Source organism: Cardiocondyla obscurior, linkage group LG02, assembly GCF_019399895.1.
Source record: "Cardiocondyla obscurior isolate alpha-2009 linkage group LG02, Cobs3.1, whole genome shotgun sequence".
NCBI classification, from domain to species: Eukaryota; Metazoa; Arthropoda; class Insecta; order Hymenoptera; family Formicidae; genus Cardiocondyla; species Cardiocondyla obscurior.
Window position 1 is genome coordinate 4,839,410 of NC_091865.1, and position 72,089 is coordinate 4,911,498.

The following is a 72,089-nucleotide window of genomic DNA, read 5'->3' on the forward strand; positions in this document are numbered from 1 at the left end:
TAAATGCTCGACAATCTGTAATTATTTTAAATTGTATGCCCAGCAGATACACGTGGAAACGTTTGAGCGTTTTAACGATTGCTAAAACTTCCAATTCGTAGCTCGGATATTTTTGCTCCATCGCCGTTGTCTTACCGCTCGCGTAATATACCGGGTGTAACAATTGATCGTCACTACTCCTCTGTAGAAGTATCGCTCCGTACCCGTGTATGGACGCGTCTGTGTGCCACTCGGTCTCTATGCCTACGCGAAATAAATTTAATACTGGTCGTTTGCTCATTATAATTTTCAGCCGTTCAAATGCGTTTCTCTCGACAACTCCGAATTGGAATTTTACATTTATTTTTAACATATTTGACAGTGAGCGCGCAATTACACTATAATTTGGAATAAATTTTCGAAAATAACCGCTTAAGCCTAAAAAAGATTGAACTTGACGAATACTCTCGGGTTCTGGGAAATTTATTACCGCTTTCGTCTTCTGCTCTGATGGCCGTATCGTGCCGTTCTCGATTATATGTCTGAGGAATTCAACTACGCGACGCAAAAAATAACACTTCTTCCAATTTATTGTTAAACCAGCTTGACTCGCAGTATCTAAAACCACTTCAAGGTTTCGTAATCCTTCGCTCTCGTTACTCGATAGTACGATTAAATCGTCCATGTGTTACGTCCAGGCCGTTGATTATTAAAGATAGGAGGAAAGGATGAGGCAGGTCTGGGTAACTTGACCTTATAATCTCGAGACACACAGCAAATAGTGTACTCGAGATACCGTTCACACCGAAAGCTACGATAAGAGTCAATGCCTCGAGAGACAATATGACGTCTTATCTAAGCTGCGTGACCGGTGGCCGCTAATTTTGATAAAGTGATAAAAGTATCACCTATTATCAGGGATGGGGCCGGTGCGACTTATAACTAAAATAATCTGAGAAGGCAGAATAATAAAAAACAAAAACAAATATATTTCTTAAAGTTACAATATAATCCGTATACAACTTTTTAATTGATTAAAATTAGTATCCACAAAGATGACTTTAAGGAACAGGAGGAGAGAATAAGGTAGGCAGGTGTGATTCAGGAAGAATGAAAGAAGTTTGATGTTCAGGATGATAAACAAAAATGACAGGATCGTTGTCAGAAAGGTTGTATTTTGTTTTAAAAGCTGGAGGAGGGAAGGATTGAGGTTCCGGATTTTCTTGAGGTGGGTGCGGGTATTTATCGGCTATCTTGTCGAGGAAATGTCGGTAACTGGAATTAGGTAGAGCTGCGAATGGAGAGGAAATAGAAATGAGAAAAACTCGGGAGAGGAACCGGAGGAGGAATATTAGAAGCAAACGAGGGAAGGCGGTGAGGTGACGCGATCGGCGATGGAGAAAACGATGGGCCTTAAGCCTCGCAATAATTCGCGTACAATCGGAGCTCGGGGTAGCACACTTTACAATTGTAACTTCCGCCGCATGGCATGGGAAGTTTTCTCTTTAATTCAGTAAGTAAGTAGTCGTATTCCGACGTATTCTTATCAGAGTCAGCGGAAGTGCGTGGGCAAGTTCGGCTCACTATAAATGAGCGAATCGATTTAATAATTGTTTTACGGAAACTCGAAAAAAAGTGAGAATCAGACTTACTACTTAGGCGGATTAATAAACAGGCGAAGTTTATAATGTCAAACGTTCCTCTGGCGGAGCAGTAGATTCGTGATTCCGGTGGAAGTTCGGCGGATTTGAGCGGCTAGCGGATCGGCTGGTTTGAACGGCTAGCGGATCGGCTGGTTCTTCCTTCGGTTTAGAGCACTCACGAATCGTGGTTAAAATAATGCCAGGTATCAAGAGACTTTTTTAGAATAAATGAATGTTCCGCCCGCTCGCGCTTTTTATATGATTCAAAAGGGCGTTGTTTACGGGTGCCGTGCGCACCGCTTATCGTAGGGCAGTCTGATTCACTTTTCCGAATTTTCCGTTGTTATGACTCTTTTCTTAAAAACAATCCACTCGACCTTTCATTTATTGTTAGTCATCTTTGTGGATTCAGAATGTTCTGGAAAGAAAGAAATTAAAAGGGCGTGGACGTAACACATGTATAATAATACAATTTTTTGTTTAACTAAATCTCTAAAGATCGCGCTTATGAATCTCTGGAAGACTGAGGGGGAGTTGCATAAACCAAAAGGAACCCTCAAAAACTCGTATTGTCCGTCCGGTACAATGAAAGAAGTATACTTTACACTAGCCTTGTCTACCTGCACATAAAAAAATCCATTTTTTAAATCGATGGTACTAAAAACTCTTGCGTCTTGCAACCAATCTAATTGGTCTTCGATGAGGGGAAGGAAATATCTGTCTTTAATTATTTTTTTATTTAACATCCGGTAATCGACACAAAGTCTGGGAGACCCATTTTTTTTCTTAACAAAAACAACTGGACTCGCGAAATCGGAAACGGATTCTCTGATAATTCCTTCCTCCTTCCACTCATTTATCTGAGCATTAACAATGTCTCTCTCGTACTGTGAGAGACGCCTCGCCTTTTGATAAACGGGTTCCTCGTCCTTCAAAATAATAGTCATTTTAATATCGGTTTCTCGCTGTTTATTCGGTTTGTAATTTTTACAAACCGAAATAATTCTCTACTAAGCGCGTTAGTATTTGTCGGTGTCTCGCATCATGTATCGACGACGTGTTAACGTCTGTCGAATTCTCATTGCATACCGTGTTGATCATAAATATTTCGGGTCGCGGCTCGCCGTTAGTTGTTACTTCGGAGACAGGAGCAATTGAAATAACGCCTCTTTTGAAATTCATATCCACCGTATCTATAAAGTCCGCACCTATAAACAAACCGTACTGCAAAACAGTATCTGGAACGACTTGAATAAATATAGGGTAGACGTGCTCGTCAATCGAAATATTTGCCTGGAATTCGCCCAAGGTCTTTACGCTATAGCCTCCTATCCCGCAGAATTCTATGCATGACGTTTGCATTTTCGGCGGTTCAATTTTCGCATATTCGCTCATACGCATAATCGTAATATCGCTCCCGGTATCAATTAAGGCTAAGATACGATGATCGTTTATAACTACTTCTCGCGTATATTTCTTATTCGCCACGTGTGAGATCGACGCAACGACGGTTCTTTTTTCGCTATCGCTATTATTTTTTTTAGGGCATTTAGTCGCGATATGCCCGCGTTCGCGGCACTCGAAACATTTTACTCCTAACGTCTTAGTCGGACAATTCACGCCCAGATGGTCGCGCCCGCAACAATTAAAGCAACGCTTACTGTCCGTATATGTTTTTTTCTTGTCGTCAGCTGTCGTGGTCCTCTTCTCACCTTCCCGGCTCGAACCCATCGTTCCCCGATCGCGCAATGCTATTTTTTCGAACGCTTTTAGCAAACCGTCTATGGATGAAAATCCTTGCATACGTGCTTGGTCACGTAATCCCACGTCCGGTATACCGTCTATAATATACTCGAGTAGTTCGTCATTTTCGATCGACACATGGTTACCCATAATAGTTTTGTCATGTATGTATTCACGAAAAGTTTCTTCCTTTTTCTACACGCGCTTTTCAAACTGTCGGCGTAAACAAAGTTTGCTTTCACGGCGTCGGAACATGCTACCCAATTCTTCCAACAGTCTCTCGAAGGTTAAACTCATATACTCGGGCTTCGAGTGAAACCACTCAAACGCCCGTTTTTTTAATCGCATTCCAACTAAAAGTTTCGCACTGTCGTCCTCTAAATAATACGTTATTTTCAAAAATTTTGCTTGCTTTTCCCACGTATCAAAATCACCCGCAATGCCATCAAAGTCACTCAATAAATCGGCCACTGTCGCCAGATGCACTCGCGGCCTTACGCGCGAACTCTCCTCACTAGGCGTCACCAACCCCGTTGCTCTACTAGCCAAATCTTGGCCTCGCTGTTCTCGCAATAATGCAATTTCTCGTCTGGCCAGTTGAAGCTCACGCTCGATAAGTTTTTTCTCTCGTCTACACAGCTCAATATCTCGCTGCAACACATTTCCCGACACGGGAGTCTCATCGGTGTTCTCGCTACAGTCTCGATCGTCCTCTTGTTCACCGATCTCCGCCCAGGATCCCGTCGAATCGGCTTCGAATAACCGTGCAATGAGTTCGATCTTCGTTCCCGTCGCAGGCAACTCACGCGCACGCAATCTACTTTTTAACGCGGCGACAGTCAAGGCATTAGCATCACATGGCATCTCTATTTATTGTTGAAAACTCTTACGGTCAAACTCTCGGTCCACAATACTCGCCTTATCCCGGACGAGCCCCCAATTTTAGATGTAGAAGTTTATTTCTTTTATTTTTTATGGGATGGCTGGCGGACGTATAAACTTTGAAGATCGACCGTTCTCTGATATACTATAATTTATTTGTATCGAATTACACTCTTTTAATTTGTCGCTTACTACCGTTCACAATGCCGTCTCTCTACCGACTGCCTCGCTCGTCGATTCGCGCCTAATATCCTAGCTCGTCGAATACGGTATCACGCGAAAGTCGCGTGACAATAATATTCACTGTCGATTGCGCGGAAACTTAGCATTCTACATATCTGCCTTATCTGCAGGCCTTTAATGCTTCTTTGTGTTTTAACGATTTTAGCTATAATATTCTAATTTATATTCTTATTTTAATATCTATCACTGCTCTATAATGTATAATAAAAATGTATCAAATGTATGTATGAATAAATTTCTTCTAACAAAAATATAATTTATTAGGAAAGAAAGAAAGAGCCTTCAGTTATTCCGCTATTGGAATATAATATCTGGGCATGATAGAATTGTAAGCAGGTTAGATGCCTCAAAGTCAACTACTACATATTTCAATTGTGTAAAATTGTATATCATTATTATTGTTTTTTTCTACATAGAGCACATTAGAAGATTACGAAAAAGTGCCAATAATTTGTGTCTTTGGTTTAGCTATATTTCGAGGTTGGAAACCTAGTGACGGAATTGGAAAATACCCAAAGTATGAACATTGTTTTTTTTATCAGCATGCAGACGTTGCAATAGTTATTTTTACACATAGATTTTAATTATTATTTTTTCATATTTGTATTTGTACATACTACTATAACTTTATTTCAAATAATTTGACCCATGTATAATATAAATTAAATTTGCAGTGCAAAAAAATTAATAACTTTAACTATATATAAAACAAAAACAAAAATGTGCTGCTGCTAGGTAGCAGTCTTTTGTTTTTGCGATTTTCGATTGTTTATCGTGGATTGTTATGTGCTTCGACGTCTCGACACACTTGGTGTACGTCTTCTCGAGATTCATCATGGATTTTTCAACGGCGGAATACACTGAAATGATCATATGCTACGGTATAGCTGGTGAAAATGCAGAACGCGCAGCTCGCGTTTACGCGGAAAAATTTCCGAACCGCGTGCATCCGTCCGGAAGAACAATTTTAAGGTGCCTGCGTCGTGCTCGTGAGTCAGGATTTTTGGGAATAGAGCGAAGGAATCGAATGCAGATAGATCGCGGTGTACAAAGACATGTTAACAACGACGAACAAGTGTTACAAGCCTTCGACGAAGATCCGTCGAATAGTATCCGACGCGATGCAAGTATCGTCGGTGTTCCGCGGTCGATGGTGCATCGTATTATTAAAGAAGATGAGTTGCACCCCTTCCATTTTTCAAAAAGTGCAACAATTGCTTCCACACGACGCAATACAGCGGGTCAATTTTTGTGAAGGTAATATTTGCATTCAAGCTACGATATCAAGTACAAAATAATTATAAATAAAACTTGTTTTACAGGATTTCTTGCTCAATGCCGGCGAAATGAGCAGTTCCCCGGGCTAATTTTGTGGACAGACAAGGCGCTTTTCACACCCAACGGTGTGTTTAATTCAAAAAATTTTGTAATCTGGGATCACGAAAATCCACATGCCGTTCGCGAAGGCGCCTTTCAGTTTCGCTGGAAACTTAACGTGTGGGCAGGCATAATAGGAAGCACAGTTGTAAGTATTTCTATGACGTAAAAACTCGTTTAATAAGTACTTGTAAAATTAATAAAATTTATGTTTGTATTTTTAGATAGGATCTTACTTCCTCCCTCCGCATCTTAACGGAAATTTATACGCGGAATTTTTATTAAATAATTTGGGGGAACTTTTAGAAGACTTGCCTTTAGATTTAAGACAGAGTATCATATTCCAGCAAGACGGAGCTCCTCCGCATTTTTCTGTTCGCGCGCGTCATGCTTTAAATAATATGTTCCCCGATAGGTGGATAGGACGAGGGGGGCCGATCGTATGGCCAGCACGTTCCCCGGATCTGAACGTGCTGGATTATTTTATTTGGGGACACGTTAAAGCACAAATTGAAAATGTGCGTGATCGTATCGTCGAGGAGGTTCGCGATGCAATTGTAGCGGTCTTTCGTACGATTACGCCCGACATGGCACACAGGGCAACGCAACAAATTGTTCGGAGAGCCAAACTGTGCTTACAAGCACAAGGACGGCACTTCGAACAATTGTTGCGTTGAACTGTTGTCTACAGTGGATTAGGCCTACTGGGGACACCACTATAAAAAAAAACGCACTGAGCTATCTACCTCATTACAAGGTAGTGTGGAAACGATAGCGTTTCTGTTTAAAAATTTATTAAAAATGTATTCGAAAATTAATCGGCGCGTAATAGTTTTATTTTGTTCGTCTTGCACGCGCGCGTTATCGCTTCACTTCGCTCGCGTATTGTCGCCTCGCCTCGCTCGCGCGTTGTCGCATCGTCTCGCTCGCCGCGTGCTAACCCCGCCCATCGCCTTTAAGTTACACTCGCCGCTGTCTATCGCGCGCTCACTCAGCCCACGCTTCCTCGTCGCTCTTACGCGTACATAAATTAATTTTTTTCTCGAAAACTATTCGGAATTTTTCAGAACGGTACAGGACTTTTCGTTTTAATTCAATTAAATCTACCTATCATTTTCGGCATCGTCCACTGATCTGGGACACCCTGTATATAGTTAAAGTTATTAATTTTTCTGCACTGCAAATTTAATTTATATTATACATGGGTCAAATTATTTGAAATAAAGTTATAGTAGTATGTACAAATACAAATATGAAAAAATAATAATTAAAATCTGTTCGAGATGTGCCTAAGCACTCCAATCGAGCATGATAATATTAATTTCGGCGTGTAAAATAACTTGGTTCGACAGCATGCTGCGAGAATTCAATGCTCGCACATCTGTTTTCGATTTCTTTGCCCAGTGTTGTTGACGTTCTCGCGTCCTCGCCGTTCTGTTGCTAGGCGAAAGGTATATGTACATTCCGTTATCGAGCTAGCCTTGTTTTCGCGGTTTTTCACAGTCACCGAATTAACGGTCGAATTCTTAGAAACATTGAAAAGTTTCCCAGTATAAAAGGTCCGGCTCTCGGAAGCCGGGCACTTAGTTGTCGAGCATTCAACGCCTCATAGCGTTTCTATTTTCATGCGTTTATCTGAGATACATTCTCGAGCGTTCAATTTGCTTTCTTCGCGTTGCTTGCGCGTGTTATCAATTGTGTTCATTATCGTTTGATACTTTTATATTAAAACTATTCCGTATATACAAATCTCTGTAAAATTATTTCTTCCACGCGCTTTCACACATAAAATCTATGTGTAAAAATAACTATTGCAACGTCTGCATGCTGATAAAAAAAACAATGTTCATACTTTGGGTATTTTCCAATTCCGTCACTAGGTTTCCAACCTCGAAATATAGCTAAACCAAAGACACAAATTATTGGCACTTTTTCGTAATCTTCTAATGTGCTCTATGTAGAAAAAAACAATAATAATGATATACAATTTTACACAATTGAAATATGTAGTAGTTGACTTTGAGGCATCTAACCTGCTTACAATTCTATCATGCCCAGATATTATATTCCAATAGCGGAATAACTGAAGGCTCTTTCTTTCTTTCTTAATAAATTATATTTTTGTTAGAAGAAATTTATTTATACATACATTTGATACATTTTTATTATACATTATAGAGCAGTGATAGATATTAAAATAAATGTGACGTCTCGGCTTATGGATTTAGGGATTTCTAGGGGAAATACTGAAAAGGACCAGAGCGTCGATATTTATTTCTCCACTCTAGGTATCCTAAGGTCTAGATTGAAGTTGCTTTTCTTTAGTTTAAGGGGTAATCTGCATGCACCGATTATACCCCGGTATGGCAAGAGCCGTTTCTGCCTTATCATGGGAAGTTAAAAGAATAAATCTTTTTTTATCTTAACATTTATTTTTTTTTCGAAATACAATTATTAATGATTTTGTTAAATAACCGGTCGATGGTTTTATTTGGGGGGTTTTCGCCCAAGACTTCCACTTCGGTATCCGAAGTGGTAAGGTCTATCGTTTCCACTACTCGTGGCGGACGATGAACGGTAATGAAGTGCCCCTTCTGAATACTGAGTATTCGGGGGCCTCTGGGCTTAGTTAGATGGCCCAGGCTGCGGGTCTTTCGGGGAGGTCTTTTCGGGTGCCCCGAACGAGCTGAGAGAAGGAGAACTCGGAGGTTGATTGGTGGCTGCTTTTTCTGCGGCGATGAGATCTCTCAAGCGCCGATAGATCTCCGCCCTTTCGCGCCTTTTCTTCCCGCCTCTATACTTTTTTCTCCATACCATCTAGAATCATAATGGGTAAATGCAAACGATTTTCATCGAGCTTGCACTGTTAAGCAAATGATTTTATGAAATAAGGGAGGAAATTGTGATGCGGAAGGTATGTCTATTGTTTTTGAATTACATGGATCGCAGACGACCGTTCAGATCGTGGTGCGGCTATGCATCAAAATATCAATTAAGCACATTACTCGCAGACAATTGGAGAGAAGGGAAAATTGTAATGCAGAAGTATGCAGATCGTGGTTGAGTTGCACGTATTTGCAGACAATCCTTTAGATTGTAGTGCAATTGTGCAGCTGCGTTTCGATTATGCACATACTTGCGGACAATTTTAGGGAGAAGGGGGAATCGTGGTGCAGTAAGATGCAGACGATTGTGAGAGGAAAGAAATTAAATTGCGAAATGCCAGGATTCGTATTTAAGATGGCGAGTATTGCAGACGACCCTCAGGTCGTGATGCACTGTTCGCAGCGAAAATCGATCCCTCACTATTGAGCAATTAATGGTTGAAATAGGAAAGGCTTGATTTGCAAAAAGTTAAGATTTATTAATTAAGATGGCGAGTAATTGCAGACAACCCTCAGGTCGTAATGCACATTTCGCAGCGAAATAACAAATGTGTACTGTAACACGGTAATTTCCGGTCCGGAGAGCTCGTCGGAAGCCAGGGTACGAGTATAAAGAAAACCGAGACTTGGGTTAATCGAAAAATAAAGAATTTATTAATAAAAGTAAGAAAGAATATCTAGTCGAAATAATACACTTAATCTAACAAAAGGAAGATATATACAGAAATAAACTCAAGAATAAATTGTCACGAAAAACGGCTATCTGCCGTGAGCTGGATTCCCAGGGAACGCTAGTGCGGGTCGCTTCGGGACTTATCCTAGGTAACAGGCCGTGTCGGTTATACAGGTCTTCGCGGGTTACAGGACGGGCCGCTCGGGCCGTGTCGGACGCACGGGCTTCGCGTTCGCGAGTCGGCGGCGCGGATTACAAACCAGGCCGTGAGGGCCGTATCGGACGCACAGGTTTCGCGTTCGCGAGTCGGCGGCGCGGATTATAAACTAGGCCGTGCGGACCGTGTCGGACGCACAAGCTCCGCGTTCGCGAGTCGGCGACGCGGATTACAAACCAGGCCGTGCGGGCCGTGTCGGACGCACAGGCTCCGCGTTCGCGAGTCGGCGACGCGGATTACAAACTAGGCCGTGAGGGCCGTGTCGGGCGCACAGGTTTCGCGTTCGCGAGTCGACGGCGCGGATTACAAGCCAGGCCGTGAGGGCCGTGTCGGACGCACAGGTTTCGCGTTCGCGAGTCGGCGGCGCCGCGACTTAATTCAACCGTGCGTCGGAACGCCAGGGCCGTGTTGGCGCGAAGAAGCGAGAGAGAGAGTCGGGAGCGCCCGAGTCTCGGAGAGGTCGGTGTCGAGGATGGCCGGGAGCGCCCGGTCAAGAGAAGGCTCGGGAGCGCCCGAGTCTCGGAGATGTCGGTGTCGAGGATGGCCGGGAGCGCCCGGTCAAGGGAAGGCTCGGGAGCGCCCGAGTCTCGGAGATGTCGGTGTCGAGGATGGCCGGGAGCGCCCGGTCAAGGGAAGGCTCGGGAGCGCCCGAGTCTCGGAGATGTCGGTGTCGAGAACGGCCGGGAGCGCCCGGTCGAAGGAAGGCTCGGGAGCGCCCGAGTCGTCAAGAGCGAAGTCGGTTTCGGAAGCCGGGTGAGCCCGGTCGAGGAAGTCTTGGGAGCGCCCAAGACCTGGAGGATCGGATGCTGGGGTGCTCCCCAGCGCGGAACAAGGTGCCTCGTCTGCGCTCGAGGCAGCTTATATACCCGTGGGCCCGGAGTGGGGCCCCCACTCCCGAGCGGTCGGGTGGCGGTGCGCGGTGTGGGCGGTTGGGCGGCCCATGTCGCTCGTTGCGTAGGTCCGCGCTACTCGCCGCGGGCGGCTGGTCGGCCCGCGCTTAATTTAATCGTGGACGGGACCGCGCGATTAATTCGGGCGAACGGTGGTGGTCGCGGCGCGGGGTCTGAAGTATTCGTGGCCTCAGGCCACAGTACTATTAAGCAAATGTTAAGGAGTAAAAGAGATCTGATTTGCAAAATGCGAGGATTTGTATTTGAGATGGCGAGTACTGCAGACAACCCTCAGGTCGTAATGCAAGCTTCGCAGCGGAAAAACAAATCTGCACTTTTGAGCAATCAGGTTGATAATTTATTCAGGAATAAAGGTATGGTTAAATACAGAAGAGGAAGAGAAGAACGACTTAGCGTCCAATATTAATTTTACGCTTTGATCATTCTCTTTAAACTCCAAGGGCTTGTAGATGTACCAATAACTAGTTACATCGATTTCTCTTTATTACAAAAAGGGTCAGGGTTGGAAATGAGGCTAATTGTTTCAAGATTTAAATCAACTTACTTTAGTTTTATTGATGAATAAACGCAGCGCCTTTACAAAGGTAGGTTGGCTCGGATGGTCCACGCAGCGTGATTACGTTTACAGCTGTAGAGTGGAAACGTCTTTGTAACCCTCGGGTGGCTTCCAGGGTTCATACAGTTTGATTATTACAGAATTTGGAAAATTTTTCGTACATGTACTATTTATTAATTTGGGGGGTTTCGGTCCCCCTAGCGCTGATAGCGGTGCGATTGAAACCTGTAGCTCTGAATGTTATTGTTAGATATCGCGAAACTATGCGTTCCTAGAATTGGCGACTGATCTAATGCCGTGTGAAAGTTTATTCCCACGCGATTTAAGTTTTAAGCATTCAGAGTCACAGATAAATCTTGCGGGTGTATTAGAATAATTATTTATAAAAATTATGCAGGTACATATGAGAGTAGACACGTTAATATTCTTAAATTCAATGTTGCAAAAAGAAAAAGATATATGCGCTCATATGTACGTGCATTTACAATGGCCGACATATAATTGCGACAAGTAATTTTAACAATAATTATCGGTGCGCTTATAATTATCGCAACGCTGCGCCTGTGGAACGGCAGCTCGGCGGACAAGCATGGTTGCCCATTAGCCGTTAGGAAGGCGCTGAATACATGTACTTGGGTGCTCTCATGTGGTAACATGAGTGGTCTCTTTTCTTAAAAGTAATTTAGTATTTAAGTAAAATATCCTTAAATAGGATCGTTCGGTATTACTAAAAGTATTAAATTTGGTAAACTCTAAGAAAAAGTGGCAGTGCAAGCGAAAGTAATACAGATTTAATATTACAAAATTCAGTAAGTGATTGCCAATTTCTACAATCGTTAAATTATTAAATTATTGAATTTAGCTTACTCCACGTGTTCCTAGAGTTTTAACAATAGAACTCTTTTCCTTTAGCATTCAATAGTCAGCCAGAGACATCGGGTTAGCCGTAATGTTTATCATATGTCAGCAGGTAGAGCGTGGCGCCTCCATTTTGTATATCTCATAAATTAGGCAATTAGGGACCGCGTGTGCGACTCAAGGATCCGATATCTCGGGCTGTTTATTGTTCGCGCTCTTGACTTTTGGCGCCTTCTTGGCTGGTCCTTTGTTCATAGTTAAAGGAAAAATACTTATTCTAATAATCTATGATTATTTGGCGGAACGCTTTGCATTTTATCAATTTAATAGAACAGGTTTTTTAAAAGCGCGAGAGTATACGGCGGTATAAGAGAATGAGTCGCGCAGCGGCTCATAAATTGTTAATATATATATATATGGAAAAATTATATTCTAATGTAATCAAGTTCTTTTAAATTGACATTATGCGTAAATATTTTAGGATGTCGCTGTATGTTCCGTTTTATCATTAACATATTGGTTATTATTCTTAAAGTCTACCATAGATTATTTCTTACAGAGAGGGACCGTCTATCCAAAAGACCAGGTTGAGAATCCTCATTTTCATGCTATTGATCGAATCGATTCTACTAGGATCTAGGAACTTTTTTTAGTGGAAATTTTAATTTCTGACGTCACAAAAAATATAAATTAGAATATTATAGCTAAAATCGTTAAAACACAAAGAAGCATTAAAGGCCTGCAGATAAGGCAGATATATATAAGATGTATTAAATATTTACCTCATATGCGATAAATTTTCGATTTCTCTCTTTCGCAAGTATCTCCACGTTCCACGTGCTTCTTAACGTTACGTTCTATTACGTTTACGTTTTTCTTTGTGCATTGACCCAAGTTTAAGTATAAGTGCGGCTTAAGTTTAAGGTTCGTACGTAACGTAACGTAACGCGTTTATGGAAAATCTTGTGCGGTGCGCCTTATGCAAAAGTGTGTGCGCTGGCCTTTAAGTCCGTTACGTCGCTATTGTGCGCCGAGCCTCAACTACGCGAAACAAAAGTGGCTTGAGTATATGGCACCGACTGGGGAGGAATCCGCAGAATGGCACGGATTCGGGCCAATATGACGCCATTTGCAGTTACTAACTTTACCCCGGCGTTTTAGTGCCACTACAGGCCTTCACTGAACGCGTAATACGTAAACTGTAAGCCGTACTACATAAGCGCCATCACACACGATTGCCGTAACGTAAACTTCGACCACAATCCACATACTTATTATTATCAAAGAAAGATCGCAAAGTGTTGTGTTGCTTATTGTATTTTTTTTATTTTAAATATTACGTTTAATTGTGAAAAGTAAGTAAAGCGTTTATAACAATATATTTAAAAAAGATATGTTATGACATTTTATAATTTCCATTGTAAACTGTGTATTTATACTTTTTATAAAATTATTTTTCTATTCAATTTTTAAATGCAAAAACTACTTTTAATAAAAACATCTAAGTAAAATAATATTTATAATATTTATGTATTAATTTTCTTCTACTGCGTACGTAAACATTTTATTTAATGAGCAGTATTTATGATCGTTCATTGTATAACCTTCAATGTATAACCTTAAAAGATTTAAAACTGTGTTAAATACGTAAGCGCCTTTATCACACACGAATTTACTGAACACGTAAAACGTTAGAATTTTGTTCTTACAAAATTTTTCACCGCTACGGATTACATCTTGCGTAGAAAAATGTAGAGGGGAATAGTTGACTCTGATTGGAGGATTTTTTTACGGATTACGTATTACGCGTTCAGTAAATTCGTGTGTGAAGGCCTTACTGCCACTTAAGGGTGAACAAGAGCAACAGTAAGCCTCTGGCGGCCGATCGTGAAGCACGAAATTGTATTTTCCATTTTTCGGCCAAAATACTGAATAAATGTTAATAAATTAATGATATTTGTGCTCAGGAGAATTAACTACAGAGTGCTACAGAGCGATTTTTTTAGATTTAGGTCAAAATAAATTTTTTATGAAGGTGGAGATAGGTGCATCTAGTGGAGAGCACAGGTGCAGTCAGCCGCCAGCAGTAATTGATTTGTTATAAATTTTTGACGGCCTAAATGCAAAATCCGGCTCTGTAGCACCCTGTAGAATGACATTGCGCATATATTGAGACCGAAGTTACGATAAAACATTATTTACTGGAGGCAGAAAATGGAAAATACGAATGGTGCTAAAGTGCACCTCGTGTGGTGCATTTACGAATTCGTATTTTCCAAATAGTTTGACAAGGACAGATTGATTATCATTCTGTCTTCGTCTTACGGTGAGCGCGTTGGACTCACGATGTAGAGATCATGAGTTCCCGACATTTTTTTAAATTAATTTTATTACATTTTTAAATATTTTACTTATAAATGATTTTTTTTATTGGCATTATTTATTTAAAAAAAATTAATTTGTGCTGTAAAAATATAATTATTCTACTTTAATAAATATATAAAAATAATAAATATATAAAAAACATATAAATTTTTTAAATATTTATTAAAGTTGAATAATTATATTTTTACAGTACAAATTAATTTTTTTTAATAAATAATGCCAATAAAAAAAATCATTTATAAGTAAAATATTTTAAAAATGTAATAAAATTAATTTAAAAAAAAATGTAGCTCGACGGGATTCGAACGCATGATCTCTACATCGTGAGTCCAACGCGCTCACCATAAGACCAACCGAACACTGTTTATTGATGAGTTAAGTTTAAAGTAGATAACGCGCTCGCATAATTTGTTGTAAATTTTCCAAAAATTAATAACTATCTACGGCTAATCTTCGACGCGTAATTTTATATTTTCCTTACTTGCTACCACACAAAACTCGATTGGCAGTTGACAATGTCTCCTTGTTAGTGACGCGTCTGTAAATGTTGGAAAACAAGGAAAAAAAAAGATTTTGAACTGATTTTCTTAGATAAATTATAATTCGCACAATTTATTAAAAAAAAAAAAAAATAAACGAAAATGTATTTCCAGCAGCGTGACAGAGTTTATTTGGCACCGCAACGAGCAATATTACATAATTTTTGATAAATTTTTAAGAAAGGGGTACACTCATTTCTCTTGCGACGTTACTGCTTTCTGGCCGCGAGAGGCCAGAAAGAATTTTCAGGTGCTAGCTCTCGGCTAAAACGCTATGTTGGAGGAACAAGGAAAAGAGAGTTGCATTCATCCTTCTCTATCCTTCCTCTCTTGCGGTGCGTCCACGCGAGCGGTGCAATCGTGTGAGTACGTATACAAACGTATACCCACACGATCTGACATCGGAATTTCACATTGTCGCCGCGTGAGGCCCCCAATATCAATTCGGAGTTTGGCCGTCACTCCTGTTCACCCTTAAGGGGGTCCTGGAGCCGTTCGCAAACTTGCACGGCGTCGGTATGACAGGCCAAGCGCAAATTCCGTACCGTAACGTGGCGACATCTGGATTTTCAAAATACGCGTGCATATAAGAATAACAGACAGGATCTTTAGGCTAAGGTTCTGTCTAAGGTAGTAGTAAAATTTTGAAATTTATGTTACAAATTTTTTTATTCAAAAAAAAATTAAAAATATATAAATATAATATTCGTTTTATGTAGCACTGCGTGAAAATAATAAAAAAAAGAAAAGAAAAAAAAATTAAAAAAAAAAAGAAAAATAATAAAAAAATTAGAAAAAATTTGAAAAAAATTATATTATAATAACAAAATTAATTTTTTAAAATTTGAAAATATAGAATGAGCCCCTCCAACGCCCATTCTCGTGAAACGCAACCAAATAAAATTTATTCGTCTCTCCGATGCAATGCTGGCATTTATATCACCAGTGTCGTCGCAAAACAGATGTATCTCATTCTTATCAAAAACAGTATCATCTGAATCGGCGTTTCTGGTTTTTTACTGTACAAACGCAAGCATTTTGAGACATTTTTTCCCCATAAGATATTTGAAGTTTTATTATTATATTTACTTTCTTATTGGGAAAGGCAGCAGTTCGTTGCCTTCTATAACTGTCATAAAGTGCTGTCTCATACACTTTACGTTTTTGGAATATTTTATGTTGCACGGATTATCTCCTAAGGCAACTGTTGTGGCAAAAGCAGCTGCATAAATGCCACAACTTATAGCGTCAGGTTGCACATCAACTTTTTCAAAAATGATGTTGCATTGCCTAACTGTGGGATATCGGAGACGTATGTAATTTTTCTCCTTAGCAGCCAAACTGTCGTATGTATTATTACACATACTGTCATAAATACGAAGTTTGATGCCATCAAAAAATATGCACCGCCAGTGCATAATTTCTTTTAAAGCATCAAACTGCACAGGATGGCTGCTTTTTCCACCGATAAATTGCAAGCTCAGGTCACCCTTAGTAGCTTCTATAATATCAGAATATGACTGATATTGTACGCTTTAAGTTTCGAAGGGAGTGTTTTGTCTTACAACTTGTAAAAATGAATTTAGCGATTCATCATTTAATATTTCGTCAGATAAGACATTCTTTCTCACTAACGAAAGAGGAATAACAACTTCGTCTAAATTAAATTTTCGTCTCTTTTTATCCTCTTTAGTTAAGATGTATTTATAAATTTTACTAACATATACAGGGTGTCCCAAACATACGTAAACAAACTTTTAGGGTAGATAGAACGTTTAAAAAGAAAACGAAAAGTCCTATACTTTCCTGTACAAATGAATGTTTAGACGTTTAGGCTAACAAGTCGATGCTCTTCCTTGCATTTGTTTTTCGTGGATTGCCGTGTGCCTCAGTCCGTCGACGCCGTGTATGCTATAGTCGGCGCATCGTCATAACGCGATTTTAGTCTAGGGCAAAACTGTGATAATGTATTTTACTTCAAATGATTACACGGATATGCTGATTTGCTATGGCATAGCCGGGGAAAACGCAAATCAAGCAGTTCGTATTTACGCTGAACGTTTTCCTAATCGAAGACGTCCCACGGTGGTAACAATTTTAAGGTATTGAAATAGTAAACACCTGTCAATAAATAGTAAAGTTATTAACAATGGTCAATTCTTAATAATTTTATTAAAAAAAATTTTTAGATGCCTTTACCGTGCGCGAGAAACGGGTACTCTAATCGTACAACGACGAAACCGTTTACAATACGAGGGCGTCATACGTCGCAATGTACGTATTGACGAACAAGTGTTAGAAGAGTTTGACGAAAATCCGTCGACAAGTGTACGCCGTGCGTCAAATAATCTTGGAATTCCACGATCTTTGGTGCACCGCATTTTGAAAGAAGAAGGGTTGCACCCGTTTCACTATCAACGGGTGCAACAACTTCTGCCGCGCGACGAAGAACAGCGTACGGCCTTTTGTGCAGGTAAGTTCATTGTTAAAAGTTATTAATAATTTTAATAATTGTAATGTTGGAATATAATAAATATTGGAATATAATAAATATTGGAATAATATTTTTCGAATAAAAATATTGGAATATAATATAATAATAAATGTTGAAATATAATAAATGTTCAAATAATGAACTTACGCAGTGTGGTTAATATAATATATTTGAATATATATAAAGAGAGTGTTAACAGTATAAAGGCTCGAGACAGCCTGACGGTCCTGCCGAGCGAAAGACCGCATAAAGCGCATAGGGAGAATATTCTTATCTCCCCTTGCATCCTCTTATCTTAGAGATACATAATAATATATATATGTCGGTAGTATAAGGAAACTACATTCTTTAATTTCTACAAAAATAAAATTGTAAATTAAATATTTGTAGGCTTTCTCGCCCAGTGCCGTAGAAATCCATTGTTTTACCAAAAAATTCTCTGGACAGACGAGGCCCTTTTCACACCGAACGGAATATTTAAATCGAAAAATTTTATTTTTTGGGCTAATGAAAACCCACATGCTATCCGCGAAGGAGCGTTACAGTATCGGTGGAAATTAAACGTGTGGGCTGGCATAATAGGAGATGCAATTGTAAGTATACTGTGTACGTAAAAAATTGTTTATAATATTGAAAAAAATGTCTAATATTTTTATTACCAATTTTTAGATCGGCCCGTATTTTCTTTCTCCTAATTTAAATGGGGAGATGTACGCCAATTTTTTAGAAGATATCCTGCCGAATTTGTTAGAAGACCTGCCACTAGAAACGCGGCGGAATATTATTTTACAACAAGACGGCGCACCGCCGCATTTTGCTCGTCGCGTGCGACAAATCTTAAATATACATTTCGCGGATAGATGGATGGGTCGAGGGGGGGCGATAGCGTGGCCAGCACGTTCTTCAGATCTGAACGTGCTGGATTATTTTGTGTGGGGCCACATTAAAGCTCAAACAGAAAACATGCGTGATCGTACCGTTGAAGAGGTTTGCGAAGCAATTATAGCGGCTTTTGGGACGATTACGCCTGAAAGACAATTTTTTTCTCAAGACAGAAAACGAAAATTATCTTATCTCGCGATATACTTCTATCCTTGTCTACCCGTATAAACACGAACGCGTGCAAGAGAGAGAGCGAAGGTGCGCCTATAATAATTCCTTAGCGTTCACTCATGCTTTCTCTCTCACACTCACGGGTCGCGAGCGAGAGAGAGCATGAAAACGCCCCCCACCAACTTTTCCCCCGTCTTCTCGCTCCTTTCGGCGTTCCGCGTTTCACGTACGCGATCCGCGGTGAGGCCTCACGCACACTACCCCACCTCACGCACGGGAGCCGCCGTCGCCGCAGTGCGACAGGCCATTATTGCCGGTGACTGTACAATGTATTTACAGCTTATATACAATTATGTTTTAATTCGTTTAAATTGCACCCACTGGTGCTTTACAAAAGATTGGCGCTTAACGCCTTTACAGTTTACGTTCCCTGTACGAGATGTGGGGAGCCGTCAGGGTCACTTTGATAGTGCCCCACTTGTCATCTCCTGGTAACAGTGGAGGCTCTGCTTTAGATGATGAGGTGGTGGCCCAAGGGTCGTACTGGGTACCACTTTCAGTCACCACGGGAGCGTGCTGTATCGTTCTCTCTGTAGTGCTCGGTTCGCACTGCACTCCTCGCTCTATCCGCACCGGTGGTGTTGGTGGGATAGGCGAAAGCGGGCCCGCGGTTTGGTTCCAACGCGGGCTGGTATAACGCCAGACTCTGATGTCTCCTGGAGCCAGGAAGATCCTCGGAGGTCGAGTCAAACTCGGTGGAGTGAAGTTGGCAAGCTGCGATCTCCACTCCAACAGTTGAAAGTGAGTATGTCGTGGCGGTTTCTTCAGCCCGGGTGGTCGGAGTATGCCTGCCAGCGGCTGCTGCGGCGGAAATACTTCCACAGATAATATGCGGGGAGTCCTGGCCTCTTCCACAGGTGGTGACGGCGGGCTCTCAGGTACTACCCAGCAAACGCAGATTTATAACGTCAATGTTGTAAAAATATAACGGAATGTAACACGCAATATAATTTGTACGCTATTTGCAACCTCCATGTTAGTTGTAATTTCCCACTCATAGAAAGTTATATTTTTGTCTCATAAATATAACATGCAACTTAAATGTTACATAACTATCACTGCAGTATATACCAACTATATTATATTAATATAACAGTTACTTAACTTGTAACTCTGTTACATTGATGCAACATGACTGTTATCTTGCAGTACCATTAATCTACGAATTTTCTTTCGCACATACTCTAATTTCAGAAAAGGTCTTTAAATTAATTCTAAGAGAAGCAATCTCTGCAGTTGCTTCGCTTAGAATTAATTTAAAGACCTTTTCTGAAATTAGAGTATGTGCCAAAAACATATATATGTATTAACATAAGTTGTAAATGTTTAAACAAATTTTATTATATTATTAATATAAATTGTTTTACAAAATTCTTTTTTGTAATACATTTTTTTTATATATAAACGCAATAATAAACAGCATATAATAAACGGCAAAGCATATAATAATCAGCATATAATAAACGGCAAAGCATATAATAATCAGCATATAATAAACGGCAAAGCATATAATAATCAGCATATAATAAACGGCAAAGCATATAATAAACAGCAAACTATATAATAAACAGCATATAATAATCAGAATATAATAAACAGATTTTGTGGACTTTACTTAAAATATTTTACGCATAACGCTAATTATTTTCGTCATTTCTATCCTTTATTTTGTCTTCTCTTTCCTTCCTTTGTTTTGCGAAACGTAGCCATTCTGCTACTATACTATCAAACTCGGCTTCTGTTAAATGATCATGCCGTGAAATTAGTTCTTCTGAAAAAAAAATAAAACATTAATAAAATGTAAAAAATATTCGTATAGTTTATTAGTGAATAATTACATACTTCGACTATTTTTTATTATACGTAAATCACCAATTCGAAAATTGTTTCGAATTCCTTTCATAGAACATAACATTGCACATTCATTTGTTAATATTTTTTTCATAACTCGATGTATATTATCCTTAGGATTGTTTCCTCCTGTTTTCCGTAAATATTCCTTCTGTAAAAATAAAGTATTTTTGGTAAACAAATATTTTTTAAATAAAACACAATTGCTATAAAATGTACTTACGAACTGAACAACTGCCTCTTCAGAATTTTTTAATAATTCCTCAAATTCCTTTATGCGCTCCAATGTGTCAAGAGGTAAAAATTGTGTAATTAATCCGTCATTAATTACAGGATCTAATCCGTTTCTTTTTATAATGTTTTCTATTTTTTGCAACCGTTGTTTTATTTCTATTAATGTTATGTTTGTCGTTGCCTGCAACCTCAGCATTTGTTCACATGTCTCTATAATAAACCATGCACTCTTTAAAATTTATATACAAATAAATAAAACATAATGTAATTAAATTATTTTATAAATTAAATATTACAAAAGAATTAAACAATATTTACGTTTTATGTTCCAATTTTTTTGTCCTCTATATTATACTCCCGGATATTGCAGTCTCCGGAATACAATTGTCTACTGAAACATTGCAATTAAAAATTGTTAGATTATGCGTGTTTCATATACACGTATGTATACATAAATACACAATATATGTATTAAATGAATAGTTAAGTACTTACTGTCAAAAATTACAGGTATGTCTTGAAGCTGTATATTTTCTTTAGGTGGTAAAATTAAATTTTTCTTTTCTAAAAATTATTTTATTAATTAATACAAGTATTAAATAAACATAGACAAAATTATATATCATTTTGTGTTACCTTTATGTTCACTACGGCTTGTACTTGGTAGTGTCAAAATATTATAACTGTTCGCAAAACTTTTTTGTTGTGGCAAAGTTTCATTGCGACTTCTTTTTGGTACTGTACCAAATGTGTTATTATTCAATCCAAAGTTCTCGGGACACTTTGGTATAAAAGATCCAATATTACTTGAAGACAAATCTCTATCTCGAACTACTTTTCCTGGAATAAATAAACTCTGTTAAATAACATTAATAAAATTCTTTTAATACGCCATACGAAAGTATGTGTTCTTGCCCTAATGCGTTCTGTTTTGAAAATATCTTATAAAAGTAAATAAAAAATGTACCTTTTATCTTATATTTCTGAGATTCAACAGAATCACTTTCATCATCGTTACTAACGTCACTGCTATATCGGCTATATGGAATGTGTGACCTTTTTCCTCGCCCAAATTGTTCTTCATCAGTAGTTTGATAATTTGCATCTGTCGCATTTTTTCGAGCCGATTCTAATGAAGCTGTAAAAAAAAGGAAAGTAATATAATATCTTCAGTTATTACTTAAAATTTTTAGTGTAAGTTTTAGTGTAGTTTTGTGTAGTTTAGTGTAGTTTAGTTTAGTGTAGTGTAGTTTAGTGTAGTTAGTAAGTTTTAGTGTAGTTTTTTAAATATATTTAATAAATAAATATGTTATAAAAATAAAGGTAACTAAAAAGTTAAAATACTTACAACAATATTTTGTTAATTCTACTTCATGTAAGCTCCACGTCATTGTATTTGGACTTGTATAATTAGTTATAAAAGTTGCGGCATTTGCGTTTCGTGGCGGCCACCAACATTTCATAACTTCACCCTCTTTAGAAAGCCAAGCAATAGGAATTTCAGAATAAGAGCAATCCGACAAAAATTTAACTACTGCGTAATTTTTGTCCACAAAATCCGTCATTGTCTGAGACATATCTGTAATAAATTATTTTACTGTAAATATGTATAATATTGTACTATTGTTTTAAGTTAAAAAAAACAGAAGTTTTCTTTTACATGTGGAACCCTGTATATATATGAATTCATATCGTGTTGATATATTTATTAACACGTTACGACTACATATTATTTTATACATATACAGGGTTTCTCATGTAATAGAAAATTGAATTTCAAATAAATGTACAAACATTACACTCACCATTCTTATCGTTATAGATGAAAATTATGTTTTTTTTAAATTAAAGACAAAAGAATAAAAAAAAACATGTAATACTAAATCTTATTGTACAATGTATTTAGTTATTAAAATGTAAAATTGGTATTGCCACATATTTATTATTTTTATCAAAACATTTTATTTTTACGCACTTTCTTTGTATATGTGTTGCAGGAATTTTAATAACATTAAAAGAATTAATATCTGATATCATAAATATTCCAAGCTTTTTGGAAGGACACGGTGAAGTAAATACAGACTCAAGATTTAAGAAGGATTGCGCGCGAAGATATATATTTCCGTGCTCTTCCAAAATTTCCAAAATAAAAATGACTGACATATCATGTAATAAAGCACAGTTATCAGATTTGTTATTAGCAATTTTAAAAGTTTCAAACTGAAGATAAGAAATTTCATTATTTTTGGTATAATTGACAATAGGATATTTTTTTACATTACAAGGTTGAATTGGAAGTTGTGACTCTTCAAATATACGGTTTGCTAATTCCTCTAAAGGTTTACCTGACTGATGTAATTTTTGCTTAATTTTTTGCATATAATTTTCAAATTTGAAACAACTAAAGTTGTCTAACGAACCAAATATTAGTACATCGTCAGCAAGATGAATGAGATTATGAACGTTATACGATATATATTCATAACCATACATATTGCCATAATTTGAAACAAAATGTAATAATAACGATTTTGCATAATCGTTAAATGTCACGCACAGTTGTGGATCAATTAATATTCGTATAGCAACACTAAGGCAAAGAAAGTGATTGTAATAAAGTGATAATACGGATTTCATAATTACAATACCTGTATAAAGTAGAAATTGTCTCAGTTCTGTGGCTTTCCACCTATCAATGTCTTCCATATATCTAGGTTTTCTTGCAAATTCCGATGGAATATATGGTTTAATTATTTCCGTTAAATGAAGCGAAATTGCATTTACATATTCTTTCGACAATCGAAAATTTTTTTTTCCTCTTTGCCACAATTGTATTAATCGTTTTGTTACACCTAAACACACAAGGTGCATATAGTCCAAAGGAATTTGCGACACCATACTGATAGGAAGTTTCTCTAAAATAGAATTACCAGTATGATGTTCGGGCTGAGTACGATTTCGAAATGAATTATCAGTACGTAAAGTATTACAAGTTTCCAAATAAACAACCGATCTGATGTAGTCTCCTTCTTGAGTACATTTTGAACAAGAAAAATAACCTGAATGGTTTGTTATATCCCGAGCCCTTAGCAACAGAGGCTCGGGAATAACGTCGGAATGTCGCACGCGCGCGACCATTTAGCTTGATCGGCAGAATACCGCCGATCAAGGTAACCCGGCATTTCCGGCCGGGACGCGAAGTCCGAGGACAGTCGCGGTTGCCACCCGCGATTCCGCTGATTGCTATGATTTTTGGCATAGCAACAGTAGGAGATATATAGGGGCAGCCGCGGCCCGGACAGTCAGTCGCTAACCAGTATCTCGCGTGAAATCTTTAATTAAACGACAAGTGTAAAAAAGGAAGAAAGAAATAAAGAAGTGAGCAAGAATAAACAAAGAGGCGACTTTATTTCCTAAATATTACAAGTATCTCCGGAGAACGAACCCCACGGCACCCTTGCGGTGCAAAATTGGTGGCAACGGTGGGATTTGCCCCCCGGAGTTTAGTCGCCCTTGTGTCGTCGCCTTCCGTCTATTGGGCGTCCGACTGATAGTGCGGGACCTCTGCAACAAACAAATAAAAAATCTGTGAGAATTCAACTTATGAATGAGAAGATAGAAGAAGACCACAAGCAAGGGAGAGCCGGACGTGCAACCTGAGCATCCCCTGACCAGCGTAACTACGAGCAGCAGCCACGCAGATAAGCAGCCACGCAGATAAGCAGCCACGCAGATAAGCAGCCACGCAGATAAGCAGCCAAGCAGACCGAATACGAGATAGAGAAGCGTACGAGCAGCCAAGCTGAGAACATCGCGACTCATCAGCTATCAAGCAGCATGCTGTTACCGGCGTTATTGTAAGTTAGTTATATACAGGGTGTCCCAGATCAGTGGACGATGCCGTAAATAATAGGTAGATTTAATCGAATTAATACGAAAAGTCCTTTACCATTTTGAAAAATTCTCAATAGTTTTCGAAAAAAAAATTAAAATATATAAAATTTATAAGCGTAAGAGCGACAAGAAAGCTGCGCGTGAGTGAGCGCGACAGGCGAATGACTAGAAATGGCACCGTCGTCTGTCGCGCTCACTCAGCCCACGCTTCCTCGTCGCTCTTACGCGTACATAAATTAATTTTTTTCTTGAAAACTATTGAGAATTTTTCAAAATGGTACAGGACTTTTCGTTTTAATTCGATTAAATCTACCTATCATTTTCGGCATCGTCCACTGATCTGGGACACCCTGTATATATATATATGCAGGGCGAAAAAGCGAATAAGATTGTATGTACCGCGGCGAATTCTATTTACACTGTCACACGTCGCGCCTATCGTGGTTGAACGGCATTACCGAGCCCGAAAACCTACAGCCTATCTTTAAAAGAATTCCGTGTAGGCTAACGAATCAGACGCGAAGTTTTATCCGCGAAATAACGGTAGACGGCGAAATCTTGGCCCGCGATAGCGCGATTTACGAATTCACGAACGGAATCTCTCTCCCTGTACCCATGTATTCGGGTAACGCGAATTTCGCGAATTACCGAGAAGCCGAGGAATCCGGTAATCAAAGTCGCCGATCATCAATAGGATCACTAGTGAGCGAAATATTTGCACCCGAAGACCAGCGATTTGTATTCATGATGACCGATAACGGCGAAAGGAACGAGCCCTCGCTCGCAAGCGGGGAAGGCGCGAGAGCGCGGACCTCACACGGCGAAAACTCCATCATTAACACGGAACCCGGCGCCAACACAAATACAACGCAACCGCAGTGTCGACACTCCTCGCCAATCTCGCGACCAGGCGGCACGACGCGCGACGACGCGATGCTCACGATACTCGACGCGATATCACTGACCGCAACGAGAGTAGAAAGATTAGAAAACGAATATCTCGCGCAAAGATACGGCGCCAGGCTCAACAGGACGGCGGACTCCTTGCAGCAACCCGTGCCACCCCCGAGACGGCCCCAAAGAGATGTGCGGCATTCTCTCAACAACCCGCGGCAATACTTAACACTGCAAAACGCAATCGGATTTATACCCTCGTTCGACGGGAGCGAAAACAACGTTAAAAAGTTTATTAAAGCATGCGAATATGCGGCGCGAAAAGTAGACCCGGAAGACGTGGATGAGTTATTGACGGCTATACTCTACACAAAACTTACGGGACGAGCGCTCTCGCGATTCGAATCAAAGCAAATTCTAAACTTCGCGCAATTCATACGCGAAATCGAAGAGGGTTACGTGCAGCGACGAGGTACAGCCCATCTCCAGCTGGAATTCAACCAGCTACGTCAGCGTACGGGAGAAAGCGCGCAAGCATACGGAACCCGAGCCGACACATTAGTAACCGAGCTATATGACGCGTTGAGCGAAGGCTCCAGCTACACGGCGGACGAAAAACGCGGGATATGGAACTCGCTCCAGAAACAAGTGCTGAACAATTACCAGACGGGTCTGCTGCCGCATCTGCAGACAATCGTCCGGTCTCGAAACTACAGGACGCTACAAGAAGCGATAGCAGGAGCTGCAGCGGAAGAAAGGCAGCGTAGCGCACCCCTACGCGCATACAACGAGCGAGCGTACATCGAGCGAAACTTCCCGCGCACCCCGGCAACCCGCCCCCCCCGTACCCACATGCAACAGATGCGGGAGGCAGGGGCACCCGGGATTTCTGTGCCGCACCGGCAGGTACGCGCCCAGGTACGGTTTGCCCAGAGCCGAATATACACCGCGCGTTAGTACCACGGACAAATTTTGCAATTACTGCAACAAGCCATATCACACGCGCGAAGAATGCCGCAAGTTAAAAAGGGACAGCGAGATATCGCAAGGAGCACGACGCGATAACCGAGCTCCCCCGCGAGCACCCCGACGGACGACCACGGTACATTCAACCTTACCGGAGGAGAGAGCGAGAGCGCCTACGAGACAACCGACACGCGACGACACGCGCGTAGATAACGAGGCACGTTATGAGACGCGGCCCGCGCGAGATTATCAAGTGTCGCATATCTCAGACGACAACAAAAATCGTCACTTGGATCTCGTCACCCTGCCCGTATTGCAAGCCACGGGCGGGAAAATGACGTTCTTGCTGGACACCGGTGCTGCTATCACCCTCGTCAAAGTGGGGAAGCTGAAGGGCGATACACCGATTTATACTGAATCGATGGCCCTAACTGGTGTGACCGGACATAAGGCGCAAACAATAGGAACAACTCGCGTGTTAATTTACTTGCGAGACAGTACGATCTCGCACGTTATGCACGTGGTGCCCGACGAATTTCCCATCGCATACGACGGGATACTAGGGATGGATTTCCTTAAAGCGCAACGCACCGCATACGACGTCGAGAACGGGCTTCTGATAATTAACCGCGCCGCGATCCCGCTACAACCGTACGTACGCACGACGCTACCACCGAGAAGCGAAACAATAATACAAGCCGTCACCGACAGCAACCAGATCGGAATAATATATGCCGATGAACTTCAACCCGGCGTGTTCATAGGCAATTGTCTAGTGGCCCCCGAAAATAATACTTGTGCCATAAGCATTTTAAACACACGAGACACAGCCGTGCCATTCCATACACCCGCCGTACACATAGAAGCGGAGCCACAATTGTGCACGGTCAGCGCGCTCGCGTTACAAGATAAGCCAAATATAGCCGCAGTGCAGCAGCGAAGAGAGCAAGTTAAAAAGCAGCTTAGAATCCAACACTTGAATAAAGAAGAAAAAGGTGAATTGCTAAAAATCTGCGAAAGCTTTTGCGACATTTTCCAATTGCCAGGCGACCCGCTTTCCTTTACTGACTCTGTCGCGCACGAAATTATCACGGAAAAGGAAAGTAGGCCAATTAGCTGCCGCCCTTACCGACTGCCCGAAAAACATAAGGTAAAAGTACGGGAGCAGGTAAAGAAGATGCTCGATGAAGGAATTATAAGAACCAGCGCAAGTCAGTGGAACGCACCCATACTAGTGGTCCCCAAAAAAGCCGACGCATCCGGAAAATCGAAACTAAGAATAGTCGTCGATTTTAGAAAGCTAAACGACATTACAATAGGCGATTCCTTCCCTATTCCAAATATGACCGATATACTCGATCAACTCGGGCACGCGAAGTATTTTACGACCCTGGATTTGGCATCAGGATACCACCAAATCCAGATGAAGGAAGAGCATAAACAGAAAACCGCGTTTTCTACACCCGAGGGACATTATGAATTTAACAGGATGCCTTTCGGACTTAAAAATGCACCGGCAACATTTCAGCGCATGATGAACTCGGTCTTATCGGGCCTACACGGTATCAAGTGTCTCGTGTATCTAGACGATATAGTCATCTACGGATCAACGCTAAAGGAACACAACAAGAGACTCGAAGCCGTCTTCAAACGTTTACGAGAAAATAATTTAAAATTGCAACCGGACAAGTGCGAATTTTTACGAAAGGAAGTACTATATCTCGGACATCTAATAACCGAAAATGGAATTCGACCCGATCCCTCCAAAATTTTCGCGGTAAAAAATTTTTCGGTACCAAAAAAGTTAAAAGACGTACAATCATTTATCGGATTAGCCGGATACTATAGGAAATTTATAAAAGACTTCTCGAAAATCGCGAAACCATTGACAACGCTCACGAAAAAGGACGAAAAATTTCGATGGGAAATGGACCAACAGAATGCGTTCGAAATATTAAAGGAAAATTTAACCACCGCACCGATACTTAAATACCCCGATTTCACGCGCCCGTTTATCGTCACAACGGACGCCTCGGATCATGCAATCGGAGCCATCCTCTCGCAAGGGGAGATAGGAAAGGATCATCCGATTGCATATGCAAGCCGTATATTAAACAAGGCCGAAAGAAATTACAGCACGACAGAGAAGGAGCTACTCGCGATAGTATGGGCGGTGAAACATTTCCGACCCTATATCTATGGAACAACATTTACGATTGTAACAGACCACAAACCATTGATCTGGCTGTTCAACGTAAATGATCCTGGGTCCCGCCTGATAAGGTGGAGATTGAAACTCGAAGAGTATAATTACAAAATAGTCCATAAAGACGGGAAGAAGAACACGAACGCGGATGCGCTTAGCAGAAACCCCCCGCAGCAAGAAGAAAAGCTCCCAATATATGTGCTAAAAGAAAAGAACACATATTCAACAGAAGAAAAAGCGAAGCTCTTACATGAATACCACGACACACCAATAGGCGGACACCAAGGCATCACACGTACACTACACCGCATCAGATTACAGCATGAGTGGCCAGGCATGCGAAGAGACATAGAGGAATACATAAAGAAATGCGAACAGTGCCAGAAAAATAAGTTATCAAAGAAGACAAAAATGCCGCTAATAATCACAGACACGCCGACTAAACCGTTCGAAAAATGCGCCCTAGACATAGTAGGACCGCTACCGATAACGAACAATAATAATAAATACATTCTAACGTTTCAAGACAATCTCACGAAATTTAGTAAAGCGATCCCTATCCCGAACCAAGAAGCCGCGACCGTAGCAAAAGCGTTCGTGACTTAAATAATTTTCGAACACGAGATACCGGAATACGTTCTTTCCGATCAAGGAACAAATTTTACGAGCAGTATTTTCAAAAACATTTGTAAACTACTACGGATGGAAAAAATACAAATGACTGCATATCATCCGCAAACTAACGGCGCACTCGAACGATCGCATCGAACACTGGCCGAGTACCTACGACATTACATCGACGAAGATCAATCCGATTGGGATGAATGGTTGCCATATGCAATGTTCACATATAACACAACCCCGCATACGGCAACCGGATTAACCCCCTTCGAACTTATCTACGGACATCGTGCTACATTACCGACAGCACTGAAGACCGCGCCGAAAGAAACGTATTCATATGACGACTATGCGAATGAATTACGCGAACGATTACGGGCCTCCAACTCCCTCGCACACGATCACGCGAAAACCGAGAAGGAAAAAGCGAAAGAAAATTACGACAAAGATTCCCGAAAACGCGAATTCAGAGTCGGAGATTCCGTTCTTCTTTACGACGAAACGGTTCGACGCGGCCGGTCCAAGAAATTAGATGCGCTGTGGATAGGACCGTACATAGTAGTACAAAAGCATAGCGATGTTAACTTTAGCATAAGAAAAGGCAGAAAAATAATAAAAGTGCATGCGAACAGACTAAAAGCGTTCATAGAACATTAAGTATAAGCAAAAAAAAAAAAACAAATTAGACAATAAGCAAAAAAAAAAATGTATATATACTTCTACTTACCAATATAAGCCCCAGGGATAACAGCCACCTGCCGCTGTTCTAAATCCCGCGTCGTCTGCATCACCAGGCACGGCTCCCGGCGGTGCCAGAGATAGCGCACCCGATGTCGGGCCCGCAGCCCTACACAATCAGAGCACACCCTTGGCCGGAACGCCAAGTAGCACTCCTCGCACACATAAAAATACTGCTGCGAATCCACTAAAAACACAAAAAACAATACTGAACTTCACGAGCATACATACAACATATTTATAACTTTAAGCAAATTAACAATTACTTTCTATCTTCCTTTTCTCCCTTTTTTCTTTTTTACAAAAAAAAAACAAAACAACAAAAACCGACTTCAAATTAAAGTTACCGTCACGACTGTCAGAGACTTACTAACGAGACGAACAAAAACTTTGACGCTAAAGCCGAGAGCGAATTTTGATAAACCAAAGCTCCAAGAAAGTAATTGTTATCCGTGCATAGAACCCTATACCAAAGATAAAAAGTACGTACTTTTAGCCGACGCTGCATCTTCATTCCCACGATGAAGACGACCCGCGAACTCACACACCTATCCAGCACGATATGCTAACACCTTTACACACACATACTTAACCAGTGAACATTTCAGATTAACGTTCACCACCGCGAAGGGCGCAATCGAAGCCGCACCTTATACAATTACACAATTCACCCACGAACCCGGATTATATTATGAGGACCACGGACTTCTCCATCTATCCGACACGACATGGAAATTAGTATTAATAATAAACATCGCCGACTTTGAAATTAGATTTAAAAAATTACAAAACCAAGTCGACGACGCGGAAAATGCTTGTAATAAACTACATGAAGCATATAACGGCGAATTATTAAAAGAAAAATGTCATAATTTAGCAATGTTGGTTACAATGCAAAATAATAAACTAATAACCGCATTAGATAGATTATCCGCGACCTATGAAGTCCAACATGTTAAAAGAGGTCTCATAGATTTAGTAGGCACAGTAGGAAAAACTTTATTCGGCATAATGGACGCCAACGACGAAAAAATCATCCAGGAGCAGTTACAACTGCTAATTGCGAGCCAGCAAACGACTCAACACGTAGCGAAAAATCAACTTAAAATATTAAACGGTACACTAAGCCATATACAAGAATTAGAGATTAAACTCAAGCAACACGACCGCGTCTTAACGAACGCGACCATCCTCCTAAGTCAGCAGATAGATAGAGTAACGCGGCAAATGGAGATGATGGAACACCTTAACACACTAAGAATACTCGTGACTGACCTACTGACTGACATACAAGACACCATCGACTTTATCTCCTGGACAAAAAAAGGCATCATTAACACACGGTTATTACCGATTGACAAAATCATAACAGAGCTACTACACGCAACGATTCAATTACCCGAAGGATCACAATTCCCGTTCGATACCAATCCTAAAAACTGGAATCAAATCGAAAAATATATATCGATTACAGCACATTACCGCGATCACAACGCTCTGATGATAATTATTAAATTTCCAGTCGTCACCGATACGACATACGAATTAAAAGCAGTCATACCGTTTCCCGTTTATGACCACGCTAACATTTTCAAAACAATTAAAACCGCGCATGAATATATCGCGTTAGATAAAGAAAATAACAAATACATAACCTTAACCCGCGATAAAATTAATAATTGTATCCGCGGAAGTAAAAAACTCATATGCGAAAACAATTTCGCGACGTACCACATATCAGATAACGCACCTTGCGAAGTCTTAGCACTCACCGAGCCGGGACGTCAACCCGAGAAATGCGAGACCCGCCATATCATATCTAATGTTAGCATATGGACAGCACTAAACGAGCCCCAAGCATGGCTATACTCGACCGCGTCACAGACCATTGAACTACGATGTAAACACAAGCCGAGTAAAAAAATAAATATAATCAGATCAGGTAAAATAATACTAAGGGACGCGTGCCAACTAAATACAAACGACCTCACAATACATTCGAAAACTCTTCTAGGAGAAAGCGATATTAATATTTGTATACCAACATATAATATCACTATGATACCAATCAAAGATAGAACCAACATCGCTAAAATTACGTCACAATTAAAAAACATACAAAGAGAACCAATTGTACGAAATAAAAACGAACTACTACAACTAAGCTTAGATTTAAACAAAATGCGTTCCGAACTAGATAATAATAATGTTGCGGCAAGAACAAAAACAATAATAATATATTCCGTAGGATTAAGTACAACATTAACCGTATTAACTGCTATTATTATAATTATTACTATAATAAGAAAAAAATATTGTAATAAAAATAAACTATAACTAATCAAAAAAAAAAAAAAAAGAGACGTATCACAAGCTCAACGTCTTCTCCCCGAGGGAAAGGGAATTTGTAAAAGAAAAAGGCTTGAACAAAAAACGAAACATTCAACCCTTTTTCTTCTCCCTAGGGGGAAGGGATGTTATATCCCGAGCCCTTAGCAACAGAGGCTCGGGAATAACGTCGGAATGTCGCACGCGCGCGACCATTTAGCTTGATCGGCAGAATACCGCCGATCAAGGTAACCCGGCATTTCCGGCCGGGACGCGAAGTCCGAGGACAGTCGCGGTTGCCACCCGCGATTCCGCTGATTGCTATGATTTTTGGCATAGCAACAGTAGGAGATATATAGGGGCAGCCGCGGCCCGGACAGTCAGTCGCTAACCAGTATCTCGCGTGAAATCTTTAATTAAACGACAAGTGTAAAAAAGGAAGAAAGAAATAAAGAAGTGAGCAAGAATAAACAAAGAGGCGACTTTATTTCCTAAATATTACAAGTATCTCCGGAGAACGAACCCCACGGCACCCTTGCGGTGCAACAGGTTTTTTGTGTAAGTAATAAACGCTCTAGCAGGCACATCACATATTATTGCGCCAATAGCAACAGTATATTTTATATTATTAACAGTTATACCATTTTGTAAAAGTACATTAAAGTCATTTATAAAATCAATTAAAAATTGATTTGCATTTTCTGGCTTGCACATGCCATGATACACCCCGATAATAAATGGTAATGTGTAAACATGTATATCTTGTAATGATCCCATAATGGGCCAAAATTGACTTGTAGAACTTTTACAAAGTGGTAGACCATCTACATTTATATTTAATGTTACTTTATTTCTCTTTATAAATGAAGAATACATCAGAATTGATTTTTCAAGACCAGAAATACCAAAATGAATATAATAACCCTTGCCAAGAGATCGAATGCGTGCAGACACATTTCGTGGTGTTCCAAGTACAGATCGAACGTCATTAGGTAATTTTGTGTAACCATTTCTTTTAAGAATACAAAGTAATTCATTTGCAGCGCAATGTGGAATGTTACGATTAATTATAAACGTACGTAAGTCTTTCAATAAATTTTGCTGTTTATTAGAATCTGATAATGATACTTCTTCAATTAGAATTGAAGAAGTATCATTATTTAATTCCACATAATTAATACTATTTACATCTAATTCTATACTACTAAGAGATAAATTATGAAATCTATTATCAAAATCAACACTATCTGAATAAGATTCGAGTTCAGATGGTAGTTCATTGTTACATCCTACAATAATTCTATTACATTCTTTATATGGCAACACTGATTTTACAAAGTTTGAATTTTCACATAAATTATAAGCACGATTAATTAATTGATTCTTTCGTCTTTTAGAAATATATTGTACGTCCTTTGGCATATCAAATGTATAATTTAATTCCACATAAGCTGAAAAATGCATTGATACTTTTAGTATTATATATATATATGTCAAAGAAAAAGAATTACCTTTTATGCAACTGGTGGAAAAGCACGTTAAAAGCAGTGCTGTGCTAATTATAATTAATATTACAAACGTACTGCACATGAAGCCCATGGAAATTATATTTTAGTATACGTAACGTAAATACAATCTGAAAAAGAAATAAAAATAATTATTCAATGTGTTAACATACTCGTATAAAGATAAAAGGCTATCTTCTTATAAAAATTGAAAACATGCACATTCAATGCAACGTTGTACTAAATATTGTATTGAATGTGCAAGATCTCAACTTTTATAAGAGGTTAACCTTATTCGCTATACAAGTAGTTATGATGAAGTACATATGCAACACGTACTGGTTTCGTTGGTTTCATTTAACAGCAGCCTTTTATGAGAATTGTAGGCAAGCACGTTGAACACACTGCTGTGCTAATTATAATTATGCCAAACGTACTGCACATGAAACCCATGGAAATTATATTTTAGTATACGTAACGTAAATACAATCTGAAAAAGAAATAAAAATAATTATTCAATGTGTTAACATACTCGTATAAAGATAAAAGGCTATCTTCTTATAAAAATTGAAAACATGCACATTCAATGCAACGTTGTACTAAATATTGTATTGAATGTGCAAGATCTCAACTTTTATAAGAGGTTAACCTTATTCGCTATACAAGTAGTTATGATGAAGTACATATGCAACACGTACTGGTTTCGTTGGTTTCATTTAACAGCAGCCTTTTATGAGAATTATAGGCAAGCACGTTGAACACACTGCTGTGCTAAATGAAACCAACGAAGCCAGCACGTGTTGCATATATACTTAACCATAACTACTTATATAAAGATATGATACGCAAATATAACCTGGAAAAGAAGTAACAATAATTATTAGACTAATATATATATATATTTATGCTAAAATGATAAGGATTACCTCGTATAATGTATTAAACGTTGCTTTCACACCACCACGTTGTGCACACGTATCGCACAGATACCGGAAAAGGCGGAAAACGAGAAGATAGCATGCGCGCTGCGCGCGGCGTAGCTTGCAACTAGAAGTTTGTTCTTTTCAACTGCACTACTAGTGTACACCATTTCAACAGTGCAGCCATAAAGAATAAACTTTATAATATCTCGATTGTTACATATAACATCAATATATTATTAAAATAACAATTGTTATACAAAATGTGACATTGTAGTTATATAATTGTTCGTTCATAATAACATACAAATAACATAATAATGTATTTGTTACATTACTTTGTTATATTGTACATATGAAATAAATTTATGTAGCTGTTAAATAACTACAGTGTAACTATCCGTTATATTAAATGTTACTTCCAGGTTATATAATATTTATAATCTGTGTTTGCTGGGTATCTCCGGTGTGAGCGTGGTCTTCTTTATTCGGCTTCTGCGAGTGCGTTTTCGGTTCGTTCCGGTCTCCGGGCTCTTGTCTTTTATGGCCGGTGGTAACGGCATGCGGCTGAGTTCTTCTTCGTGGCAACGATTACTGCCCCGTCTCCAAGCCAAGTGTGCGTCGGCAGAGCACCACTTCGTCTTTTATCGAGAAGTGTGCGTCTTAACAAGCACTACTAGGCTTAATTCAAAATTGATCTTCTTATCGAGGGATAGGCGATATCGCAAGCTTCCTCGATGCCGCTTATATAGCGATCCTTGCCGCTCTTGACTCGCGAAAAAGCTTTCGTCTCCCGCGCCGCCTGGCGGTCGCGGTCGTTACTAGCTAGGCCCGGAGCTTTTCTCCCACCGAGCTTCTGGGCCTTACGGCTTACGTCTATGTATGCCGGGCTGCATCTCTCGTGGCGCGTCGAGTGTCAATTTACCGGATTGTCATCTCGGCCGCCACAATGGATATCCATTTTTACCTTTCTTTTAACTCCATTTCGCAATGCTACAACTGACGAAAAAACAAGGTTTGATATATGTTATAGTTCATAATTGCTCGATAAGAACAGATTGAGATACGTCACAATGTAACGGTTGCATACATATAAAAAAAATATATATGGTAGTATCAGTCGTTCTCCAGATGTTTTTCAACATAAATTTATTGTTAGTGTAGTATATGTAGTATATGTAGAACGGTTAATAGTTATTATGTAGAGCCTTACTAATGTAGCACGGTTAATAGTAATATTAATCAGTGCATTGTAAGCAAAGCGAATAAAAGTCAGTCGTCGTTTAACAGTCTCAGTGATCACAACGTTCCCTTCCTAATGAATACAATAACTGGCGACGAGGATTTAAAAAAAAAAATAACTAAACTTACAAATGTCCAACATAATTGGCACAGCATGGATACAAGAATTAAACAAAACCAATCTAAAACTTGTTTGTGAAGCAAACAACACAAAAATTGAAGAAGCTGATACACTCAGTAGTCTTCGCGAGGAATTACGTGCATACATCAAACAAGAAATTAGTGCAGGCAGAGGAGAACAAATCAAGATACCAGAAGCTATTAAAAGTGAGCAGCAAAAGAAAACTCATACGGTCAAGGAAACAGGACAGCCGACTCCAAACAAAGTAAGCACAGAACAGTCAAGTAGTCTTGTGACTTTATCACGGAAAACCATGGAATTTTCTGCAAATTTGGATTTCGATATTGACAACGATGATTGGGAACGATTCATTGATCGCATTGAACAATATTTCATTGCAAATGATATAATTGAGGCTGCAAAGAAAAGATCAATTTTATTAAGTAAAGTAAATGCTGCTACATACGATGTGATCGACAAAATTTGTAAACCCAATAAACCGGGAGAGAAAACATATGAAGAATTAATCAAGATAGTGAAAGATTACTTAAAACCACCAGCTTCATATTTAATACATCGTAATACATTTCGACAACGAATCCAACGGAGCGACGAAACTATTTCTCAATATGTTGCTGCATTGAAAGAATTAGCGAAAGATTGCAAATTTCGCGATGGTGACATTGACGATCAAGTATTAGACCAACTAATAACTGGATTAAAAAGCAAAATTATTAAAGCCGAACTATTAAAAATTAAAACTCTTAAATTAGATATTGCTCTTAAAAAAGCATTGGGTTCAGAAGCAGCAGAGAAAGGAGCTGAAAAATTACAACAAGGTAATAAATCAAGCCAACGTTATGAAGAAATTTATAAATTGGACAATTTCCAGAAGAAAACTGGACCAGTAGACAGAGCAGCAAAACTTTTATCAGGACAAAGACCAATAAATTCAGCATCAAAAACATCGAGAGGATCATCTTCAAGAGGATCAGCACATTGTTATCAGCAACGACTCAGTCCGTCTCGTGGAAATGACACACCGCAGTATCGCAATTATCAAGGACGACAACCTTCGTACCTTCAGCGTTCATACTCATCATGTTATCGTTGCGGTAAATCTAATCACCCGACACATAAATGTAGATACGTAAATGCAATTTGTTATGCATGTAATAAAAAAGGTCATATAAGACCTGCATGTAAAAGTAATTCGTTTAACAGAACAACTCGCGTCGGATATATAAATATTCAAAATAGAACTAGCGATACCGATAGTATTACGGAAGATTTACAAGAGTTATTCCGAAATGGCCAAGCAGACATTTATAATATGAATACCGCTTATATCCCTGGAAAAACGCATGTTGAACCGCAGTACATGACTGTTGAAATAAATGGAGTTCAAATTAAAATGGAAATTGATACGGGAGCCGCAATGTCAATTATTTCTAAAGATTTGAAAGACAAATATTTTAATACACTCAAATTGTATAACGCGGATATCGAATTTATTAACCACGATAAAACAATAAATAAACCGATGGGTATGTTAAAACAACTGACAGTTAAGGCCAATCAAAAAAAGATAAGCTCAGATGTCTATGTAACAAAATCTTTGGGACCTCCGATAATAGGTAGATCATGGCTAAATGCTCTTGGACTATGGCCATTATATAAAGAAATAAATTTTTATAGTATTGAATTAAATAATAGTAAGATTAAATTAGATAAAATACTACTTAAACATAAAAATTTTTTTGAATTGGGCAAAGGATCATTCAATAAAGGTAAAATAAAATTAGAATTAAAAAACGGTGCACAACCTAAATACGTATTAGCACGATCAATACCATTTGCTTTAAAAGATAAAGTTGAGAAAGAATTAAAAAGATTAGTACAGGAAAATATTATTGTCCCTATTGAAACAAGTGAGTGGGCCACTCCAGTGGTCCCTGTAATTAAACCTAACGGTGACGTCCGTCTGTGTGCAGATTTTAAAGTTACAGTTAACCTACAGCTCAAAGCTATTCGCTATGCACCACCCAATTTCGATCACGCAATTGCGAAACTTCAAACACAAAATATAGAAAATAAAACAAGATCAAAATACTATTCAAAAATTGATTTAAAAGAAGCGTTTTTGCAAGTTCCCGTAGATGAAAGTTCACAGCATTTATTAACAATTAATACACATAAAGGACTTTTTAAATGTCAATACATGATGTACGGTATATCTTCGGGACCTGGGTACTTTCAAAAATTAATAGAAAATACTTTAGCAAATATCAATGGAGTAGCCGTAGTAGCTGATGATGTCATAGTCACAGGTGATACCAATGACCAACACTTAGAAAACTTAGACAATGTTTTAACACGTCTAGAAGAAAGCGGACTAAAAGGACGTTTAAATAAATGTCAATTTTTTAAATCTGAAGTAAATTACCTTGGATATAAATTAGCAAATAACAAAATTAGTATTGACGAAAGTAAATATAACGCGATAGCAGATATGAAAACGCCAGCCAATCATAAAGAATTACAATTATTATTAAGGAAAATTAATTATTACGGTAGATTGATTAAAAATCGTACTAACATATTAACACCATTACATGATTGCAACAACTCATCTGAATTTAAATGGACTCAGAAATGTCAAGAAGCATTTGATAAAATTAAAAGAGAATTAAAACAAATAGTAGTAAATTACGACTCTTCGCTACCCTTAATTTTAACATGTGATGCGTCACCATACGGATTAAGTGCTTTTTTAAGTCAACCATACCCCGGAATAGAAAAACCAGTAGCATTTGCGTCGGCGCGTTTAACAAAATCTCAAGAAAATTATTCGCACATAGATCGAGAAGCAGCAGCTATTATTTTTGGAGTTACAAAATTTTATAATTATTTATATGCTCGCGAATTTATATTACGCAGTGATAATAAACCTTTGTGTCGAATTTTATCCCCAGAAAAAGGAATACCGAAAATGGCAGCTTCCAGATTATAAAACTGGTCATACTTTTTAAGTGCTTTTAATTATAAGATTGAAAATATTAATACAAAAAATAATATAATAGCGGATACTCTATCACGATTACCTAGTAAAACGGGAAACCAAAGTAAAGTTTTAAAAACAGAAAAACAATATACTTACTTACATTATGTTATGCAAAACAATGTTGCATGCTTAGATTATAAGTTAGTAGCGAGAGAAACCTCAAAAGACAAGAAATTATCACTTATCAAGAGAATGGTGATAAACGGATGGCCAGAGCATAAATTAAAAAATTGGCCAGAAGAATTAAAACCTTACGCATTAAGAAAAGACGAAATAACAATAGAAAAAGAATGTCTAATGTGGGGACAACGTGTGATTATCCCATTAAAATTAAGAGAACAAATTATCGAAAATTTACACGACAGTCATTTTGGAATTGTTCGTATGAAGTCAATGGCAAGATCGGTGGTGTGGTGGCCAGATATCGATAAGCAACTAGAAGACAAAGCAAAATATTGCAAATATTGTGTTACAGTAAATGACACTCCAAAAAGAATGACTCTTTCTCCTTGGCCATACCCCAACCAACCTTGGCATCGAATTCATGCTGATTTCGCAGGACCGTATTTTGGACATACGTATTTAATAATTTTAGATGCATATAACAAATGGCCTGAAATATATATTGTTAAAAACATGACAGCGACACACACTATCCAAATTTTTAAGAAAATTTTTGTTAAGCATGGTTTACCATACCATATTGTAACAGACTCTGGAACACAATTCATTAACGACGAATGTAAAACATATTTTCGAAAATTAGGAATTAAACAAACGTTTGCCGCTCCAAAACACCCAGCAACAAATGGTGCTGCTGAAGGATTCATAAAAACATTTAAAAGAAAATTAAAAGCGATCATTACAAGTCATCAAGACACAGTACAAAATGCAATTCATAAATTTTTATTTCAATATAGAACATCAAAACATACTACCACAAACGAAACACCAGCAAAACTATTATACAAACGTGAATTACGTACACCCTTACAGTTATTAAGTCCGGACAGCAAAAAGATAATTGAATATAAACAAAAAAATCAAATAACAAATTTTCAAGGCAACAGAAAAGAACAATTTCAAACTGGAGACATAGTCATAGCAAAGGATTTGCAAAAATATCACCCTAAAATGTCAAAAGCTCGCATTATAAAAATAATATCGCCAAGAAGTTGCATTATAAAATTTTCAGATGGAGAAGAACAACACAAACGACATTTTGATCAAATAAAACATTGGCGCCACGAACCTTGCATTAAGAAAAATCAGTCTAACAATGTTAATAATAAAAACCAAACTTGTATAATAAATAATAGTAACCAAGGATTACGTCGGTCCACCCGTGAAAGAAAACTCGTTCAGCGCTATATTATAAAACCTTAATGTTAAAACCTCCTTGTAGGGGAAGGATGTAGTATATGTAGTATATGTAGAACGGTTAATAGTTATTATGTAGAGCCTCACTAATGTAGCACGGTTAATAGTAATATTAATCAGTGCATTGTAAGCAAAGCGAATAAAAGTCAGTCGTCGTTTAACAGTCTCAGTGATCACAACGTTCCCTTCCTAATAAATACAATAGTTAGTTTATTACAATATTTACAAGTTTATTTATGTTTTCGATATTTAAGGCGGCACCCCCATTTAAGCGCCTTTTAAAATACCGGGAGCTATTTGCCCTGCCGGCGTTCTCGATAGCTTAAGTGTGGAGCTGTGAGGGTGACCAGTATTGGTCCCCACTTGTCGTCGCCCGAGTATTTGATTGGGAAGTTCTCTTCTTCCTTGGTCTGCGTGGTCTTCTCTAAGCGGAAGTTCTTGGTCTACGTAGTCTTCTCTAGGCGGAAGATCTTGGTTTGCGTAGTTTTCTCTTAGCGGAAGATCTCTGCTTGCACTCCGGTTTCGGTTGTCGGTGGTTCTGCCTGGGTTGCGATTTTTTTCTGTAGATGGCTTTCCTCTGTCTCCTGATGCGGGTCAGTTCTCGGAGGCGATTCTTCCAGAGGAATGAGTCTCCAAGGTAGAAGTTGGATTCCCTCGTCGAGTTTATTTCTTCTAGGTAGGATTTTCATCTTTCTCTCGAAGTTCTCGATGCTTATTATTCTAGGCAGGCTTGGAAGGTTCTCTTTGTCGCTCTCCGGCAAAGAAGGCAGGAAAGCGGGAGTGACGACTTTCTTCTTAGTCTTCTTCCCTCTTCTTGCTCTCTTGAAAGGGAACTCGTTCATTTGGGGGTTAAGACACTTTGACTCGGGTGCTTCTGTATGTCAGCGCACACCTTAGCGGGTTACTTAGGCTTTCGATTTACTTTAAAGTGCAGATCGTTGGCGGTTTTGACCGGTCAACTGGTCCGGTATATGACCAGTCGGCTGGTAATTTTTACTCCCGAGAATTGAATTTGCCTCCAAACCACCTAGCGGAGTGAAGGCAAACTCTTCTCATTGACAGCTCGTGCTATCACGGTTGAAGATTATACTTTCTAAGTGATTTGCATGGTGGCTTTCAACAAGATAGGACCTTCTCAATTGTGCCGGTTATGCGAGTTACGCCATAAGTTATTAGTGTTTAATTCCGTTTTCTTTTCTTTCTTTTTTGGTGTGCCACTGTGGTCGATTGTTTTTTTTTAATTCTTATTTACATTTATATCTACTTTTTATTTGGTGCATGCCAAAGAATTTACAAAATCCGGAGGGGGGAGGGGGGTTCTCGGACAAATCTGTTTCTGCCCAAGTTTCCCCTTTCCCTTCCCTCTCTTTACTCAGCTCTGATCCTCCCTCTTCGCAATCTGACATACCGTTAAAAAGTTTCTCTGCCTTTTGTGACAAATACAGGGACATTATGGTAACTCAAGAATATGATAACCTCTCTAACGCAACTTTTGCGATTTCCTCTGAGGTTGCAAACTCTTCTCTTTTGAACAGTACGAAGGTTACAAAAACCGCCAGCTCAGACAGCAGCAATAAAAGATTTTTTGAACATGCTTACAACTCTTCAAGTTCAAGTAAGTGCACGGACATTTCTGCTAAAAGAATTGCTCAGTCTAATTCTGATAATATTCCCGAATTTCGTAATTCCTCTGCTTCAAAAAAGATTCCACTTAAGTATACCAATAAAGATTTTCCGCCTTACTCATTAATGGTCGTATCTACTACTGTTGTAATTTGACGGAAAATATGAGAAGTGGTTTTCAATAAAGAATGGAGACTAGAGCGACGATATACACTGTAGCTTTATTTGAGAGGTACTGACTGTTCTGGACCGTTTGCAAGTCCAGGGCAGCGTTTCCGTCGATACATCCTTTGTTACCGGTACAGAGATAATAGGTATCATTTTGCTGAAAGCGCAGCTGAGACATGCACGCGTGTTTTATCACTCTAAGTGATGAAGGATGTATCAAGTTTCTAGTCGGAAGATACAATTTAGTATTACGAAGTGACTAATAGATTAATCTAAGAGGATACTAATTGCTACGGGGAAATATCACACTCCCCCTCGTAGAAAAGAAAAGAGAAACCTGCCGAAGGCTTTTTAGAATTTATCGTATTGTAGCCGGGTAGGTGATTTACGTTCGCGTATTGGTCCCCTACGAAAAACTACCGGCGTTTTAGTTATTTCGGAATCTTCTGCGGTTGGGACATCCGCAAGTGTAGCCTCGACAGCGGGTTGAAGGTCCGTGCGACTTGGGTGTCTCCGCGGAGTAGAGTTTCTCTTTTCAAGTCCAGGTGGTGGAGCATAAGAACGGATCGTATCCGATACTACTGCCGGAGTCATTTCCCTAATTTTAGGAAGTTGATTTACATGACGCCGAACGGTGGTACCATTATTTAAACTTATTTTATAATGTAAAACGCCAATTCGAGACTTAATTCTACCGAGGAGCCATTTCGTTGTACCGGCATAATTTCGCACACTCACTCTTTCCTCTGCTCAAAAAATTTGTTTACAAATGTTTGAATTATTTCGCGATGTTTGTAGTTTGTAAGTAAGGTGAAGAAAATCTAACGGAGAATTTACTTTTCTTCCGAAAAATAAGTCTGCAGGAATTTTTTTTGTTTGTAAGTGTTCGCAAGTTCTGTATTGTAAGAGTAATTTGCATAAATTGTAGTGGATGGATTTGGTTTCTGCGCACATTTTTTTTAGTCCATTTTTAATTGTTTTAACCATGTTTTCAGCTTGCCCGTTCGTAGGTGGATTGTATGGGGCAGTGTACTTTAATGTACAATTAATTTCTTGCATAAAAGTTTTGAATTCAGTAGAGATAAATGTTCTCCCGTTATCAGTTACTATAACTTTTGGGCAACCGTATTCACTGAAAATTTCTCGATATGTTGCGATAGTAGATTTTGATGACATTGAATTGACAATTTTTACAATGGGAAATTTTGAATATGCATCAATTAGAATGAGGAAAAGTTTCCCCATAAAGGGGCCCGCGAAATCAATGTGCACACGATCGAAAACATTTGTAGATTCTTCCCAAAAATGTACGTCAACTTTTGGTGGGTTGTCATTGTGCAGGTTGCAAATTGTACAATTTTTAACAAGATTTTCTATATCCTTGTTTAACGTTGGCCACCATATTATTTTGCGAGCCAGATTTTTCATTTTTGAAATTCCGAAATGTCCCCAATGTAATTCAAGAAGAATTTTATGTTTTAGTTTTTCTGGAATAACAACTCGATCAGAACGTAAGATTACTCCGTTACAAATTAAGAATTCTTCTATGTTAATGTTTTGTTTCTTGCGATTAGATGTGTAATTTCGTGTAATTTCTTTGTAAATTTTTTGTAATTCTGTATCAGTTTTTGTACAATTTGCAATTTCTTCTGCTGTAAGTGGTAAGAAGTTTATTGTTTCTAAATGAAGAATATCGGTTACTTCGTGTGTGTAATTTTCGTTTTCTACAGGTAATCTAGAAAGACCGTCCGCATTCGCATTATGTTCGGATCTCTTATATTGAATTTAATAATTATAAGCACGTAAAAATAACGCATAATGTTGTATACGTAATGCTGAAAATGTTGGTAAGTTCTTGTCCGGTGAAAAAATTCGTGTTAAAGCTTAATTGTCTGTTACACGAGTGAATTTGGTACCAAAAAGAAATTGATGAAATTTTTTAATGCCAAAAATAATGGCATAAGCTTCTTTGTCAATGTTCGTGTATTTTTGCTATGTAGGGTTTAATTTCTGAGATGCGCATTGAATGATTCTTTCCGATTTATCGGGGTACACGTGAGAAAGCACCGCGCCTACTCCGTAATTGCTTGCATCCACCGAAAAAATTAAGGGTAATTCGGGATCATAATGTGCAAGTATTTTATTTTTACTAAATGCTTGTTTAGCTTTGCAGAATGCGGATTTGCAAGAATTATTCCATTTAAATTGAACATTATCTTTTAATAAGTTGTGAAGCGGATGTAAAATTTCAGAGAGATTTTTAATAAAACGAGCATAATAATTAACGAAACCAAGGAAAGCGCGTACTTCTGTTTTATTAGTCGGCCTTGGCAATTTTTCAATTGCCGCGTATTTTGCCGGGTCTTTATTTATTCCATTTTTATCTATAATATATTCGCAGAAATGGATGCTTTCTTTAAAGAATTCGCTTTTTTTTAAATTTATTTGGATGTTATATTTTTGTAATCTACGGAAAATAATTTCTAGTTTCTTAATATGCTCCTCTTTTGTTGCGCTTGCGATTCGTAAATCGTCCCGAAAAATTTTTATCCCGCTAATATCGTGAAAAATTTCTTCGATTGTTCGTTGCCAAATCGCGGGGGCATAGGCTACACCGAACCTTAGAACATATAGACATGGAAGAGGAATGGCAGACTGAAAAGTGTCGCTAAGAAGTGAGAAAAAAAACCTAATTGCCTTTCTCTCATGGCTTACTGCTCAAAAGTGCGCATGCTTGGGTTACGTGCTAATTTAAGCTGAAAAGTATGGTTATGTTATTAACCATACGGCTTGATAATCCTTTTGTAAGTGATGACGGATGTATCAAGGTTCTAGTCGGAAGATACAGTTTAGTATTACGAAGTGACTAATAAATTAATCTAAGAAAATACTAATTGCTACGGAGAAATATTACAACTACCAATAATAATAAAGTGGCTAATACAAATACCTCTCTTATTAAAAATAAAAACTTGTAACGATGCCCCCGGAATAAGCATCGTTCCCGGAGAAGAACGGCCGAGACGACCATCCTCTCGGACAGGAAAGGGAGCGCGGGGGCTCCCGAAGAAACCGATCATCGGTGCGAGATATGTGAATTATAACGAGTACCGCGTAACGCGCAAAGTCCCGCGGAACGGACGTACCCGAGCGGCCCTGAGCTCATCCGATCGAGCGCGACGCGCACGGTACCGCGGAATACCGCGGCCGGCGCCACGTACCAGGATACCCTCGGACGTCGCCTTTTTCCAGATAAAAAGGCGAACTCGGAAAAGTCGCGCACCGTTATCGTTCCGTTCGCCTCACAGCGAACATCCGGACCGACCGACTCCTGGAGCAAGCAGAACAACGGGGTGGAGCGAACTCCGTCTCGGTCAGGAACTCCTGACGCTTGCACCGCATAGGAATCTTCCTTACAGCCGAACGTAAGTCTAGACTCGTAAGACCGGCTCGTGGGGTGAAGCGCACTTCGCCTCCTTCGAGCGATCTCGATCCCGGATCTACAGTCGGTTTGCCAAGGCGAAAATATCCTTTCGCACCGTTGCACAAACCCGGGGTGGAGAGCTCTCCGCCTCGGCCGAGTACTCTCGGCTACTGCAACACCGGACAGGTGCTCCATCCTCCCCGCTATCCGAAAACCGCATTCGCGTCGCGATCTAAGAGTTAGGTCGATCACCGCGTCTCGCGCCGCGTGCATCGATCAGGCCCCGCCCAGGCCCGCGACTCGGGGAAATATTCGCGCCGCTAACCCCGCGATCCGTTAGGGCGTTGTCTAGGCGGATGCCGAAAACTTGTAACGGCCCGCCCGTCATAGATCCGCGTATCGATTACCGCCGTACCGATCCGGCGCATACACGCGCCAATTACCGCGTTATCGTAAACGTTCTGTTAGATTCGTGTTTGTCCGGCGACGTCTCAACCACGCGTTCGTCACAGTTGGCTTATTGTACATTGTTTTATTAATTGAATAAATTCTCAATTAATTGTTACACACCACGTCTCGTGCATTTTTGGACCTATCAATTCTCTCGCGAATCCTGTCCGCCCGGCGAGCACGTCCGGGCACTCCGGCTTGCACGATATTCGCGGCCACGAATTACGGTCGTTTCAAACTTACGTCCTTTTTTAGTTTCAAGATCTATTACAAAAATAACGTCGGTGGACTTTATTGAATGTAAAAAAGTGAGATTTAGTAAGGTTATGATAGAATGTAGAAACTTTATTTCTGCTAATAAGATCATTGATAATCCTGATCTTCTAAATCACGGCCTGAAAGCATTTATCCCTTCTTTCAAACTTGTCCGTTCTGGTATTGTACGTGACATCCCACAAGAATTAACACCTTAAGATTTAATAGAAATGATTGAATCCAAGTACGAAGTCATTGAAATTCATCGCTTGAATAGGAAGATCAATACGAGTGATGGTACCCAGTATGTGCCTTCCAGAAGTATTTGCGTAAAATTCCTGGGGCAAATCCTTCCTCAACACATAACTATTTGCAAGATTAGACATGAAGTTTATCCTTATGTTCCCAAAACTAAAATCTGTTATTCGTGTTTCAGAGTGGGCCATGTCAGCAAAGCATGCAAAAGTAAACCCAGATGTCTTCATTGCGGTAATTACAGTCATCCAGAAGGAGAGCATTGTACCTCCATTAATAATCCTTCTAATTGTATCAACTGCGATAATAGTCACCATGCGACGTCCAGAGGTTGCCCAGTTATCATCAGGAATAAACAAATTCAATCATTGGCTGCAGTTGAGAATATCCCTATTTTTCTCGCCAGAGAAAAGGTAACAAAAATTAATAATAATCAAGGCATTTCTTCAGACCCTAGATCTAATGTTGCTAAGGTCCCTTTCTCAATAGTAACCCCTCATCTCAAAGTATCCCTACTCTTTCTTCTTTCAACAGATTTTCTTTCCTCAACTCTTTGCCTTCTTCTCAACACTTGATTTCCTCAACTCAATCTCGACTTTCTTACGCTAAAGCGACAATCTGCTCTAAAAATCCTAAAGCTTCGAAATTTAGCAATCATTATAATAAAGCTAAGCAATTTTTTTCATCATTAACTGATTCTTCTAATACCCATCTTCGGGTTATTTCTGATCGCATAGGTCATGGTTCTCTTTCTTTCCACAATAAAAATCTAATGAGTTTTTCTCTCCGTAACAATTGTTCTACCCCTAAAACTAAAACTAATACCGCGCCAAGTGATATTTTTTCTCGTTCTCCATTCTCCAAATTATCTATTCCGGACTCTTCTCATAACTTGGACTCTTTTTTACCTTCCCTTGTCTACAATCTTATCAATGCTACTCTACACAAACTTTCATTCAATTCTCAAATGGATGTAGTACAACAACAAATTATTAAAGACTCCTTCGAATCTGTTCTTAAATATCTGCAAGATGTAAATAAAAGCCTCACTTCTAATGAGGCTCAATGTGTTGATTCACTCAATTAAATCTTTATCCCTTTTACAACAATTACAACGACAAAAAAAATGCTTCATAATTCTACTAGTATTTCCAACTCTCTAAATAACTTGAGAATTTGTCAATGGAACTGCCGTGGCTTTTTCAGTAAGCTCCCTAACATTCATCAATTATACCCCAACTTTGATATTATTTGTTTATAAGAAACTCTTATCTCCCCATACAAAAATGTATTTCTCTCAGATTTTAAATATAATTCTTCCTCCAACCTTTCCCAAGGCTCTAGGGGTCTTTGCATCTTTATCAGATCCAATATTAACTTCTTTTTAATTGATCTTTCGTCTTACCTCCATTCATCACTTGAATTGTTAGGTATTAATATCAGACAACTCCAACAATAGCATCTCTATAATTAATCTCTACAGACATCCAAATACTGTTACTCCGCAATATTTTCTCGACAAAATTTTTTTAATTCAAAATACTTTTCATAATATAATTTTTTTAAAAAACTTCAACTCGCACCACCCACATTGGGCTGGCTCTCGTAAACGTCAAACGGACTACGATATCGCTGCTGCTATCGAGCAAACTGATTTTCACATATTAAATTCTACGGAACACACACATCTTAATTACGCATTTCAATTTTCGTCGCTTATTGACCTTTCGTTAGCTTTCAAAAGTCTTTCTTCATTCTGCGAATGCTATGTTGACGAGGATAACTACGGTAGCGATCACCTTCCTATCTTTATTAATATTTTTAATTCCCACTCTCCAACTCTTCGTTTTTGTTATAAATATCACCTTTCCGATTCAGAATTGGGATCTTTACGTAAATCTCTCAGCAATCTCCCTGACTTCTCTTCTAAGGTCTCTTCTAACGATCCATTGAAAGACTTCAATAATTTTATATTTCTTCTAGAAGACCAAATTGTGCAAGCTAGTAGTAAACCCATCTTAAAAATGGGTTCCCGTATTCCTAAACAAAACTGCACTCCTGCTCCCTGGTGGAATAATACATGTGACGAGGCTGTTTCTCAGAAGAAATTAGCTTTGAAATCTTATAGATCTTTCCCTTCAACTAAAAATCTAATAAATTTAAAAAAATGCAATGCTAGATGTAGAAAGATATTAAAAAAACAAAAATCTTTTAAGTGGAAGGATGTTTGTGCAAGCTTTAATAATAAAACTCCTATTTCAAAAATGTGATAAATTGTCAAATTTTTTAAAAAAAGACAATTATGTTCCGAGGCACTCTCTAACTCTACACTTAATTTTAAGTCGGACTGTGATAAAGTTATTGAAAACTTTTGTCCTCCGTTTTGCGCTGTTTCTACTCCAGATATTTCATTCTTTATGGAAGATAATGCGTTGTTAAACAATTTTCAATCTTGGATGGATAATCCGCTGTTTATTGAGGAACTCACTGCAGCTATTGCCTCCTCTAAAAAGAATTCCGCCCCCGGAATTGACCGCATTAACGGTCATATCAATTCTGCTTTTCCATCAAACATATTAAAGCATCTTCTTAATCTTTTTAATGGCTTCTTAAATGTCGGCCGTTTACCTGCAATATGGAAAATCGATCTGGTCATTTTTATTCCCAAACCCGGCGGTAAAGGTGCTAGACCTATTTCTTTTCTTTCATGTTTATTAAAAATTTTAGAAAAATGTATTTATGACAGATTTAGATGGTTTGGAGAATCTCATCCTATCATTCCGGATTTCCAATTCGGTTTTAGAAATTCAAGTCATGCTGTGATAATATTATCATATTAACTAATGAAATTCGTTCGGCATTCATCAAAGGCCATGTTACGATCTGTGCATTTCTAGATATTAAAGGAGCATTCGATAATGTAATACCTGACATCTTATTAGACTATTTAAAGGAAATTAGTATCCCCGCTAAATTAAAAAAATTCATTGCTAACATTCTAACCCACAGAGTAATCTATTTTGTTGTAAATGGTAATATTTCTCCTCCATATGCAGCCCATAAAAGTACCTTACAGAGCTCTATTTTGAGCTTTTTGCTATTTAACAGTTATTTAAGAAAAATCGGTCAATACTTAGAGAGCGGCACCAAGATATTACAGTATGCAGATGACATTGTTATCTATTTTACTCACCATTCAGAACAATCAGGTGCTAACTCAATCAACAATTCCCTCTCTAGAATTTCGTCATTTCTTGGGAATAAAGGTCTCACTTTGTCTCCTCCCAAATCTCAACATATTGTTTTCTCACGTAGAAAAATCCTTGCTCATTCTATGCCTATTCCTCTCCATATAGACAATACTAATATTCCGTATCAAAATCAGGCTAAATTCCTAGGTATAATTCTAGATGCTAAACTAACCGGCAAACTTCATATTCAATATCTTATCAATAAATGTAACAAAATAAATAATATTCTGTCTTTTCTGGCGGGCACATACTGAGGCGCTCATCCTCAACTTCTTTTAACCATATACAGAGCTGTATTAAGAAGTTCCATTGATTTTGGTTGTCAGACGTTTAACTTTGACAAAAATTCTAATTTATTTCTTACTTTACAGAGGACACAATTCAAAGCCATTCGCATCTCTTTGGGCTACAGACTCTCAACCCCCATCAACGTCATGCTCGACGAAGCAAAAGAGCCATAGTTACATCACAGATTTGATTATATTGCTTCAAGATATTTGTTTAAGCAATTTTCATTGAGCGATAATTCTGTTATCAATAGTATTATTAATATTAAAATGGATTTCTCTACGTCAAAGCTCAAGTTGAGCACGTACGTGAGAGTACCATGGAGGAGGTTTGCGATGAAATCATAGCGGCCTTCCGTACAATCACGCCCGACATGGCGCACCGTGCGACGCAACAAATTGTTCGGAGAGCCGAACTGTGCCTACAAGCACAAGGACGGCACTTCGAACAATTGTTGCGTTGAACGTTACGTCAAGTGGATTAGGCCTATTGGGGACACCACGTTAAAAAAAACGCGCCAAGCTACATACCTCCGGGTGGTGAGGAAACGGTAGCATTTATATTACAGGAAGAGCGCGCGGTATTACGCGGTATATTAATTAATTTAATGTTGGGAACGGCGCAAAACGCAAAAATATTGTGACACGCCGCAGCTCTTTTATTCGAAATAGTTTTTGTTTGTCTTATCACGCGTAGTCGCCTTTCTTTGATTTTGGTCCGGATTGGTTTATCTAGGCGGGCTGATCGTAACCGCCTGTCTCGCCCCGCGCGCCTTCACTTTTCTTATCGATGATCGCGAACGCAAGGATTGGGGACTACCGATAGATAGAGCGTCTCCGCGCGGTGTGGGGGGCAGTAAGTTCCGCCCAAAAGACGTAATTTTTAATAATTATTATCTCGCTTAATATTGCCCAGAATAAAAAATGATAAAGGACTTTTCGTCTTAAACTAACGAGATCTACCTAGTTCCAAAGTTTGTCTACACGACTTTGGGACACCCTGTATATTAGATTATATTGCTTCAAGATACGTGTTTAAACAATTTTCACTAAGCGATAATTCTGTTATCAACAGTATGATTAATATTAAAACGGATTTCTCTTCAACTAACAACAAAATCAGAGCTCTCAAGGACATTCCAATTTTTAAAAAATTTATTACACAGGAATTTTGGATTCCCCCATTTTTCAGTCAGTTCTTCCAGCTTGTTATAGTTTTGATTTCAAATCTTTGTTTGTACGTCCTACCTTTCTTCATTTCAAAATCTCTAATCTCCCGAATACCGTTTCAGTTAATCAAGTTTTTTTTACTGCTATATCGGATATTGTTAACAATGCTGTTATTTTTTACACCGACGGTTCTAAAGACTCTTCTTCATTATCCTCTGCATGCAATGTGGGTGCAAGCATTTTTTCATCGGAACTGAAATTACAAATTAAACACAAACTCCCTTCAGAAGTTTCAATTTTTACCGCTGAAGCTTGGGCTATATATCAAGCCCTTATTGTTATTATTCAATTTAACATTTCCAAGTCAATTATATTCTCTGATTCAAAAAGCGTCCTGGATGCATTAAGTTCTAAACACATCATCCATAATAACTATCTTATCCCGCTTATTAGAGACAAAATTGATTCTATTATTCACTCTTCTGCTAATATCACGCTTATGTGGATACCTGCTCATGTTGGTACTTCCGGTAATGAACAGGCCGATTATTTGGCTTCTTCTTCTTCTTCTTTTTATTAATGGCACCTATCCCAAGTACTAGGAATAATACGGCCAATACTAACTGTTGTAATTTTATGGGATATTATGGCAGGCGGTTTGAATAAAAAGAAAGAGACTGGAGCGTTGTCTATGCGGTGGCTTTATTTGAGAGCGACTCACTGCTCTGGACCGTTACAAGTCCAAGGCAGCGATCCCGTTGACACATCCTTCGTTGTCTGTATATTGATATCAGGTATCAATTTGTTGGAAACGCAGCTGAGAGATGCACGCGTGTTTTATCATTCTAAATGATGAAGGACGTATCAAAGTTCTAGTCGGAGATACATTACGAAATGACTAAGAAACTAATCTAAAGAGATACGCATTACTACGGGGAAATATCACACTAACCATTTGTCACTAGGGAAAATCGGAGTAGAGGAAAATGGAGTAAAAGAAAAATATGGAGTAAAAAATCTAAGTTTGATTGGGTTATAGAACATCATGTACAGACAAAAAAAAGAATTTAATTAGTCAAATAATAAAACCGATCGATTTTAGAAATGCAAGTAGAAGGCGACAGAATTTAGCCGGGGGGTCACAGATAACATCTTGAATTGTCTGATTGATTTAATCTGAGGGAAATGATTTAGCGATGAAAGTACGAAGATAAACCGCCTTAGAAGAGTTTAATTGACAATCAAAAATAATGTGATCAATGTCTTGTATGGGGAAGTTACATTCACAAGAACTAGATTCCACCATGTTCTTTCTGAACAGACTAAAATTTAAATTATAGTGATTAGCTCTGATGCGGTTTATGAGAACAATTAAAGATCTAAAAAGGATTTTTTTATAAAACCAAGGTTTGTTAGAATTGTTATGATATAATTCAAAATATTTCGTACCTTTATATCTAGCCGTGTTTTTTAAATAGCTATCAAATTTTAACTTAATAGCACGTCTTGATTCTGCGTAAAGGTCTTGAAATGGCAAATGAAAAGTAGGTTTAAACCCGGAAACTGATGCCTCTTTGGCCAAACAATCGGCCTGTTCATTACCGGAAATATCGACATGAGCAGGAATCCACATAAGCTTGATATTAGCAGAGGAGTGAATAATGGAAGCAATTTTGTCTCTGATAAGCAAGATAAGATAGTTTTTATGGATGATATGTTTAGAATTTAATGCATCCAGGACGCTTTTTGAATCCGAAAATATGATTGACTTAGAAATGTTAAACTGAATAATAACAATGAGGGCTTGATATATAGCCCAAGCTTCAGCGGTAAAAATAGAAGTTTCTGAAGGGAGTTTGTGTTTAATTTGTAATTTCAGCTCCGGTGAAAAAATGACTGCACCTACATTGCATGCAGAAGATGAAGAAGAGCCTTTAGAACCGTCCGTGTAAAAAGTAACAGCATTGTTAACAATATCCGATACAGCAGTAAAAAAAACTTGATTAACTGAAACGGTATTCGGGAGATTAGAAATTTTGAGATGAAGAAAGGTAGGACGCACAAACAAAGATTTGAAATCAAAACTATAGCAAGCAGGAAAAACTGACTGGAAAATGCGGGGGATCCAAAATTCCTGTGAATTGAATTTTTTAAAAATCGAAATGTCCTTGAGGGTTCTGATTTTATTGCTAGTTGAAGAGAAATCCATTTTAATATTAATAATACTATTGATAACAGAATTATCGCTCAATGAAAATTGCCTAAACAAATATCTTGAAGCAATATAATCGAATCTATGATGTAACAATGGCTCTTTTGCTTCGTCGAGCATGACGTTGATGGAGGTTAAGAGTCTGTAGCCCAAAGAGATGTGAATGGCTTTGAATTGTGTCCTCTGTAAAGTAAGAAATAAATTAGAATTTTTGTCAAAGTTAAACGTCTGACAACCAAAATCAATGGAACTTCTTAATACAGCTCTGTATATGATTAAAAAAAGTTGAGGATGAGCGCCCCAGTATGTGCCTGCCAGAAGAGACAGAATATTATTTAATTTGTTACATTTATTGATAAGATATTGAATATGAAGTTTGCCAGTTAGTTTAGCATCTAGAATTATACCTAGGAATTTAGCCTGATTTTGATACGGAATAATAGAATTGTCAATATGGAGAGGAATAGGCATAGAATGAGCGGAGATTCTTCTACAAGAAAAAACAATATGTTGAGATTTTGTAGGAGACAAAGTGAGACCCTTGTTTCCAAGAAATGACGAGATTCTAGAGAGAGAATTGTTGATTGAATTAGCAGCTGATTGTTCTGAATAGTGAGTGGAATAAATAACAATATCATCTGCATACTGCAATATCTTGGTACCGCTCTCCAAATATCGACCGATTTTTCTTAAATAGATGTTAAATAGCAAAGGGCTCAAAATAGAGCCCTGTGGGGTGCCTTTATGGGTTGCATGTGGAGAAGAAATGTTACCATTAACAACAAAATAGATTACTCTGTCAGTTGGAATGTTAGCTATAAATTTTCTGATTCTAGCGGGGATACTAATTTCCTTTAAATCATCCAATAATATGTCAGGAATTACATTGTCGAATGCACCTTTAATATCTAGGAATGCACATACCGTAACATGGCCTGTGCTAAATTTATTTATTTAATGAATTGGAAAAACAAAAAAACAAAATTTCAAAACCATAAATTGCTCTTTCTCAAAGTCGGGGATGAACCCGCGACTCTGCCAGGAACGCAATGAACAAAAAATTTTTACACCGGCTATAATTCAGCACAAATCAAATTCGGAACGTGAAGAGAAATTACGCATACGGTCCGCCATGGGTAAACGCAACGCACACGAAAGCGAGAAAGATACGCAACGCAACGGAGAAAGATACGCAACGCAACGCGAGAAAGATACGCAACGCAACGGAAAAGATACGCAATTTAACGCGAGAAGGATACGCAACGCAACAAAAAAAGATACGCAACGCGACGCGAGAAAGATATACGCACGGAACGCAAGAAAGATACGCAACGCAACGGAGAAAGATACGCAACGCAACGCGAGAAAGATATACGCACGGAACGCAACGGTACGCGAGAAAGACACACAGCGCACGCGATAGAACGCAGAAAAAATACTTTGGGCTGCCGGCACGCGGCGATACAATGCCCACCCCCGGTACCCCACCGAGAACGGATCAGATTCCGAACTTTCCTAACACGCGCGCAGGACGTGTCACGACACCGGCGAATTCCTGCTCGAAACTCCCCCTTTCACCCCGGGGCTCCACGCAACACGCACGCAAATACTCGCCGCACGCCGTCTTCACGTGATGGCTGCGACTCGACGTCCTACGTCGTGATGAACACGGCACTCCGCCGATTACAGTTTTTTCCCTCGGTGGCTGAATGTACCCGGAGAAGCCGGTATGGTCCCACGGCGCGGCGGAATCCGTCGTCGCCGTCCTCAACTCTGCTCTGCTGCAGTACTTCCGCCGGCACCCCATGCTGGTCACGTGATCGGTGCGTGATCGGCAATTCCTCGCCGAATCTCTCAAAAGAGCTGTAGCACAGGATTGCCAGCCCCTGGCCGGAACCTGTTTATTAAAACATAATTACTTTTTCGGTCCCGGGCGACTCCTGGCCCTTCGTCACGAAACGGCACTCACGGTACGGCACGTGATAACCGCGTGCTCAACAGCTCGCCGGTCGCTCTCCCTCGTCGTCAGTCCCGCCGGGCGGAAAATTCATGTGAGATTCGCTCGGCGAAATCACTCAAGCCCTTCACGGGCGGAAAATCCATGGAAGAAGTCGGCGACAACCTCCGCACTACCTCGTCGTCGGTCCCGTCGGCAGAGTTCGGCACCTCGGTCTCTGTGCGACTAACTCGAGACTCGCAAACGGGCCCGTTGCCAGGCCAACCGCGCCGACGCAATGCTCATTACGGTGTCGATACCGCCAATTTTCGCGAGTCGGTAAATCGCCAGGTCGGTAAGCCGACACCGAAACCGCGAGATAACGCAGTTTTTTGTTACAGGCCTTTGATGAATGCGGAACGAATTTCATTAGTTAAAATAATAATATTATCACAGCATGACTTAAAATTTCTAAAACCAAATTGAAAATCCGGAATGATAGGATGAGATTCTACGAACCACCTAAGCCTGTTATAAATACATTTTCTAAAACCTTTAATAGACATGAAAGAAGAGAAATAGGTCTAGCACTTTTACCACCGGGTTTGGGAATAAAAATGACCAGAGCGATTTTGCTTATTGCAGGTAAACGGCCGACATTTAAGAAGTCATTAAAAAGATTAAGAAGATGGTTTAATATGTTGGATGGAAAAGCAGAAATGATATGTCCGCTAATGCGGTCAAAACCGGGGGCGGAATTTTTTTTAGAGGAGGCTATAGCTGCAGTGAGTTCCTCAACAGACAGCGGATCATCCATCCAAGATTGAGAATTATTTAACAATGCATCATCTTCCATAAAGAATGAAATATCTGAAGTAGAAACGGCGCAAAATGAAGGGAAAAAGTTTTCGATAACTTTATCACAGTCCGACTTAAAATTAAGTGTAGAGTTAGAGAGTGTCTCGGAACATAATTGTCTTTTCTTAAAAAATTTGACAATTTATCACATCCTAGAAATAGGAGTTTTGTTATTAAAGCTCGCACAAACATTCTTCCAGCTAAGAGATTTTTGTTTTTTTAATATCTTTCTACATCTAGCATTGTATTTTTTTAAATTTATCAAATTTTCAATTGAAGGGAAAGTTCTATAGGATTTCAGAGCTAATTTCCTCTGCGAAACAGCCTCGTCACATTTACAATTCTACCAGGAAGCAGGAATGTGGTTTTGTTTAGAAATACGGGAACCCATTTTTAAGATGCGTTTACTACTAGCTTGCGCAATTTGTTCTTCTAGAAGAATTATAAAATTATCAAAGTTTTTCAGCAATTTGTTAAAAGAGACCTTAGAAGAGAAATCAGAGAGATCACTGAGAAATTTACGTAAAGATCCTAATTCCGAATCAGAGAGGTGATATTTATAACAGAAACGAGGAGCAGGAGAGTGGGAATTAAAGATATTAATAAAGATAGGTAGATAATCGCTACCGTAGTTATCCTCGTCAACATAGCATTCGCAGAATGAAGAAAGACTTTTGGAAGCTAACGAAATGTCAATAAGCGACGAAGATTGAAATGCGTAATTAAGATGCGTGTGTTCCGTTGCATTTAATATGTGAAAATTAGCTTGCTCGATGGCAGCAGCGATATCGTTGTCCGTTTGACATTTACGAGATCCAGCCCAATGTGGGTGGTGCGAGTTGAAGTTTTTTAAAAAAATTATATTATGAAAAGTATTTTGAATTAAAAAAATTTTGTCGAGAAAATATTGCGGAGTAACAGTATTTGGATGTCTGTAAAGATTAATTATAGAGATGCTATTGTTGGAGTTGTCTGATATTAATACCTAACAATTCAAGTGATGAATGGAGGTAAGACGAAAGATCAATTAAAAAGAAGTTAATATTGGATCTGATAAAGATGCAAAGACCCCTAGAGCCTTGGGAAAAGTTGGTGGAGGAAATATATTTAAAGCCTGAGAAAAATACATTTTTGACAGAGGAGATAAGAGTTTCTTGTAAACAAATAATTTCAAAGTTGGCGGATAATTGTTGAATGTCAGGCAGTTTACCGAAAAATCCACGACAATTCCATTGACAAATTCTCAAATGATTTAGAGAGTTGGAAATATTAGTAGAGTTGTAAGGCATTCTTGTTATCATTGTAATTGATGTAAGAGGGATAAAAATTTAATTGAGAGAAACAACTGATTGAGCGTCATTAGGAGTGAGGCCTTTATTTACATCTTGCAGATATTTAAGAACAGATTCGAAAGAGTTTTTAATAATTTGTTGTTGAACTACATCCATATGAGAATTGAATGAAAGTTTGTGTAGAGTAGTGTTGTAACCCGACAGCGCACGCTGGTCATTGACCACCACGCGCGACTCATTTTTATACACAACTCAGCAGATTGCCAAACTGTTGGAATCTGCTGAGCTCAAGAATCCGTCTTGTCAGCCTTTCGACATCACGCGCTATCAGCAGAAGGCAGTAGGGCACGCGGCCACTTCCTTCTGCTATTTCGCTGACAAGACCAAAAAATAATAATATATAATGCACGAGCTCCGAAGCTCGTGCAAGTCAATTCGGGAGTTCGGGGTAGCGACTCGTAACTCTATCACCGAAACATTAAGAAGAATAAAACGCAAAAACCATATATATAACGATCAAAAAGAATATTTATTTCTACAACGCCGTCATCTTCTTACACCTGAACGTGTAATATTCGGAGGACGGACCCCGTGCACCGCTCCGGTGCAACAAATTGGTGGCAACGGTGGGATCCGCCCCCCGAAGAAAAAGCGAAAAAAAATTTTTTTTTTCTCGCCCTTACACCGCCCGGTGTTGCTGGTAGTACACGGCTGAAATAGAAAAGATAAAACAAGGTGAGGACAACGTCAACGAGAAAGACAGCCAAGCAGCTCACGTTACGGTACCCGCCAAATACACAAACATAAGCGAAAGGAAAGAACCAGCAGAAGACAGCATGCGTTCCATACTACTACTGTAAGTTAACGAAAAAATCTTTCTTACAACAAATCAAACGACTGACTTCCTGTTTTAGCAGACGCTATAAACAAACGCGACCGCGAAATTCGCAGAGACGAAAAACCGAAAAAGTAAAATGTCGCAAAAGCACGCTGCGAAACCTACTGCCACATGGCATACTGACGTTTTTAATGATTCGAGTGACGAATTTGACGACGATCCGACAGCAATGTACGAAAACATTGAGAGACCCTACAGACAAACGCGCCCCTCCGCACAAACGACTATTCGCACAGCCAACGGAAAAAATTTCATGCTGACGATCACTGACGAAGGACATGAAACTGAAAATCCTGGACCTTCGGAAAGTGAAAATCCGCCTAAAGAAAGTACAGAGGAAGAAGAACGATCCGAGCACGCTCATTCCTCTCCTATCACGAACTCGAAACCCGAGATCTCACAAAACGACACCACTCTCATGCTACTAGAAGCAATGCAAGAAATAAACAAAAGGATGGATCGAATGGAAGCCGGGCTTAACGCGGTAAAACCCGAGTTGCAGCTCACGCGGATGATAGATCAAATACCAGAAGAGGACGACGACGAGGACGCGAGACTTACACTCGATCAGTTGGACGAATTTATATCATTAAAAGAGGCAGTTAAGATAGTCCCGACTTTTTACGGAGACGCAAGAGAGGTCCGCGACTTCACACGATCCTGCGAATTCGCCGCGCGTAGAATTAAACCAACGCAAGTAAAGTTATTACTAGCAGAGGTATTATATACAAAATTAAGGGGACGCGCCCTAATGCGATTTGAAACAAAGAAAACAAATAATTTCCGGCAATTTATAAAGGCCGTAGAAGAAGCATATTTACAAAAGGAAGGAGTCGTACACCTACAAACCGACTTCCTTAAATTAAAACAGCGAGCAGGCGAAAGCGCTCAAGCATTCGGAGCAAGAGCAGACCGACTAACGACGGATTTATACGACGCATTGAGTGACGATGCCGCATACTCGCACGAACAAAAATTAGGTATTTGGAACTCTCCACAAAAACAAATACTGGTCGTATATCAAAACGGATTGCACAAGCATCTCCAAATGATAATACGTTCCCGCAATTACACGACCCTCTCTGAGGCAGTCGCAGGAGCCACAATTGAAGAACGGCAACAGGGAACCTCCGCGCGGGTTTACTCGGAAAACGGAAAATTATACCCGCCAGTAAATTCACGGAGCAGCATAAATTGCCAAAAATGCGGAAAACAAGGGCATACGGGAAGCGACTGTAAAAATAGCCGTCACGCAAAACGATTCTCGTTACCGCGAGCCGACGCAAACGAAAAAGTAAATGCGACCTCGAAGTATTGCACGCATTGCAATATCAACGGGCATATACGCGAAGAGTGCTGGAAGATTCACGGGCGACCAACAACCTCGCGTAACCCGACTCGCGCCACGCGAGAAGCGTCAAATAACCGTAGAAAACGCGAGGTGAATACCACGACACGAGCGTATGCACAAGACGCCGATAGCAGCGACGAAGAAAGACACTCAACAACGTGGGCCACGCAAACGGTAAAAAAGCATCAAGTATCACAAATGATGACACAGGAAAAGGCACGCGGGCTAAAATTAATCACCCTGCCAGTAAAGGAAGCGAAGCAAGGGAAAATAACTTTCCTGTTAGACTCAGGTGCAACTATAACTATAATAAAAGTGGGAAAATTGAAGGGAAGCACTCCTTTAAATGACCACAAATTAACATTAACAGGCGTAACCGGACATAAGGCAATCACGCTAGGACGAATCAAAGCCACAATTAACCTAGGCCGCACAGAAATAATACATAAAGCACACATAGTAAAAGATAATTTCCCCGTGGACTATGAAGGAATACTAGGGATGGACTTCCTGGAAAAACAAGGAGCAGTATGCGATTTAAAAAGAAGCACTCTTACAATGGGTAACACCGTATTTAAATTAATGCCGTACGAACAGATCCTTCTACCACCCCGCAGCGAGACAATCTGCCGAGCCATCACCAATACCGACCACATCGGGATCATTCAGGCGACAGTATGCAAACCCGGAGTATTTCTGGGAAGCTGCCTGGTTGAACCCATAAATAATATCTGTCCGGTAAGTATACTAAATACTTCGGACAGCGAAATTATCTTTAGCACGCCGAACGTCGATATAAAAAGAATTAAAACCGCTGACGCAGAAGAAATACTCGTGTTGCGCGGAACGCGTGACTCGGAGCCCGTACAGTCACGACAAAAAAGATTGAGAGACACCTTACGCACCAAACATTTAAACGAGGAAAAAAAGAAATCTCTATTAAAAATGTGTGACAACTTTTGTGACACATTCTACTTAGACGGAGATACCTTAACATGTACTAACGCGGTAGCACATGAAATCTCCATGGATGAAAAAGCAAAACCAATAAATAGTAGACCATACAGACTGCCTGAACGACATAAAACGGAGGTAAACAATCAAATACAAAAAATGCTACAAGAAAAAATAATACGGGAAAATACCAGCCAATGGAATGCACCCATTCTGGTAGTACCGAAAAAAGCTGACGAAAATGGAAACCCCAGAGTTCGGATTGTGGTGGATTTTCGGAAATTAAATGAGATCACAATTGGAGACTCATTTCCGATTCCTAACATCACAGACATACTAGATCAACTAGGACAAGCAAAGTACTTTTCCACGTTAGATTTAGCATCGGGATATCATCAGATCCCGATGCACGAGAAGGACCGGAATAAAACCGCCTTCTCAACGACTCTGGGACATTACGAATTTAATCGTATGCCGTTCGGACTAAAAAATGCACCAGTCACGTTTCAACGGCTGATGAATGCAGTCTTATCTGGTTTACAAGGCATCAAGTGTCTGGTATACCTTGATGATATAGTAATATACGGCCCTACTCTTCACGAGCATAATGAACGACTAAAAGAAGTTTTTAAAAGGCTAAGAGAACACAATTTAAAATTACAACCAGGGAAATGCGAATTTCTACGAAAAAAAGTCCTGTACTTGGGACATATAATAGCAGAAGACGGAATACGGCCAGACCCGTCTAAAATATCCGTCGTAAGAAATTATCCGACTCCGAAAAGAATCAAGGATATTCAATCTTTTATCGGATTGTCCGGATACTATAGAAAATTCATCGCTAACTTCTCAAAAATAGCAAAACCATTAACAAATCTAACTAGAAAAGGCCAAGAATTTAAGTGGGAGATAGAGCAGCAGCAAGCATTTGAAATGCTCAAGGAAAAATTAACTACCGCACCGGTATTAAATTACCCAGATTTTGCGAAAAAATTTTTAATCACAACGGACGCCTCCGACCAAGCAATCGGAGCCATACTTTTGCAAGGTGAAATCGGAGAAGACAGGCCGATCTCTTATGCAAGCCGCATATTGAATAAAGCAGAGAAGAATTACACAACAACTGAAAAAGAATTACTAGCCATAGTCTGGGCTGTTAAACATTTTAGGCCATACATCTACGGAACAAAATTCACCATCATTACGGATCATAAACCACTAACCTGGCTTTTTAATGTAAATGATCCAGGGTCGCAATTAATCCGATGGCGATTAAAATTAGAAGAATATACATACGAGATTCTACACAAGGCAGGAAAGAAAAATACGAACGCAGACGCGCTCAGTAGAAACCCGCCGCTCGAAAAAACTGTCAGCATAAATACGACCGCTGAAAGGCGAAACTATACGACAGAAGAAAAAGAAAAAATTTTAAAAGAATATCACGACTCTCCACTGGGAGGACACCAGGGAGTATCACGAACAATAAATCGATTGAGATTAAAACATAACTGGCACGGACTAACAAAGGATGTCGAAAAATACATAAATTGATGTGAAACATGCCAGAAAAATAAATTAAGTAGGCAAACAAAAATGCCACTAACGATCACGGATACGCCTAAACGACCTTTTAAGAAATGCGCCCTGGATATTGTAGGGCCACTCCCCGTGTCAAACGAAGAGAACAAATATATATTAACATTCCAAGACGCCTTAACGAAATTTAGTAAGGCGATTTCAATTACCAACCAAGAAGCGCTGACAGTGGCAAAAGCATTTATAACGAAGATCGTATTCGAGCATGGAATACCGGAGAAACTACTCACGGATCAAGGAACGAATTTTACAAGCGAAATGTTTAAACAAACCTCCAAGTTACTAAAAATTGAAAAAATACAAACAACCGCCTACCACCCTGAAACAAATGGCGCATTGGAAAGATCGCACAGAACACTCACCGAGTATCTAAGACATTATCTAAACGAGGAACAAACAGATTGGGACGAATGGTTACCGTATGCTATGTTCACGTATAATACCACGCCACACACAGCTACGGGTTTCACACCATTCGAGCTCATCTATGGACACCAAGCTTTGCTGCCTACAGCAGTGTCAGGCACACCAAAGCAAACGTATTCGTACGGAGATTACGTACAAGAACTCCGAAAACGACTACGAGCATCAAATTTCTTAGCGCGAGAACACGCTAAGAAGGAAAAATTAAAAGCAAAAATAAACTTCGACATACGAACAAACCCTAAATCATTCAAAGTCGGAGATTCCGTACTATTACACGACGAAGCAGTACGGCGAGGGCGATCAAAGAAACTCGACGCGCAATGGGTGGGACCATACGTAATAATAGAAAAACACGGCGAAATAAATTATACGATAAAAAAGGGAAGGAAAACCATTCGCGTTCACGCTAACCGGTTAAAACTATTTATCAAACATTAAAAGGAAAAGGATATGGTGAGTCGGTAAAACAGAGAGAGAGAGAAGAAGCAAAAGAAGAGTCATGCCACAGAGCAAACAGAAAATTGATACCCAGGAGCATTGAATGAGGGGACTGGACGACGGATCAACAGCAGGAAGGAACAGAGTTCAAAGCCCAAAAGCGGCAAATAAAAAATAACTCACCAGACTGCAGGACATCAACGGTGCGAGACCCATCCTCGGCGAGCCGCACACACAAGTCCCGTTCCTCCACCCGGGTGATGACTTCCCGCAGACCATACGGAGGCGCCGGCGATGACCCTGGGTCCGGGGCCGCAGACACCCCCGAACGATAGGCCACCAAAGAATACGGTGGCGGCTCCACCAGTGATGACATCCGCGAAGATGCCTCCGATGGCAGGGGGCTTGATGGTTAATCCTCCGGGAGGAAAGGGGGAAGATGAGAAAACTCAGGTATCTCCTCCACCACGATCCCCCCCCGGTAGTAAGCTCCCTGCAGACCATCGGAGGGAATCCACCGATGGGCGGCATGTACAAAGGGGGCGGCAGCCCCACGGGTGCCCCCTCGGTCGAAGTCGACGGGCCTGCCAAGTGCTCCGGCACCGTTGTCGCCGTAGAACTAGGCGACAAAGCAGCAACGGAGCACTCCTCGCAGTACCGAGGAGCATAGGTGCTCCGGCACCGCGGGCAAAAATGCAGGCAAGCCCGCGACATACTATGCCCCAAACACAGGGGGGCAAATCGGGGCTCGTCGCACCGATAGCATCCAGACGACACGTTCTCACTCACTGGAAACAAGAGGAAGTTATAAAAAACCGACCACCACACATCACATATATGTATAGTATATATAAAAAAAAAAAAAAAAGCACAATAAATAAAAAATTTTTTTTTACTTTTTTGAAAAAAAGAACACGCAAAATAGACTCGTTAACAATAGACTTCTCGAGACAGACTAAAGAGTCTCTGAAAGTAGAAGGCAGCAGTAAAGAAAAAAGAACTTGAGCCGTGCAAAAATAAAAAGTTTAGATAAGTGAAATTTTAATCGTAATATGCACTCACCTCATCAAAAAGACGTTCCCACTGTAGACGTTGGACACCACGACACTGACAGACACTTCTACATAAAAATATGAAATCAAAACTAACACACAGTAAGAAAGGCTACTCATTTTTCAGACTTGCGTTCACGATAACGCAAGCCAGGAACTTAGGAGAAAACACGGATACACGCTCACTACCGTATTCTCTCGCCTGGTTTACATACACCCCCGGATTATATTATGAGAGCCAGGGATTTCTGCAAATGGCAACGTCTACATGGAAGTTCGTAATTATGACAGATGTCTCAACCATCGAAGAGCGATACAAGAAAATACAAAATTACACGGAAAAAGCAGAAAAACTCTGCAATTACTTCCATGAGGCACATGAAGAAAACATAGGTGGCAAGTGCAACGAGCTACTATATACAACGCTCGCCGAATACGACAAATTAACAACCGCAATAAACCGGCTGCAAGTTATATATGGGTCCGCAACACAAAAGAGAGGTTTAATTGATTTCGTCGGGAAAGCGGGAAAAGCATTATTCGGCCTGATGGACGTAGACGACGAGAAACAAATCGCGGAACAACTAGAAATACTACACTCGCAACAACAAACTTTGCAACATATCGCAAAAAATCAGATAAAAATTCTGAACACAACGATAGGTTACATCCGAAAAACAGAAAGTAAGATGGACCAACATATTAAAAATCTAGCTAACGCGACAGCGGTAGTGAGCTAGAAACTCGACCAGATAACACGCCGACTGTACGCATTAGATTTCGTGTCTATAGTAAGAACATTGATCACAGACACATTAAATGATGTGCACGACATCACGGATTTCTTGACACATTCAAAATCCGACATACTGAATCTGCGGTTATTTCCGTTAGAAAAAATACTAACGGAACTAAAGGAAGCCGCAGGAAAATTAAGAAGGGGAAATCACTTCCCATTTCGTATCAACGAACAAAGTTGGTACAATATCCACGAATACGCAGAGATCAGCGCGTATTACAAAGGAAATGCAATCATAACAATTATAAAATTCCCGATAGTGGGATATGAAAATTTTGAGGTAATGCGAGTCACGGCAATCCCCGTGTATAGTGGTGAAAACATATTCAACGTCATAAATAACGACAATGAAATAATCGCTTTCGACAAAAAAAATAATAACTACCTAAAATTAACCGCGACCGAGTTAGAAAAATGCAAACGCAGCGACAAACAGTACGTGTGCACTCAGAGTTATCCGATATACCACGCAAAGGCAAATGCCCCGTGCGAAATACAAGCACTCACGAGACCGGATCAACAACCGACGCAGTGCAAAACCCGACACCTCCTATCAAGAGCGACCATATGGATCTCCCTACACGAAGCCCAATCATGGATCTTCTCAACTACGGAAGAACAGGAGATCCAAATATTTTGTTTAAACCACCCCAGGAATATTATTAAAATTAAAAACACCGGTAAACTTACTATTTTCGGCGAATGTCAGGTAATAACAGCTGACATATCAATACGAACCAAAAGCGTGCATGAATCACACATCATGACACGCTTACCTGCATACAACCTGACACTCGACCGAAAAAACATTATATTAAGAAATCTCAAATTAAAGCAGAATGAGTTACAAGGCGAAACAATTATATCTAACCCACGAGAACTACAACAATTAACGAATAGCCTCGATGAGTTAGACGACGAAGTAGACAAGGCAAACGAAATACCTATACATAAAATACTTGTATACTCTACCAGCGGCGGTACATTCCTCATAACAATAACCATCATTGTAATTATAACCACCGCAATAGTTAAAAAATGTAATAGAAATAAAACTCCTGCCCTTCCGCCGCGAACGCTAAAACCAAAGGCAAAAAACTCCGCTGCGACGGAGATCGAAAAAGCATAAAAATGTATAATATAATAATTAAGAATTGTAAAAAGAAAAAAATAGAGATACTCACTCTTTTTCTTTTCCCCTAAGGGGGAGGGATGTTGTAACCCGACAGCGCACGCTGGTCATTGACCACCACGCGCGACACATTTTTATACACAACTCAGCAGATTGCCAAACTGTTGGAATCTGCTGAGCTCAAGAATCCGTCTTGTCAGCCTTTCGACATCACGCGCTATCAGCAGAAGGCAGTAGGGCACGCGGCCACTTCCTTCTGCTATTTCGCTGACAAGACCAAAAAATAATAATATATAATGCACGAGCTCCGAAGCTCGTGCAAGTCAGTTCGGGAGTTCGAGGTAGCGACTCGTAACTCTATCACCGAAACATTAAGGAGAAATAAATCCATCACTATACTTTGTACAACTAAGTATATATTTATTTACACCACCGTACACCGACTACACTGGAAAGTGTATTATTCGGAGGACGGACCCCGTGCACCGCTCGGGTGCAACAAGCTAAATTAATCATACATGGTGCACATACTGCAATAGCTTCACTAGGTGTGCAATAATAAAAAGACAACATACAATGTTTAGTACGTCCATTAAGCGCGAAAAGTTGTGGTGAATTTATTTTTCGAGAAATACAATCTTCGAGATCTTCACTTTGATCATTCACATAATCATTATCGTTGGGCAATCCAATATCATCCTCATCAGATAAATCCATTAATTCTCCATTGTCATTTACAGCATTTAAATCAGCCATATTCTCTTAACACAAAATATATATAAATTTAGTGAACTGTCACCCGATGGTATTTATATGGATCACATTTGTAGGGAATAGTGGGGATCACAAGCATTAGTCTTAAAATAAAAAATGATATCATATAAAGATTGCATCAGAAATGCAAAATTTGCGGGCACCACAGGTGCTACTGCATTGCATTGGAAATGCAAGATTTGCAGACGCCGCACGTGCCAGTTATCTCAGGCAATGGTGTGGATTACAAGCGTTTAGTCTTAAATAAAAAACAACAGTGATTTTATATAGGGGATAATGTTATGAAGATTGCATCAAAAGCGCAAATTTGTTGGCACCGCTATTACATTGTAATAAAAATAATATCATATAAAGATTGCAAAATTTTGCAAACACCACACGTGCTACTGCATTGCATTGCATTGGAAATGCAAGATTTGCAGACGCCACACGTGCCAGTTATCTCAGGCAATGGTGTGGATTACAAGCGTTTAGTCTTAAATAAAAAAAAACAGTGATTTTATATAGGTAATAATGTTATGAAGATTGCATGAGAAGCGCAAATTTGTAGGCGCCGTTATACACATGTGCTGAAAAAAATACTAAGCAAAAATTTGTAGACGCCACATGTATGTCACTTATCACAATATGCACGTGCAAAACTGCTAACATTAAAAAAAATATAAAATTACCAGGCGACTTCCAGTGTTTTATGTGTTCTCCATCGTTATGAAGGTGCATACTTAAAATGCTGACATAATCGCTATGAATTCATTGAACTTACTTAAAAATGTAAACGTAGCAGTTTGTCATATACCACATATAAAACTGTGGAGCATACATCACATTTTATCATTTAACGTATTGAAATCTCGAGAACAAAATGGATCGACGAGAGCAACAGTTGACAGCGCAAGCAGATCGATTGACTTTAGAAGAATTTAATGCATGGAATCAGCAATGTGAAGAATATATCGAATTATTGGAGGACCAGGGGCGAAATAAACGTGCAAGATTATCAATCGGTGCGAAGCAATCACTAGTTGCATGTATTGCACGTATCAAAAGTTTAAGAGATTTAACAAAACAACGTTTCATTCATGTGGGTGCTGGACATAATACAAAAAATAAAGGACTTCGATGGCGTAAAATTGACACAGCTTTTGAAAGCCGCATATTAACTGGTGTGGTAATTAATTCAAACTATATCGAACCTCACAAATTTCTGGAAGATGCGCGAAACATTGTATTAAAACATGTGCAAAATGTTATGCATAAACATAACAATATAAAAATTAATGTTGTATTTAATGGTGAATTTGTAGCTAACAATAAAACTGCAAATAAAAGTGTGTGCACAAAAAACTGTGAACTCTTTCGTTCAAGTGATCTACAAGAGTGGTACGAGTCACGCATTATCGAGCCTATTCTCACATCCTTGGATGAATTTCAAGAACGTGACAGCGGGTGGGCACTGTCGCGTATACATAATTTGATGATAAATGTAAATAAACACAATCCATTACATGCTGGTTGCCATGTAATATTACCACAGGAAATTAAAATGAAAAGAGCTGTGATAAATATACAATCTGCTGACAATGCATGTTTCGCATGGTCAGTGGTAGCCGCTCTATACCCAGCCGAGAAACATGTGGATCGAATAATATCATATCCACATTATGCAACAGTGTTAAATCTTGAAGGTATTGAGTTTCCAATAACTATGAAACATGTTAAAAAATTTGAAAATCTTAATAATATTTCCATCAACATATATACGATTGAGAAGAAAAAAATTCTACCAATACAACTCACAGATAAAGTACGAGAGAGACACATTCATTTGTTGTACACACAGCGAGATAATAATGTTGGACATTTTTCACTGATAAAAAATTTATCACGTCTTATAAGTTCACAACTTAGTAAAACAAAGAGTAAGAAATTTTTTTGTGATCGGTAAGTATAAAATGTAAGTAAAAAATGTTTTTTTCTTTTATACAATAAAAAATTTTTAATGCATTTATATTCTTTATTCCAGATGCTTACATTACTTTAGTTCGAGTGAAAGATTAATGGTACACAGCGTAGATTGTGGAAAAATTAATGAGTGCGCAATTATATTACCATGTGATGAAAAAAAATGGTTAAGTTTTGACAACTATACTAGAAAGGAACGAGTTCCATTTGTGGTATATGCCGATTTGGAATGTACCCTAGAAAAAACGAATGCTGACTCTACCACATCTACATGTGCACACCAACATCATAAGGTTTTTAGCATAGGGTATTATGTATGCTGTTCATACAACAAGTCGCTATCAATGTATCGGTTTCATCGCGGTAATAACTGTGTCGCATGGTTCGCCGAGGAACTTAAAAATTTAGCGCATAATGTAAAAACAATTTTATCAGCTAATGTACCCATGGCTGATTTTACACGAGACGAGTTGGAAAATTTTAACAAAGCTACACATTGTCACATATGTGAAAAACCATTTGTATCAGATGACATACGAGTCCGCGATCACTGTCACTTAACCGGTCGATATAGAGGACCAGCACATTCAAATTGTAATATAAATTATATGAATTCGAATTGTATTCCCATAGTTTTTCATAATTTATCGGGTTACGATGCACATTTTATTATCAAAGAAATTGCAACTGCCTATGAAGGAACTATAGAACTGCTTCCCATAACGAAAGAGAAATATATATCATTTACAAAAAATGTTAAAAGCACCACCGATAATAGAAATAATTGTATAAAATTAAGGTTTATTGATTCATTTAAATTTCTAAATACAAGTCTTGAGAAGTTAGCATCATTTCTAAGTAAAGATAAATTGCGAGTGTCGCGATATGAATTTTCTAATCTAACTAATAAAAATTTTGATTTATTAACACGTAAAGGAGTCTTTCCATATGAATATGTTGACAGTATTGAAAAATTGGAAGATGTATGTTTGCCTCCACGTGAATCATTTTACAGCTCATTGACTGATGATACAGTATCTGAAAATGATTATGCACACGCTATAGATATCTGGCAACGATTCTCAATTCAAACGCTCGGAGAATACAGTGATCTGTATTTAAAAACTGATGTCTTGTTATTAGCTGACATATTTGAAAACTTTAGAGACAGCTGTATAGCGAGTTACAAACTTGATCCCGCGTATTATTACACTTTACCAGGTTTTACGTGGGACGCGATGTTAAAACACACGGGTGTAAAATTTGAACTTCTTACTGACATTGATATGGTTATGTTTATTGAACGTGGTATACGCGGCGGTTTAAGTTAATGCTCAAGCAGATATGCATGTGCCAATAATAAGTATATGCAGTCATACGATTCATCAAAATTATCAACATATTCAATGTATTTTGATGTTAATAATTTGTATGGATAGACGATGTGTCAACCGCTACCATATGCCGATTTTCAATGGGTTGACAATGTTTCTAATTTCGATGTGATGAGTGTGCCACTAGACTCACCCAATGGTTATATTTTCGAGGTTGATTTAGAGTATTCACAACGTTTACATGATGCGCATGCCGACCTGCCATTCTGTCCAACGCGCGATAAGCCACCCGGTAAGCGGCAGAACAAGCTTCTCGCAACCTTATATGATAAGAAGCGTTACATCATTCATTATCGAAATTTACAGCAATGTATTAATCATGGACTGCATTTTACAAAAATACATCGCATATTACTATTTAAACAATCCCCATGGCTACGTGTTTATATAGAACTTAATACTAAATTTAGAACGCTTGCAAAAAATGATTTTGAAAAAAACTTGTATAAATTAATGAATAATGCAGTATTTGGAAAAACTATGGAGAACGTGCGTAATCATGTTGATGTAAGGCTCGTAACACATTGGGGGGGGCAGATTTGGTGCTGAGGCATTGATCTCGAAACCGAATTTTCATAGTCGTAGCATTTTCGCCGAAAATCTGGTAGCGATTGAAATGCGTAAACTTGAAGTGAAATTTAATAAACCGATCTATGTTGGAATGTGCATTCTGGACATATCTAAAACATGTTTATATGAATTTCATCATGAGTACATGCAACCTCTTTATCAAAATAAATGTAAAATTATGTATACTGACACAGACAGTCTTATATATTATATAGAGTGTGAAGACGTTTATGAGATTATGAAACGTGATATGAATATATTTGATACAAGTGATTACGCTTGTGACAATGTGTATGGTATTCCACAAGTCAATAAAAAAGTACCAGGTTTGATGAAACATGAAAACAATGGAGCGATTATGACTGAATTCATTGGACTTCGAGCAAAAATGTATGCATTACGAGTAGATGGTAAAAAAGATACAAAAAAGATTAAAGGTGTTAAGAGTAATGTTGTCGCCAAGAAGATAACGTTTGATGATTACACACGATGCTTGAAGGAGGAAATAGAAATGACGCGTCAGCAAACATGTATAAGATCTAAGCTGCACGAAGTGTATACTATACGTGAGGAAAAAACTGCTTTAAGTCCATATGATGATAAACGATATATTATACAGGATTCTATTGAAACATTACCATGGGGGCATTATAAAATACCGTTGTAAAAAAAATTTTTATATATTATACATTATACATTATATATTGTAAATAAAAAAATTTTTTTAATTATATAAAATTCTTATAAAACGTTATTCTTGCATATCCATGAGTTATGTGAATTATTAAATCCCAGCCACTTTACATAAACATTATTTCCTTGTTTTCGTAACACTTTTTCAACAAGATATACATCAGGATTATTTACATGAAGCAATTCCTGTTCATAGAATCCTCCAGCGATAGGTTTTCCACAAGAATCTTCCAACAAGTACGTCACAGGATTAGTTTTTTGCACTTTGACGATTGTAAATACTTCCGTAGTCCAATTTGGTGTATAGCCTTTTTCAAATATTGTTTTGAATTTGCTAACACGTACTGAATCACCAGTTTTAAACCGTGCTGGAGCAGCAATCTTTAGGCGGCTGTAGGCCGTTG

The 72,089-nt window shown here is 39.0% G+C and overlaps 6 protein-coding genes across 6 annotated transcripts; 2 read left to right on the plus strand and 4 right to left on the minus strand.

Annotated features, from left to right (window-relative positions):
• Positions 1-1,127: 1,127 nt before the first annotated feature.
• Positions 1,128-4,384, minus strand: LOC139112335 (uncharacterized). Its single transcript, XM_070673311.1, has one exon. It carries the CDS (start codon positions 3,513-3,515, stop codon positions 2,610-2,612), a length of 906 nt encoding a protein of 301 aa, XP_070529412.1. The 5' UTR covers positions 3,516-4,384; the 3' UTR covers positions 1,128-2,609.
• A 15,751-nt stretch (positions 4,385-20,135) lies between these two features.
• On the minus strand, positions 20,136-22,193 carry LOC139109733 (uncharacterized). The gene is made up of 7 exons (XM_070669030.1): positions 21,932-22,193; positions 21,551-21,721; positions 21,220-21,423; positions 21,079-21,147; positions 20,573-20,793; positions 20,341-20,500; positions 20,136-20,269 (listed from the first exon to the last, which is right to left on the minus strand). The coding sequence occupies exons 1-7, from the start codon at positions 22,158-22,160 to the stop codon at positions 20,136-20,138; spliced, it is 1,188 nt and encodes a 395-aa protein (XP_070525131.1). The 5' UTR covers positions 22,161-22,193.
• A 292-nt stretch (positions 22,194-22,485) lies between these two features.
• Positions 22,486-33,820, minus strand: LOC139109740 (uncharacterized). Its single transcript, XM_070669043.1, has 3 exons — positions 33,814-33,820; positions 32,778-33,681; positions 22,486-23,668 (listed from the first exon to the last, which is right to left on the minus strand). Exons 1-3 carry the CDS (start codon positions 33,818-33,820, stop codon positions 22,486-22,488), a joined length of 2,094 nt encoding a protein of 697 aa, XP_070525144.1.
• Positions 33,821-51,522: 17,702 nt separating this feature from the next.
• On the minus strand, positions 51,523-54,691 carry LOC139109760 (uncharacterized). Its single transcript, XM_070669077.1, has 5 exons — positions 54,682-54,691; positions 53,965-54,492; positions 53,572-53,868; positions 52,795-53,352; positions 51,523-51,662 (listed from the first exon to the last, which is right to left on the minus strand). The coding sequence occupies exons 1-5, from the start codon at positions 54,689-54,691 to the stop codon at positions 51,523-51,525; spliced, it is 1,533 nt and encodes a 510-aa protein (XP_070525178.1).
• Positions 54,692-63,603: 8,912 nt separating this feature from the next.
• LOC139109775 (uncharacterized) lies at positions 63,604-66,289 on the plus strand. The gene is made up of 3 exons (XM_070669102.1): positions 63,604-63,762; positions 64,424-65,045; positions 65,172-66,289. Exons 1-3 carry the CDS (start codon positions 63,604-63,606, stop codon positions 66,287-66,289), a joined length of 1,899 nt encoding a protein of 632 aa, XP_070525203.1.
• Positions 66,290-67,603: 1,314 nt separating this feature from the next.
• LOC139113091 (uncharacterized) lies at positions 67,604-69,128 on the plus strand. Its single transcript, XM_070673976.1, has one exon. The coding sequence runs from the start codon at positions 67,929-67,931 to the stop codon at positions 69,009-69,011; it is 1,083 nt and encodes a 360-aa protein (XP_070530077.1). The 5' UTR covers positions 67,604-67,928; the 3' UTR covers positions 69,012-69,128.
• The last annotated feature ends 2,961 nt before the right edge of the window (positions 69,129-72,089 follow it).

Excerpts from the sequence above, each read along its gene's own strand:
- LOC139112335 (XM_070673311.1), bottom strand. The coding sequence starts at position 3,515 with ATGGGTAACCATGTGTCGATCGAAAATGACGAACTACTCGAGTATATT.
- LOC139109733 (XM_070669030.1), bottom strand. The coding sequence starts at position 22,160 with ATGTCTCAGACAATGACGGATTTTGTGGACAAAAATTACGCAGTAGTT. Across the intron at positions 21,424-21,550 it reads TCAGAAATATAAGATAAAAG|GAAAAGTAGTTCGAGATAGA; the intron begins GTACATTTTTTA and ends TATTTATTCCAG. Across the intron at positions 21,148-21,219 it reads AAGCCGTAGTGAACATAAAG|AAAAGAAAAATTTAATTTTA; the intron begins GTAACACAAAAT and ends AATAATTTTTAG.
- LOC139109740 (XM_070669043.1), bottom strand. Across the intron at positions 23,669-32,777 it reads ATTACTTACACAAAAAACCT|GGCTCGGGATATAACAAACC; the intron begins GTTGCACCGCAA and ends TCTGTTGCTAAG.
- LOC139109760 (XM_070669077.1), bottom strand. Across the intron at positions 53,869-53,964 it reads AAATCAGGCTAAATTCCTAG|GCACATACTGGGGCGCTCAT; the intron begins GTATAATTCTAG and ends CTCTTCTGGCAG. Across the intron at positions 53,353-53,571 it reads CGATAATTCTGTTATCAATA|TTAATCAAGTTTTTTTTACT; the intron begins GTATTATTAATA and ends ATACCGTTTCAG.
- LOC139109775 (XM_070669102.1), top strand. The coding sequence starts at position 63,604 with ATGACCCTGGGTCCGGGGCCGCAGACACCCCCGAACGATAGGCCACCA. Across the intron at positions 63,763-64,423 it reads GGGAAGATGAGAAAACTCAG|ACACTTCTACATAAAAATAT; the intron begins GTATCTCCTCCA and ends CGACACTGACAG. Across the intron at positions 65,046-65,171 it reads TTACATCCGAAAAACAGAAA|ACACATTAAATGATGTGCAC; the intron begins GTAAGATGGACC and ends CATTGATCACAG.
- LOC139113091 (XM_070673976.1), top strand. The coding sequence starts at position 67,929 with ATGGATCGACGAGAGCAACAGTTGACAGCGCAAGCAGATCGATTGACT.